Source organism: Schistosoma mansoni, chromosome 1, assembly GCF_000237925.1.
Source record: "Schistosoma mansoni strain Puerto Rico chromosome 1, complete genome".
In the NCBI taxonomy this organism is placed as follows: domain Eukaryota; kingdom Metazoa; phylum Platyhelminthes; class Trematoda; order Strigeidida; family Schistosomatidae; genus Schistosoma; species Schistosoma mansoni.
The window spans coordinates 31,496,146-31,568,234 of NC_031495.1; the positions used below are offsets into that span (position 1 = coordinate 31,496,146).

The 72,089-nt window shown below is 36.0% G+C and overlaps 4 protein-coding genes across 7 annotated transcripts in view; 3 read left to right on the forward strand and 1 right to left on the reverse strand.

The window, feature by feature from the left end:
- The window catches only part of Smp_056970.1 (glyceraldehyde-3-phosphate dehydrogenase (phosphorylating)), a gene marked incomplete at both ends in the record, with an annotated part of 1,235 nt that extends 96 nt beyond the window's left edge, over positions 1-1,139 (reverse strand). Inside the window, 4 exons of one of the 4 annotated variants that reach the window (XM_018794049.1) lie at positions 1-57; positions 101-714; positions 753-958; positions 993-1,139. The exon at positions 1-57 is cut by the window's left edge and continues 19 nt beyond it. In XM_018794049.1, the coding sequence (XP_018648499.1) occupies positions 1-57; positions 101-714; positions 753-953 (872 nt within the window). Of the gene's footprint in view, positions 715-752 lie in introns of all 4 variants that reach the window. The other 3 variants (XM_018794048.1, XM_018794050.1, XM_018794051.1) reach the window with 3 other exon arrangements.
- Positions 1,140-20,086: 18,947 nt separating this feature from the next.
- Positions 20,087-44,978, forward strand: Smp_152750 (putative receptor protein tyrosine phosphatase). Its single transcript, XM_018794052.1, has 20 exons — positions 20,087-20,264; positions 22,724-23,129; positions 23,591-23,815; positions 25,359-25,548; positions 26,248-26,474; positions 31,023-31,170; positions 31,431-31,563; positions 31,755-31,953; positions 32,690-32,783; positions 33,745-33,815; positions 34,861-34,995; positions 35,714-35,848; positions 36,327-36,475; positions 36,643-36,778; positions 37,025-37,171; positions 37,346-37,433; positions 37,706-37,902; positions 40,467-40,735; positions 43,127-43,262; positions 43,583-44,978. The coding sequence occupies exons 1-20, from the start codon at positions 20,191-20,193 to the stop codon at positions 44,156-44,158; spliced, it is 3,735 nt and encodes a 1,244-aa protein (XP_018648503.1). The 5' UTR covers positions 20,087-20,190; the 3' UTR covers positions 44,159-44,978.
- A 452-nt stretch (positions 44,979-45,430) lies between these two features.
- On the forward strand, positions 45,431-49,479 carry Smp_152760 (putative cyclin). Its single transcript, XM_018794053.1, has 4 exons — positions 45,431-45,791; positions 46,846-46,931; positions 47,633-48,056; positions 48,928-49,479. The coding sequence occupies exons 1-4, from the start codon at positions 45,450-45,452 to the stop codon at positions 49,048-49,050; spliced, it is 975 nt and encodes a 324-aa protein (XP_018648504.1). The 5' UTR covers positions 45,431-45,449; the 3' UTR covers positions 49,051-49,479.
- Positions 49,480-65,673: 16,194 nt separating this feature from the next.
- The window catches only part of Smp_056990 (hypothetical protein), a 15,336-nt gene continuing 8,920 nt past the window's right edge, over positions 65,674-72,089 (forward strand). Inside the window, exons 1-3 of the mRNA XM_018794055.1 lie at positions 65,674-65,906; positions 65,955-65,995; positions 70,291-70,455. The gene's annotated coding sequence lies outside the window, so the exon portion shown is untranslated. The remainder of the gene's footprint in view (positions 65,907-65,954; positions 65,996-70,290; positions 70,456-72,089) is intronic.

Consider the following 72,089-nt stretch of genomic DNA (forward strand, 5'->3'; position numbering starts at 1 on the left):
TGCATGTGCGTAATGAGATCAACTACGCGGCAACTGTATCCAAACTCATTATCATACCTACATGAAATAAGTTAGGGAATAACAATATATGAAAACATACCATGAAACTAATTTCACGAAGTTGTTGTTAAGAGATATCCCAGCCTTCGCATCAAAGATAGATGAACTGGTACTTCCAACAAAGTCTGAACTGACAACCTCATCTTCAGTGTATTCCAAAATCCCCTTCAATGGTCCAGATGCAGCTGCTTTAACTGCAGCCTTGATTTCCTCATAGGAAGCTCCCTTCCCTAACCTACATGTCAGATCAACGACTGAAACGTCTGGTGTTGGGACGCGGAAAGCCATTCCCGTTAATTTTCCGTTTAGTGCTGGAATGACTTTTCCCACAGCTTTGGCAGCACCAGTGGAAGCTGGAATAATATTTTGCATCGCTCCACGGCCATCTCGCCATAATTTTGAGGATGGTCCATCTACAACCTTTTGTGTAGCCGTAAATGAGTGCACAGTGGTCATTAAGCCCTCAACTATTTCAAACTTATCATGAATGACCTTAGCCAGAGGTGCTAAACAATTAGTTGTACATGATGCGTTAGAAACCACGGACATAGACTTTTCATACGAATTTTCATTCACACCAACAACGAACATGGGTGCATCTGCAGAAGGTGCAGATATTATGACCTTTTTAGCTCGATTATTTTTAATATGAGCCTAAAGTGAACACTAGATAATACAAGAAATGATATTACCTGAGCTTTATCAATGGTCGTAAAGACTCCAGTAGACTCAACGACATATTCAGCCCCGTCCTTATCCCACGGGATGTTTGCTGGATCTCTTTCACAATGAACTGATATTAACTTCCCATTGACTTTTAACTTTCCGTTTTCAGTCGAAACCTCGCCTGGAAATGTCCCATGAGTGGAATCACGTTTTATCATGTACACCATATACTCTAAATCTATGAAGGGGTCATTCACCGAAACTACATCCACGGTGTTCTTGAGGAAAGCTGCACGAAGTACAAGTCTCCCGATACGACCAAAACCGTTAATACCAACCTTTGCTCTCGACATCTTGAAGTATATCGTACGTGACTTCGCTGATGGCACAAGCAGCAGTATATACAACTTAGGTTATTAAAACAAAACAAAGTATTAAATAATATTGAAGCTATTCTTCGTACATGATAATAATGTTTTTCACTTGAAATAAGAAGGAACATTATCTCAGATAAAATAACTCCGGTGTCTTAAGTCATAAAAATATTGTTTACTGAGTGGATTGTAGTGGTTACAGAAAATCATCGAATATAATTAGGCGGAAAATAATTTAAGTCTATATCATCTGATCTAAATAATTGCGATCACTGGGCCTTTTTCACTATTCTTTGACAAAGCTGAAATGTCTACGCCAGCAATCAGAGCAGAAGAAACTTTCCGGTAGCCGGCTTTCATATCCAGTAAAATTGATCACTTGTACATTTAGTTAATGATTTAGGTATATGAAAACGTAGCAGGAACTAAAAATGGCTTTGATAGCTCGACAGAAATAGTACCCCAACCTCATGAAAAACCAGTGTTTCCCTACTAAGTAATTAAGTCAATGATAAACCAATATTCTCCCGCTCGGTTCTGGAGTTAGCCACAAACTTTATGATTGCGATTTGTCCCTCCCATGTTGCAGCAGTTAGTGTTGTTGTACACCCATGTGACTGGTACCAACTTTCAGACGAATAAGTTATTCTTATCTTTCCACTCACTTTACCATTCGCACTCGTGACCTTGTGGTGTGCGTGTAGTAGTGTAACCACATTCTTGTTTGTGCCTATGAATGCAGAGGCATATCCTAAACGATTTGAGGTAGCACGTTTGCCTTCTCGTTTTTGCATTCCACATATTCTGTCCGTATTAAAGGATTTCTGAAATAAGTTCTCCTAGCTTAATGCTTTTTACCCTTTTTATTGTTGCCATAACGTATGCAGGATTAACTTGAGTAAAACATGCGAAATAAAACTGAGAATTTAAGTTTGTGGTTCGTTTGTTACTTGCCAGTTTGATCAACAAATGGAATCGTACAATGGCTCCTTTGTGTAAGGCCTTATGAAGCTTTAGCGGCCCGTTGATCCGACCCCAGTTTTAATCGGCTGATGATATCAGAGTAATATACGTGCTAGTTACCCTCATCTGTGACTGACGACTTAATTGGCGCTAAAGGATAACACAATAAAATAAGCAAAATACAAGAACGTAAATTTCATTTATTTTTTATATACTGGTTGCCCCAGACAGACAGTAAAATAAACGAAGCGAAGAAGCAGATCTGAGGAGAGTTGATATGTGAAAAAAGTACCGATGAAATAATACGATTTCAGCTCGTAAATTTGCTTGCTGTACTGCCTTCGCCGCTTGCTCCGGATTCGAGAGATTCAGTCATTCGAGTTTCTCGCCGACCGAGTCAGCTACGATTAGTTCGTTAACCGAATGCATAAGGTTCAAGTTCTTAGTCATCGTAGTTTGTAGATTGTGCTAGGTTCGAAGAATGACCAACTAGTTTTTTGGTTGTTGTTCCTTACAAGTAACACTCATTTCATAACAGCTATCATTTTAGGCAAAGATGGATGGTGCCTAGCAATGGAATTCGGGACGCGCGTTTCATTCTATTTGAGACTCGTAATCTGAATATACCTGCATCCACATAGGATGCACACACGTCAATAAGAGACTGATCAATTGCAGTCCTGAACAACAATGGGAAGACTAAAACAAACGACAAAATATGAAATTGTCGTTTTGTTAACAATGCACCATTTTGCTGTCAGTATCATTTGTTATGGCTTTGTTTTCATTCATATACAGTCACTTCGGTCTACAGTTTTGATATTTTCTTGGTGCATTATTGACTTTGCATACTTCTAAGTCTTGGGTAAGTCATTTTAATGGGATTCACCTGAAGGCATGGAACTTAGTTACAGATCTCCTATGCCTGTCTTCTTAATATTCACAATGACGACCCAAGAAGCCATGAAGCACTCAACGAAGCCCACCATTCAAAAGATCTAGCTTCTGACCATGAGAAACTGTACATCGTAATTGGTGTTCATGCCACAACATCTACGATAAGTCGCCCCAAAGCTGTAGAAAATCACGCTGATTTGTAGTGACACCGGTCCTAGCCAAACAATTCTCAAATCTGAATATGAGATAACTGAGAAAATAGATATTCAACATGTATCATCAAGATAACGTCAATAATGGTGAACCTGGAAACATTCGTTCAAGCGAATGGTATGGCTCAGAAGTGGTCATTCCGTATAACCTATCTTTAACTACATTAAATACACTATTCTATCTTTATCCCAAACGTGTTTTTCAAAAGCGCCGGAAGTTATATTGCTGATTCCGAAGATATGATGAGTCAGGGTAGACAAAGATGAGACTATCATGTACGATCTCATAGATTGGGTAGTCGCATCAGGGCAATCCTACAATTTTAGGATTAGGTCTATTATTATAGCAGTATTATTAATGAACCTAGACGAGAATCTTACAGATTCTCTAGCCTCTAAGCCATTACGACTAATCCTCCAGGAAACATTTTCGCCGGGATGAGTTGGAAGCAACTGCAGCTTCTGGACGAATTCACCTGTTATGCATTACAGATGTGATGACGAATATTTTCTGTCTGGTTTTCACGGAACTTAGCATCTTTACTGTAACATAGAAAGATCATAAGCGAGATTTGTTTTTAGTTTGCAAGGGTTTAACAGAAAACCTATCGCGACATGTGGTATGAAGTGCTTTTATCTGGTTCCAGATCTCGTTATTTCAGATGTTTTGATGTATGACATTAACATAGTCCTGATGGAATGTCACAATCTACTTATATACCCGGTCAAACGGAGGTTACTATTTGGAAACACTTAGCCATGTATTCAAAGAGGGTCATTCTCTGATTCCACGTCGTCCAATATTCCAATGAAACCGACGGTCATTCTGCACTTTCAACAATAATTAATTAATATATATTCCCAAATAACAATATGTTACAGAAGGCATAGTAGTTTGTACACAAGATCGAATTGTTACGGATGATTCAGGCTTCACTGTAATAAATTACTCGGGTTGATATTTTATAAAGCATATTCGTGAGAGAATCAGAGGGACAACACCTCTCACATACAAACATGAATAATGTTAGTAAGACTCGAATCGCCAACTTCAAAGTCGGCGCGCTTCATAGAGGTTGCGTTGAGACGTGTCACTGATGACCGAGGATGAATCCACGTAAAGTGGGAAGCTCCTAGGAAACACAACCATATATTCTTCTGAAATATTTGAGGTGTTGACGATTGCTCAGGACAAAGGTTTGTGTTCCATATGCGTTTTCGGTGGTACATTACGAAGGTGATGAAAAGGAAAGCAAAAAAAGAAAATATAAAATGCAGAGCAGACAATGTTCATGACTAGTAAAGTTCGTTCACTTGTTATGGAGTAATTAGGGTATGACTAAATGGGCTTGTTCTATTTTATTAAGTCAATCGTGACAGGTTAAAGAAAGCAAGACTGAGTATAGCAACGAACGAACAAACAATTGTACGTATGGAGGTGATTCAAAAAGACAACAGTTTAGGATTATGTGTCGTTTCAAAATACAGTACGGAAAACACTTTATTCGAGTGAACCAATGGCTCTCTCTTTTTATTCGTCAAAGCCATTTAAAATAATTTTTATTATTATAGATTTTGCGGGGTCAATAGTGTGAATTCATTTTAGCGTAACTGTCCAGTATTGTTTGTGATAGGATCTCTCGGTGGGAAGTAAAACCGATACAACATTACAAACATGGATCAAAGAGGTATTTTACATAAGAAGTTAGCATCAGTACCATTGGTTAGTTACATCCCGCTAGACCATGAGGAGCAGTAATTTAACGATATGTTCTGCCCTACAGACATGGGTGAGATGAGGTTAGCTCCCAACTATCAGGCTTGCTGACCAGTAACGTCACCCTCCCTCCGTTTATGATTTTAGGCTCTCTTACATTTGTGGCATGTGTGAATATTGCTTTAATCTAACCTTTATGTTGAATACTTTGTTGAAATACACTATATCTGCTGGTTTCACGTTACAAGCAAATCAGACAACTAAAGCTTCTGTACCGTTGGTTAGATATCCGTTTAGTGTATCACACTGTTATGAAGTGATCTAATGGCACAAATTGTAAGATACTGGCGAGATGATAAGGACAGATAGCAGATCTAATACTATGAAAGAAGGGTTTACGACCGCGAAATTTCAGAGCGAGACGATAAGAACGTAAGAAAAAAACATTAAGAGTGTAGATGATCTGTGTCGAATGATTGAGGGCCTACTTGAGTTGACCGGGAATGGTGTGACGAACCAACTAGCTTCAAAGTCACACCTCACAGTCAACACCTAAAGTGGATTACCCATTGGTCGTATCGGGGTATTTTGGCTACTATGAAGATCGTGTAACACCAAGGATGTTATTACGAAACGTATTGGTAAAAGTAGGTACAATGAGGTCGCGGCCACCACCTTATGGGCCAGTCTATGGCATACAATTGACTGATGCGCGTTGGTTGTCCTTGACCGTGACGGGGATCGATGATCTACTCGACATTGAGAGACCCAACTGCTGGATGATTTGGCTATGGTCGGGTGTTGTTTCGCCTGCCCTACAGAAGGAACTCAAGAATTTAGGATATTATGAGTTTCTTATGGTCAGCCATAGTTAGAGATCGTCCGTAGGGTTTCTTAGCTATGTGTCTACTTGAAATAGAAATTAAATAAGGATCATGGCACTTCATGGGAGAAATAATGCGAATTTAAACATTAGTGAGGATCGGAGTTTGAATGTAAGGGGTAGGAGCATAAGGGTATGGCTAATGATGAATGAATAATGAAAAAGTGGAAACCGTGTGCATAACGCCCGAAATGCCATTATTCTGTGTGAACGCAGAACTAACGAACCAAAATTTATTCGATCAGGCTAAACAACATTCTTCTGTGTAGCGTACAAAGCGTTTTTGAGTTGTCTGTATTGATTTATAGCGGAACACGAACTCTGTACTCAATTTAAACGGTTCTAATTTAAGAAAGAGGACAAATTATATCGAGAGTACAAAATGTCTCAAACGGTACAGCCTGTGCTACAAAGTTAAGGTTTTTTCTAACACAAATTAGCGTACTAAACAACAAAAGAAACAGTTGATACCAAACGATTCAACACCTGAGAATCAATAAAATTATTCCCGACAAGATGGGATCAGATATCTATCTTCAGGGGTGCTAGAAATCATTCCAAACGGACAGTCAAAGGTTGATAGTCACAAATTGAACCACGCCATGACCTTGAGCTTAGCAAAACACGACCTTATTGTCAATAGCCCGGCAACGTGCAACAGAAAAACTAGGTAACGAAAGGTAAGTCTTTAATCAAAGTCACATAATGGAGGCTCAGACGGGAAATGCAGCTAAAAGAGATCTGAATAAAGGTCAGAATGCATGACAGAGAGATGAAACGAATAAATAACAGTACTGTCCAACAAAATGCTGTAGGGGGATTTTCAATGCCTTTCTGCTACAGTGTGTTTTGTCATTTGGTAAAACACACGAATGGCAATGGGAATTTATTATATTCCTGATCGTTCTAGATGTTAGACAGTCTATAGCAAAGTGCCTCAATATCGGGTGCGAGTTCCGGGGATAGTTGGCGGGGCTCGTCGGAATCTTAAAACACGGTTATTATGCTTTTGAATTTGGTGATGGTGTCACAGTTACGGATAGCTATCGACCGCCTGTTACAAAATAAACTATACCGCACTGTGAAAAACTTACAACTCACCAGTTTTTGGTGTTTCTTCGCAAGTAGTGCATATGCGTTGTTTTCGAATCTGCAGGCAGTCATGGATTATGATTGGGCTGGAGGTTTGAAGTGAGAGAATATATATTACTTTTAAGAAAAACGTTAGATTGTTCCTTGACCGACGGCTCCATAAAGGCCCTAAGAAGAAGTGATTACATCTAGCTATGTAGTCAAGAGTGGAGTCGTGTCCTAGAGGTTAACGTGTGACGTGACGTCTTTGGACATCTTCTACGCTTATCCTGTCTGTGATGTTCATGTTTGGAAAGATAAACGAGTAATATTCTATAGAGTCTTAGATATACTTTTAAAAAGTGTAGGCTTGGCTTCGGTTGTGAAGAAATTTATTATTTTGAAACCCATAAGTCGTCTTGACCGGGAAATAATAAGGGAGGCTTGTTCATCAAATCTAAGGCTTATTATATGATTAACACCTGGATCGTGTACTTATTTAAGTGTTTGAATTTTACATTTATTTACATTTATTGTAGTCCATACGGATGTTTTCCAAAATGCATGATCTCACACCCGTTGAGGTTAAATGGCAATCGCCATTTTTTGATCCACACATTTGAATTATTGAGGTCAATTTGAATCTAGGACATACTTTCACTTAGAGATTCGGACTTAAAGCTGTATTTTGAGATCACCAGCGTATAATTATGGTCTCCCAAATTTTATGAGGTTACATGCGTCTTTCATTTACATGAGAAACAAGGGTGGGCCTAATACTTTTACTTGAATAGCTCCATCACTTATTAATGTTAGTGATGAGAGAGTCACTGTAATTTACCATTTTTTTGCGTTCTGTTGAGAATGAAGCAAACCATGAATATAGTGAGTTATTTGTCCCGGATGGCTTTAATTTTACGACAAGCCATTTGTGTGAAATCTTATCAAAAGCTTTCTTTAAATGTAAGAATGGGGCTGACATAAGGAACCCGTTGTTTCGTTTCAAAGTTCTGTCAGTCAGGTAGTCTACTGGGCATGTATCACATGATCAGGACCTAAGAAATCCACGCTGGAAGACCGACATGAGGTTATTAGTAGTTAGATGTTGGACTACCGCCGCCTCAACTACTTTTTCCATCACTCTAGATACCACTGAAGGTATTAAGGATTCCCATTGTGAAAATTAGAACAACATATGTAAGCGATCTAATTGAAAACACTGAAGGTATGTTTATGGGTCGATAATTTTCGATATTTGCTTCAGATCCCGTTTTAATTTTGGGAACGATATGTGTAGTTTTCCAGACACTAGGGTAACACGCTGTAGAGAGTGATATCGAAAATAGTTTAAGAAGTAAAACACACATATCATCACCAAGTTTTAGCATGCTAGCCTGATTACCATCTGGTCCATCAGTATAGGAGCGTTTCAATGCACTAATTGCCTTAGAGATATTTTGTACATTGAAGTGTACATTAGTAATTTCACTGGGAGGTGCTGAGATTAGTTCCGGATCATATGGTGATTTTTCGTCGGTTAGTGAGGAACAAAAGTGTGTACTAAATAGTTCTGTAACAAGTTTAGGATCTTCGTATACTTACTTGTCCTTAATAAACACGTTACCTCATTTCGATTTAGAACGTTCAAGTTTATTTTGAAGGGGTTCGATAAGTGCGGGGTAGTTATTATTAAGTTCGACAGCATACTTTTCCTGCGCAACTGTTTTTTGTGTACATATCGATTCTGCCTGGACAAAGATTTCTGTTATCGTAACTAAAGAGGAAAAGTCATTAAGGTTGTGGAATCGAGTACACTGTCTTTGAAGATATCTTCGTGTAGAGACCGGTATTTACAGATCTTCAGAAAGCTTAGGTTTCTGGCTTTCTAAAGGAGCGATTTTGTTGCAGATATTTATAATGTTGTCACAGAATATATTACTTAGTGTGCCGGTATTGTTTACAGTAAACAAGGTTCCCCAATCAGTGCTTCTTAGGTGATTTTGAGAGTTTTTCCAACCAGCCTTCTGATAGTTTCTGCGAAGTGTTATAGTTTTGCGTCTACCGGTTGTGCTTTCTATATTAAGGCTACATATGACAATGTTATGATCGCTACATAGAAACTCCTTTCCAATATATACAGTGCTAGGGGGTGAGGCCACTGGTAAAGACTAACTCCAAGATATTTTGGTGACTGGTAGGGCTACTGGCATAATGAACCCACTGCCCAAGCTCTAGATATTCAGTAAATGATTCACGATGTTTCGGCACTTTGACTGGAAAGGAAGAAATTTCCGATATATTGACGTCCCCACAAATAAACCTACCTATGAATGGTAGGAATGAGACTAGTGTGAGTGCCTACAAAAACATTGCCATTTTAATCGTTGATACGTTATGTTGACGGTTGACACAAGTGAACTGTAATAAGAATGAAATTCACATCTTCATAACAATTCACACCGTGTCCTGCAGTTTTTTCAACTCTGGCATATCACATAGTGATTTTAGGCTGATGTGAGCGAAAATAAGGCTTCCCCCTCCCCTTTCTTTCAACGTGTCAATTTGACATAGGAAATAAGCACTAAGGGATATTCTTAGATCGGAAATATTATTGTTAGTTTATGTTAAGGATACAGACACGGCTCGATTTGTCTTTTCATTACAGATTGACCTAGCGTTGATAAAGCAAATATTAAACAAATGACCCACATAAACTTGTTACTTGACACAAGCTGTGCTAAAACCCCGAAATAAACACCATGTATAACCAGCAACTTTACGCGTCACACTAAAAGTACTAGATTGTCCATATTTTTGAAGGTACGCCGGATAGGACTCTAAAAGCTAAAAATGGTAAAAGATAAATTCAATCTCATGATGGGTTTGAGGATAATTCGGTCATAAGACATTTCATGACCATTCCCATTGCATTTGGTCTCCAAAAAACAGTGTTGTTTGGTGCTCAATCAGTGAATAATAACGGCTGAACATGAATTTGTCCCAGATCTTTATTCCCCACCCAACATTGAGGAATCGATGGCTTGCCTCAAAGGCTAAGGTGTATAATTATATTAATATCGCTACTGAGGACAGCCATAAAACTAATATCATAGTTCATGGACTTCATGAAATTCGCGTCTGCCTTCTTGAAAGAGAAACTCTGTACAAGCTTTCCGAAAATTCACCTATTCTGTCATCAAAACTCCCCTTAGCAGACTGCAACATACGCAAGCATAAAGTGATAAACTAATGGTCACAGTTCTCTGCAGTAGTGTGGGCATTTCCGCACAAGTTCAACGGATTACACCTAATATTTTTGTCAGTGGTTTTTCAGAATCTTATGAAAATTTGAAGGGACTGTTCTCAATCGTGGACACCTAACCTATCGACAAAGGTTAGACCAGGTCTTGTCGAATATCGAATTGTAACACGGATCGCTGTGTGTGGGAGAGGTTAGTGAACAGTGAATTCTGACGGGCTTTGCAGACAATTACTTCTATCTCGGCTTTTCAGACAGGTGCAAGCTAGTCTTGTTCCATGAATAAACATACCATGGGAAAGCTATCTACAACAGTTTAGTGAATTCTTGAGATCACCAGGACCCTCAGCGTCTAAATTTGTTTTACCGGAAGGGCTTCGGTTGACACTAAACAAGATAATAGGTCTCTGAAATACTATCGTTCGTTTTCTGACTCGTCATCACAATCGCAGTCAATGCAAAACTCGTCAAAGTAACCTAGTAAGAAGGTCCGTTTTCAGACTGCGAGAAACAAATAACTGTAATTGGGGTCAGCACAACAACGCCTATGATGAGTGATCTAGAAATTGCAGGAAAACCCGCATTTTCCTGAATCTCAAACATGCCACAACGAACCTCTCAAGAAACTCTGTCCAATCTAAAATTACCCATCTCCGTATGTATATTCCCACCCGATTAAGTAGATGAATATCTTTTGGGTCTTTGGGACAACCTGTGTACAGAGTATATGTCCCAAGCACTGGTAAAAGAAGGGTAAACGGACAAGTTACAGTTTACTTGTCATTTTTCAGGTGTAGTTTGTATCTCGATAACTGTGCTGAAGACGAACATGTTACAGTCTACACTTTCTTATAACTTTCGGAATTTTGTAATACATTCCAAAATCTTGAGGGCCATTATGAATACATTTCAGAGGCATTGCTTCTCAATCACACAATCCTCAAAGATGAACGCGCTACAACTGATAAGGCTTACGTTCAACATTTAACACTTGGAGGTCAGAAAGGGTGAATGCAGGAACACTTCATCGGTATGGCTAGATAGGCCGTGCACGTGTGGTCACTCTATGTAGAATCATGCTTGTCATATCATATATAGTATTTCCTTCCCAGATCAAATATATTCCTCGGAAGTCCTTGGCAGTAACCAATGACTGTCATGTAGAACGAGTCAGTATTGATAACGTATGATTTCCACCTAAGGTCTGATTGTTTTGGTAGTCATGGTGTGTTAAATCCAAAACTCTGGGATAGGCTTATCTTCCTAGTAGCATAGATAAATACAATTATCTCGATTTTAAAACACCGCTATGTAACATGGATCTGCTGCAAGTATGGATTATACATGTATACAGGATACATATGTCAGAGATTCCTACATCCCACAGTACAGACGTAAGAATAGTTATGAATGGGTACAAGTATGCGCTGCATGTGTATATTTAATACACAAAATGAAACCTACACACTCCACAGTACATACATGTGCATAGGTGCTACAGTTTCGAAAATATTTTGTGCTGGTAATCACTCCTCGTTTTATACGTTGGGTAAGCCGTATTAGTGGCTATAGTTGGTTTCTATTTAGGCCATGAAGCAGGACATTTGGAGCTGATGGTTCTAATTTCTAACACAGAATTCTCAAAAGTCTGTACTGTATAATAGGAAATATAATTAGATGGTGGTTAGAGGTAGTTAACAGGAAACCCTTGACCTAGGTTTCTTGCTACTTGGCACTCGTCGATAGGATACCATCTGCACTAAGAAGGACCTGATATACAAGGTATTGATCACCACCCAGTGATCAGTCAATTGTAAAGGAAATATAATGCCCGCGCAAAATTAGGGAATAAATAAATACTTGAGCTATAATAATTTATAAGATTATCTGGGCCATAATTTACAACTTCTGCAAAAACATAGTGTCTCTGTAAATAATCAGAAATATCATACTACGACAGACTCCCATGAATTTCTTGGGCATACCAATAATGCTCAAGATACATGCCTTATGAAAAATAAAGTGGTGGATATTCTGGACTGCCCAAAACAGAGTACAGGTAAGCAAATGAGGACATCTAGGTGGCTGATAAAATAATCAGTACGAGTAATGGAGGTTGTTGGATTTTAATTAGGATTATGAACCCATCAATGCCAGACCACCACTGAAAACCTGTAAGCACTGGACGGCCTTTTCGTCTTCAGCAGTGCGCATCCACAAACTCACACATGAAAACTTTTTTCTCTAGGGCGAACGCTTGGCCTCTAGACCACTGAGCTGGCATCTAAGGTGTTAATGTCGGCCTTCGAACTAAACATGTTATTGCTCGACCATCTTCCACTGTCTTCGGAGGGCAACTACCTCACACCCGACGCGGCAGTTACTGTTGAGGAGTCTCATATTAAAACGAGACGGCCATCCGGTGCTTCATGGTTTTCAGCTGACGTCTATAATTAACCACTTCATGACCTCAACTATCACTGATAAAGTTTCATCAGCAGCTGATTGCACATCCGTTATGAATGCATAAACAGATCAGGTTCGTGAGAGTGCAAAATCATTGGTTTGGACGACACTGCGAAAAATGTACCATGGACCACTCACATTCTCTGTAAACTTGTTTTCAAACTTGTTTTTTGCTTGGATTCTCTTCCATTCCCTTGTTGCTAAGTAAATAGTGGACCATTATTACTTCAATAAATTTGGTATTTCTTCTGATAAACAAACAATGAACTTGCTGTAATATTATCGTTTTTATTGGTGCGATAACACGGGTGAAAGTACAGATATGTTACAATGTTAACCTTAAATAACGATTAATATGGATCTGAATAAAATGAATAACCGGCAATCTTTTGGTTACTGAAAAATAAAATTATGATACCTTATAAATAGATTTACAATTATACCTGTACGAAAGCTGGTGAGCAAAACTTGAATCAGCAACTTTAGATGATATTCCGAATACATTGTGGAGTGCAAAAAACGCAAGTTACACTACTTGGACGTATATATTGATTTCGTCAAATGACGAACAGACAGTAAGAATCAGTACATTCATCTTTAAAAATTATGAAAACCTTCAGCCTTCCTGGTTAGCAGTAACCAATTCAAACTTAAAAACTTATTCAGTCCGGCTGCTTTATCACATTAAACTACTGGATTGTCAGATAATACTACATTGGAACTGCTTTTATCCTACTACAACTAGACACCGGTCAGTCAGTCAGCTACAACGTAGGACCAGGCACATATATGAATCAGTCCAAGTTGAAATATCTGGTTAGCACAACAACTAGACACCATATATTGTGGTTACAAGACTGACAATGATTACCTTTCAGTAAATCTTATCATTAGCTTTTTTATATATTTCTTTTCCTGAAGCATGTGATTCTCCAGTAAACCACCCCGACTGCCAATAATTTACAAAGTACCCACAAAATGGTCTGTATACAATGCATAGCTTGATTTCTAGTTATTTATTTTGATTTTAGTAGCTTGGACTGAAGCGTTGGCTACTTTTGGACAAATGTATCCATAGCAAGGACATCGAAAACGAGGAACGTTTGCGAGTGTTAGTAAATAAGATCATCCGATGTATCAGATGGAGACTAGTAATTACATATTTTTTTCAAATTCAACGAGGATATTGGAGGGCAAAATGGTTTTATCCATCAAGGAGATTCTGCCTACCTGGATTTGAGCTCGTCCTTACTTCCAAATACCAATCGTAAATTAAGATATGATATGCATACTCGAGAAAATGGACGGAATTAGGTTCAACTGATTGAACCGTTTTGAAAGTAATGCGCAATATCACTCCTTTTTAATGTAGTTTATCTTTAAATTTGACTTTACAAGACAAGCATTTTTAGTGAACAAATGATACTTGTCATCATTGCCAAGAGGCATTATCACACTTCCTAACACGATAAATCGGTGAGTGATAACACAAATTAGCTTTGGTGTAGATTGTAGTAGGCGTCGAGTCGCAGTTGACTGCGATCACCACTACAGGAGAACTACGTGCAAGTTTCAAAGTTAGATCCTTCCAAAGTCCAAATACCAGAACGCAAAAGAAGGTTGTAGTACGATGTATTTGTTGAAGATCTCTTGGTGTTGAAAGAATATTTAGACCGTGTCAAAATCCACAAGCAGGACTACTTAGCGTACACGAGTTCGTACAAGATCACAAAACAACGGAAGTGTGTTTTTGGTACTTTTAAACAGACAGATACAGTAAAGCAATCACTAGTACGATTGGTTATAGTGATAATTGTTTCCGTTATGCCAATCGTGTTCTCTTCATAAAAGTAGGACATTAGAGCAGTGGTGCTGATGTAAAGATAAATGAGTTCATTCACCACAGTCTTTTTTGTATTCTGTCATCCAAAAGGGATTATAGTTGCTAAAATTCTGTAGACCAGCATCAATTTGTCAAAGTCAGTCACCAACCTTCAGGGAATGTACTGGTACTTTCTTCATGTTAGGAAGGCAAACAAAACCGAAATTCACTAACCAACTCCAAAGTATTTCTCACGGAAGAATATTTGAGCAACCTGACGAATAACATACAGTATATCCTCGAAAGCGTCTAAAGAGAAACTGACTGCATCGCGTTTCATCAGCATAAAAACAAAAAAATGTGTGGAGTTGAATGTAAACCCACTTTTATCACTGATACTAAAACAAACAGAACTGGGGATCGACTGAACTATTGTAATTATTCGTCTGGCAGTTCAACTTTCAAACATTATTATTTATAGTTAGTATATTTCATAATTCACTTTGTCGTTATTGAAAACGTCATGATAAGATACTGATCAGTGTTTAAAGACTAGCCATAGTCATAAACACATCTTCCCTCATTCTTATGTCTTTCATTCAAGTGATATTAGTGAATTTATATCAATGTTGTTACAAACTTTACACTGTTTATGATCACTTAGAAGGTGTAGAGCATACTTAGATTGTGCACAGTGCATGTTGCACATGTTCATGCATACGAAGCAAAAAATGCGTAATATCGTATGACTGTGTTTTTATTTTGCACTATCAGCGGAACAGGTATGATACAAATGTATCAATAATCATTTTTAGATAATAATATGTGTTAAGTGCACGGAAGGACCGTGATAACCTAACCAAGCATTTAACTACATTTTCATTGTCTTGAGCCAGTACGATTTGGTATGGCCTAAACTGCAGGCCACAACACTGTGACCATTTATTATTCTCAAATATGTCATTGTTACAATGTTATTTGTCCCTCACAATCACAGAATTTTTAATGCTTAAGAACTGTCTCAATCTAGTTAGCAGTATAGTGAGGAACTCAACAAATGCAACTGTAAAACCAGTTCGTTGATAATTAACATGAAAGCATTGACGGCTGAACTGTCGTCGAAAATACGGAAAATGTGTACGGAATCTGAATGACAGTAATTCTTTGATTCAAGTTCTAATGAATCGAATAAAATAACAATTGAAATCAAGTTATGCATGGCCTTAATAAGAGTCTTCTGTCTGTTGTTGGCTCCAAACCCACAAATGTTTATCTTCTAGGGTTTTCCATCCCCTAATTCGCGTATTTCCTTAGCAATCACATAATAAAAAAAGAAAAAGCGTTGGCTTCTCAGTTAGTAACTGAAACATGAACATTCTGTCTTATCTGTGCTACAAAGTTTTAGTGCGACTGTCTTCTACTGAACTTTCGTAATTGCGCCACATATTGGACAGTGTAATCAGGGTATTGCGTTTGTGGGTCCAACCACAAAAGGAATGAAACGTATCATTGCAAATACAAGTGATAAAAGTCCTTTAGTTAGAAGTTTAACTTGGCAGATAGGCAATATGACATATGCCACAGACCGTAGGAATGAACATCACCGTCTGTTTTGTTATTTCGGTCATTGAATTGTTCCAAGTTTATTGAAACAAAATCATCTTCTTGACTAAGCGTTGCATCCAAATCCTCGTTCGTCAGACAGCTGTCAATATTTATTAGCCGGATTCCCAGAATTAGTTTATCCGTAAAAATGAAGGCTTCGATTTGAGGCTCAGGTGCTGCGGATACATCATACATCTAGTACTTTGTAATTCATTTAAGTTTGTAGTTTGGAGAGAAGTTGATCACTCGAGGAATATTTGCGTTTGATATAACCTTTTAGAAAATCGTAACCAGGAGTAACATTTTAAAGCTGACCATTTCATCGGGCAATACAGAGTGAAAGATTGTTTAACTAAAAGTGCTAAAGTAGCCGATCGATAGATGATATTCATACCCAACAAGGGTATTACGGTCAAGGTGGTGGCCTGCGTCTTCGTCAAACGATGATCAGCTAACTTCTGTGGCCCTTCACTTAACACTACGGACCGTGGACGACAGTTCGAATCCAGACGTTTCCTTTCGTCTCACCACAACACCAAAAATCACACGATTTCATACGACCACCTACCACTTACAAGCCAACGGGTTGGTCAAATGATTTCACCGACAGTTCAAAGCTTCGCTCTCAGCTACAAATGTTTCACAGTGGACTAACGTCCCTCAACTCATGTTACTCGGTATTCGTGATGCTGTGAAACCTGGCGTCGGGTACATTGCAGCATAACGTGAATTTCTGATAAAGGTATCCCAGCGTGTAGGTTTTAGGTTGTCTATCTATTTGGAAGAGGGGATTTCCATGACTAATTGAAACGTTATCTGGTGTAGTTCATCAACCGAGAACCTTCACCTAGTGATAAGTCCAGCAACACTACAACGTTCGGCGTATGTTTCCAGTCACAAGAAGCTAATTGCAGCAACACCAATATCAGTACCTAACCCTTTGGGTAATTATATTGTTATCTGAGTGGTACGAGTACTTTGGCTGTATGTGGATCTTTTTTTGTTGAGTTATGGAAAAAGTGTCATATAACCCAGTGTAAACAATTTCGTTTTTACAAATCCGAAAGCATCTAATTCACTCTCAGTAAAAGTGGTAATAAGACCCTCTTCTGAAACCGACATAGAGGTTTCAAAGAACTGATTAACCAGTATATATGCCTAGATAAGTTTGTAGTTTTATGTCAGCCCAAACTGCACATTCACATTTAGAGTTGGTGATTCACCAATTCAAGCCTGAATAGTGGGTGCAAAAATGATACGTCTAAAGACGCCGCAAATATTCAAGGTATTTCTTTGTAACATATTCTTGACAGAAGGATATCAACCCAGTCAAATCAAGAGTCACGGAAAAATGAGTTTTAAGATATATTTGTAAGGTTGTTGACGTGTTGAGAAACGTTTGATCTAACCTGGTTAGTTGTTGCAAGGGATTCGTAGCACGGCATACACACTCATGATCTAATGTGGATGCGTTGTCGAGCACCTTCAGTTAGGATGTCTTCAACAAAAGCAATGAGATCATCATTGGTGTCGAAGACTTGCAGAACTATTTATTCGGAGGATCAATTTACCGTGATGCATGCAAAATTTCATTCCTATATAACCCTAGTTCCGTTCTATTGTACGTTTCGGCCATGTTTTTATCGTTATTTTGTAGTTTTAAACCACAATGTAACCCGTGAAGTCTACTCTACGTGTAGTGTTACAACTACTTGTCCCGTTGACAATGAGATACCAGCCATAGGACCTTTGCACGTGACAGAGGATATTGTTCTTCCTTTGATAACTAACCTAAAACCTTGTAAGATACCGGGCCCCGATGGGTTACACCCACGTTTGCTGTCGTCGCTTGCGGACATTATCTCAAGACCGCTCACGATGCTCTTCAACATGTCCCTTTCACAGGCTCAACTACCTAGAGACTGGAAAGACGCCATAGTTAGTCCTATATTTAAGGATGGTCAGAGACGGATAGTATCTAACTACCGGCCTGTTAGCCTGACCAGTATAGTAGTTAAGTTACTTGAAAAATTAATTCGGGCTAAGCTACTGAGCCACATTGATTCGTACAATCTGTTAACTCCCGAGCAACATGGGTTTCGTAACAAGCATTCATGCTTGACTAACTTACTCATTGCGAGAGAGGATTGGACAGCTGCCCTAGACAACGGCCAGTCTGTCGACGTGATATTTATAGATTTTAGCAAAGCGTTTGATAAGGTTTCACACTTAGGTCTTATGCAAAAGCTCTCGAGCTTTGGTATAACAGGTGCTATACAGGAATGGATAGGAAGCTTCTTATGTGACCGCAGACAGAGAGTGAGAGTCAATGGAACTCTATCCGAATGGAAACCGGTCAAAAGTGGTGTACCCCAAGGCACCATCTTGGGCCCTTTACTTTTCCTTCTGTATATTAATGAACTACCTTTATTACTTAAGTCGTCGACGTTATTGTTTGCGGATGATGTTAAAATCTGGAGAACAATAAGAAATGAGACTGATCGTTGTTATCTACAAGCAGATTTAGACGAATTAGTTAGGTGGGCTCATGATTGGGGCCTGGAAGTTAATTCTAGGAAGAGCGTGTTCATGCACATCGGGCACGATATTAGTTACCACTATACCATTAATGGTAAATCTCTGCCACGCGTTCATGCGCATAAAGACTTAGGAGTAATTATAAGTCACGACTTAAAAACTACAACGCACTGCAGTGCGGTTGCTTCCAAAGGCTATCGCGCGCTATGGTCGCTTCGCAGAGCATTTAAATGCTTTGACGAGGATATTTTTCGAATTTTATATCCCACCTATGTAAGGCCACACTTAGAATACTGTATCCAAGCAGCTAGCCCTTGTCTGATAAAGGATACTAAATCGCTTGAGCGTGTCCAGCGTGTAGGGACAAAATTAGTAAAGGGTCTTTCCAAACTCCCTTACGATGAGCGTTTAAAACGTCTAAATCTTTTCCCCTTATCTTATCGTAGGACGCGAGGTGACCTTATACTGGCATTTCGTATCTTTAATTATGATCTGGGTGTTAATATGTCTTACCTTTTTGCTCCCTCCAGCACTAATAATCTCCGGGGTCATAGCAAGAAGGTTCTGAAACCGTGATCTAATAAATTAAAGGTGGGGTCCCGTTTTTCTCATCGAGTGGTCAATGACTGGAACGCTTTACCAGAACAAGTGGTATCAGCACCATCAGTAAACATTTTCAAAAAGAAGCTGGACCTTCACTGGAAGGAAATCTGTCAGGATTAACACAGGTTCATCAACCTACTATCCTTATTACTGAAGACTGAAGACTGAAGACTACCATTTATTATTTTCTTCCAACAACTCTTCATAATAAATGTTATTCAACTGTCATTCTTACCTTAACATTTTTCATTTTCCTTCATAACTGTCAGTTGGACAATTATCTGCCATAGTTCTTATCAAATAACTAGCCCGAGTATTACGCGACTCTTGTTACTATTTAAAATCTCGAGTCACTTCACGATATGCTGCTTATCATTATTCTACAGACTTTGGTATTTATCATACTGTTGTAGATGTGAGTGTCTTAAAAAATTTTCTCCTCTGAATTCTCCTTGCTATTGTCTAAATGCCCAACGGATTGCTTTAATTTATCATAGCTCCTGACAAAGATATTGGATATTGACATTCTTTTCACTTGACCTTTTTTGTTCCCGGGACTATGGTCGGCTTCACGTTTTATTTTAGCGACGGATGGTTGGGGGTATGAGAGGTGATAATTTGATGATAATAACACATCTATGTTTGAAGCTGCAAATGCTCTGGTACTCTTCTCAGCAGTCATAATTCATCCAAATATTTGGTGCATAAAGCTGTCAACTTTGCCCGTACCACTACTAAGAACTAATGTAACCCGTCATTTTCGTGTTGGTTCAGATATAACTTTGAAGTGTGGAGAAAATCATCATCTAAACCCAACTCTTGTCTTGTGGCTTGACCCTTTGAATAAAACAACGTCTAAAGAAACCATATCGTTAAGGAATGCTAGCATTGCGCAATCTGGGGAGTATTATTGCCGATTGTTTCTTAATGGAGACTTGAAGTACCACCAGTCATTACTCGTCGTAATACAAGGTAAGCTAAGTACCTATGTAATTGTTAAGATAAACCGTTCTCTCCAACGTCTATTGTCATCCAGGCACTATCTGAAAGCTCAATGAACGTATCATGGGTCTTCGGAAATAGTCAAAATAGTCCCATTTCTCTTCATACTGTCTATTTACATGACAAGTAAGTAGTTTGTACACCGCGTTTTTGAGGCGCTTAGCATACTGACAAATAAATTTGTGTATTTTCTACTTAGGACAATATCTTTTCCAAGGGTGATAACATAGCATAGCATTTCACAAAACTAGTGTGTTACCAGTATTCAATAGTAAGGAACTCTCAGCTTCTAAAGACTTATCTCAATAGGCCATTGAACCTTACTTTACATGTAACTGAAATACTTAGTTCGAAAATAGTATATTTTCCCCATTTTTTTTCGAAGAATTGCTCCTTACAAACTTTTTGGCGAGTTCATTACCATTACCCTCATCCTAAAGTTTAAGCGTTTCCGTTAACAAAGTGAAACTAGTGAATACCAGCATCAGCCAATAAATCAGTCTCGGTCAGGAACCCCGAAGTCGGACCAGGCTCGTTGTTAATTATGCTTGACTGAGTTACGAAGGTTTGTTTGATGAGATTGTGGTTTTCCTTGTGTATCGACACTTCCCGACAAATCGTTGTCAGTAAAAGACCACTAGCTAGCTGTCCCGCCTTAGTTTGGGGTTTACCAGTTGCTGATCTCGATTTCTCCGAGGATCTAACCCAAGGCGTAAGAGCATTGCAGTTGGTAGTAGTACATTAATCCCATACTTCGATTCGGTTTTCATGGTTTCCCCGTCACTGAAAAGCGTCAAACTAAGACGAAACAACCGCGAAATGCTTCCTTGTTTTCAAAGAACCACTAAGCAGTATTGGTTTGTGAAGAAAGTTATCGTGTTAGGAAGTGTGATAATGCCTCTTGGCAATGATGACAAGTATCATTTGTTCACTAAAAATGCTTGTCTTGTAAAGTCAAATTTAAAGATAAACTACATTAAAAAGGAGTGATATTGCGCATTACTTTCAAAACGGTTCAATCAGTTGAACCTAATTCCGTCCATTTTCTCGAGTATGCATATCATATCTTAATTTACGATTGGTATTTGGAAGTAAGGACGAGCTCAAATCCAGGTAGGCAGAATCTCCTTGATGGATAAAACCATTTTGCCCTCCAATATCCTCGTTGAATTTGAAAAAAATATGTAATTACTAGTCTCCATCTGATACATCGGATGATCTTATTTACTAACACTCGCAAACGTTCCTCGTTTTCGATGTCCTTGCTATGGATACATTTGTCCAAAAGTAGCCAACGCTTCAGTCCAAGCTACTAAAATCAAAATAAATAACTAGAAATCAAGCTATGCATTGTATACAGACCATTTTGTGGGTACTTTGTAAATTATTGGCAGTCGGGGTGGTTTACTGGAGAATCACATGCTTCAGGAAAAGAAATATATAAAAAAGCTAATGATAAGATTTACTGAAAGGTAATCATTGTCAGTCTTGTAACCACAATATATGGTGTCTAGTTGTTGTGCTAACCAGATATTTCAACTTGGACTGATTCATATATGTGCCTGGTCCTACGTTGTAGCTGACTGACTGACCGGTGTCTAGTTGTAGTAGGATAAAAGCAGTTCCAATGTAGTATTATCTGACAATCCAGTAGTTTAATGTGATAAAGCAGCCGGACTGAATAAGTTTTTAAGTTTGAATTGGTTACTGCTAACCAGGAAGGCTGAAGGTTTTCATAATTTTTAAAGATGAATGTACTGATTCTTACTGTCTGTTCGTCATTTGACGAAATCAATATATACGTCCAAGTAGTGTAACTTGCGTTTTTTGCACTCCACAATGTATTCGGAATATCATCTAAAGTTGCTGATTCAAGTTTTGCTCACCAGCTTTCGTACAGGTATAATTGTAAATCTATTTATAAGGTATCATAATTTTATTTTTCAGTAACCAAAAGATTGCCGGTTATTCATTTTATTCAGATCCATATTAATCGTTATTTAAGGTTAACATTGTAACATATCTGTACTTTCACCCGTGTTATCGCACCAATAAAAACGATAATATTACAGCAAGTTCATTGTTTGTTTATCAGAAGAAATACCAAATTTATTGAAGTAATAATGGTCCACTATTTACTTAGCAACAAGGGAATGGAAGAGAATCCAAGCAACATGTATGTGAGGGCATTTGTTCTCATTCAAAGCCAACGTTCAGTATATATCAGCGTATTCCCGCTCGATTGTGCATTAACCTGTTTTACGGTGCTTATGACTGACCGACCGATCGATTTCGTTGCGTCTAGTGTTTTATATATCTGTAGTCTTTATTTACTTTTAGAAAGTAATGAATGAGGTGGTTGTAGTAGTTTCTCATATTCTTACTCCAGGGATTATGTTTTAAACACTCAACCACAGATAAACTTTATACTTTATTTACTCAAGTACAAACAGACTTGTTGTCTGAATTCAGACGGTGCTAAATCTATTACGCGAATGTGTGTGATTTTCGGAGCATATTTTAAAATAATTTGTATGCAATTTCGAGGTATTTTTATCTGTTCAAACCAAAACATTTTTTTGCAGTAATAGCCTAGTTTTACAAAAGAACGTATCATCCCCTCTGTCCAGTACAACACTTCATAATTTGAAGCCCTATACTTGCTACACTTTGTACATTCGCGCTTTGAATGACATTGGTTGGAGTGAATTCAGTAAACCCAGTCACTCACTCACTCTTCCTGGTTTGCCCGTTGCTCATCCAGCAGTTCACATCATCAATGTATCTAGTCACTCAATTTCTCTAGATGTAGGTATCGCAACTTTAAAGGACGTCATTCAAGATAATGTCAAAAGATGTATAGATCAAGATGCTCGATTTATATCGTTACTACATGGCCCACTGGTCGGTTACATTGTCACGGTTGCTACAACTCAGCCTTACAAGTTTGCTTCAAAAACTTTATACAATGCATCTGGATCTTACTCTCAGGTAACTATTTTTTCCCCTGCTCCTTAGTGTTTCTTGGTTCCCGATGTCATTCACTGTAAAATTCCTTTTCTTATATTGTGAATTTTCAAGGTAGTTGTTGTAAATCACAAGGAGTGTTATTTTTTTATAATCTTAATAGTACTCTGGTCATAAGGTAATACAAAAAGTTTGATTTTAATAAAAGAGTTTTCCTAAGCATACGTAAGTTGTACTAAGTTAGATTCATATAAGCGTCCAGTGTTCAGCACTTCAACTGTATGATAGATAAGCATTTTCAATCTGCTGTTTGGTTTTCCTTTGTAATTCAAGAAATCAAATGGGGTTATTATCCAAAATTGATTCTGAGTTTTATTGTCTGTTGCTTCACCTAGAGGCAATTAAAGTCAGTAAAAACACTCCTCTAAACTCATCTTTCTATGAACTTGATGTAACTATAAATTTCAAATATTTTATCATTTTAGATTGTAGATATATCCCATCTAAAGCCATACACACGGTACAATCTGTCGTTCGCTTTTTATAATGGTCGTTTTTCTGGCCCGTTTACTTCTCTGGTTGTTTCAACTACAGAAGGGATTCCCGGGAAGCCTAGGATAAAAAATTTTGAAAGTTCATCCAACTCATTGTCAATTGACTGGGACAGTAATGCTGATGCAGTGGGAAAAATACTTGCCTATAAATTGGAAGTAAGTAGTAGGTAGTGTAAATTCGTCTTTTTCAATCCTATATCAATTTAACCTAGCGTGTTTATAGTAACACCACTCTCACGTGGCCACGTTCATTCAACTACTGCCAGGGAAGTCCTACTGACTGCTTTCTCGCCGCGGGGGTGTTTACAAAATTGAGGAGACGAAAAGCGGATGTCCGGCGCCGTAACCGGGTCGGTGGACACGGAGGGTCCACCTAGGGGAGTTGGAAAACTCTGATTCCAAACCAGTGGTGCAAATGGGATCCAGTATCCTCAGCGAACAAATGGCGTATGAACCAATTGTTGGTCACCGGCTACCATGGAACTGCATTTCCTTACGTTGCTCCACTGCCTTGTGGAACAGACTTTTAGGTCGAAGGCCTCGGGTGTGGCCACACCGAGAAAACGTTCTGCTTCGATCTGTGCACCCGGGCAGTATTATAGCCTACACACAAATCAAGTGACTAGTGTGGCGCAAATGTATTCAGTTCCCCTTTGTACCAATATTTATGTTCAAATAAATAAATAGTTAGGTCTCCATGCTTAGTAATATAGCATTTACAATTGGCTATCTGATTTCAGATAGAAAGCAATTAACAAGTAGTTGAATAATATCTGATTTGTCATATATATATATATATATATATATATATATGACTACGAAAAGACGCTGTTAAACAGTCATCTATGTGGGCAGTAATTGAGGTGCGAAAACAAAGTTGTGATTGGTTTCTCCACAACAGTATCACATATATTGGCTCATTAAATCAACTGCCCCGTGTTCTCAGACTGTAAAGTGGAAAATATAGGTGATGTCTGAACTACCTCACGGCAGTCTCATTCGTTCCACAAATTAAGGATATTTGTTTAGGAAGTTTACCAATGTATCTGTCTTTTATGCTACTTATGTTTGCTGGTATAAGTAGTATGTAGCACCAGTCGGAAGTGAAATGTCTGCGAGCAGGTTTGGAAGATTGAAATGAAGAGAAGAGAGAAGGAAACTGAACGCGATCAAGATAAAAACAGGAATAAAAGGACGATGAGGCTTATAAGAGACAATTCAAAGATGTGCAAGTGATGTATTTGATGTATGATTTTCACATTTTACTAAACCACTGTGATTATTTATTAAACAATAACTTTGTCTTCTTCACCTGAGTGTTTATTCACTACAATCTTGTTCGTTCCGAAACAATAGTGAGTTTATGCTATGCTCCTAAATTCCACTATTCCCTTAATTCCTCCATCACTCTTTAGTTATTTCGAAGAGAAGTGCATGGTGATAGTTCTAATTTATTTTCTGTAGATGAACATTTCATTCCTTTGTTTGCAAATCAGATAGTCCTACCATGCGATACTAAACAGGTCACTCAAGTTCTTTAGGTTTATCTCAAAATCTGATAGGGTTCGGGATAATTATTCTAGTTTGTTCGGTTATTGAAAATAATTCTAAGGATACCACGGTATTGTTAAGTGTTTTTCGACGAATCTGGGTTTTATCGACTGTACAACGGTTTTCGGTTTTTAATCCCACTTACTAGCTTCACACGTGTTCCAAAAACGATACACAGAGTTCTAAAAGGTTAAAAACTGTTCAGGTGGATTCAAAGGAGTTACAGTTTGTGTTTGGGAATCTGGATCACAACACCTGCTACATCATTCGCGTAGCATCTGCTACAAAAGCTGGGTTTGGACATTTCAGTGAGATTGAAGTTCGCACTAAATTTGAAGGTTGGTTTTCGCCTGCATTTTGTTTTATGAAGAGACTCAAGTGTAGTATAAATTAACTTTATTAACAATAATCTTGAGACATACTTTTCAAAGAATATTGTATGTTGTGCAACCAACTTTTAAAATTACTATAATCCAAACTTTTTAAATGGAACTTACTGTTAATCAGACCATATTAACTAAATGTCTGGTTTATATCAAGGAACAGATTGATAACAGTACTGTACTATTTTACTATAAATTCAAATAAATGCAAGCTTTTAGTAGCTTTCAGTTTCTGGTATGATGACAACTAGCATTATCGTGCATTTCTATGGTTTTTTTGCTGGTCGATAAACGTTTCCCTTTGCCTACTTTTTTATGAAAAGTTTCACTAGAAGTTTCTCGAAGTACCCCTAGGTATCGTATTCAATATACTTTTAAATAATGCTTTGTAGAACCTTTAGACATGGGTTTTTTATGCCCTGGAGTTCTAATAGATTGATGCCAACAATAACGTTTTCCCACGTTATCTATATTACTTATTCCAATTTCTATGAATGAATAAAAATCTATGTATTACTATTAACCAAGGGGGGTTTAAGACCATTTTAACATTATCGCGACAAGATATCTTTAGTATCTTTACTGACATGAAATAAATTGGGTTAAACGTTATCGTAACTACTTCGTTTCAGAATTTTGTTAAATAAATTTCAGCTCCATCGCCACCTGTTGCTGTTGGCGCTTTTCTTTTGGACACCAATGATATTTTGATTAACTGGACTTGCTCAAATGAATCCTCATCAATACTAAAAAACCCACAGTACTTGATCTGTTGGCATTTTCACTCCTTTCTTTCTGAACAAAAATGTTTGCTTACTCAAACATCAAGCAAAAAAGAATTGGCATACTGTTACTGTGACCAACAACAACAATTTCAATGGGTAAATATTTAGTATTTTTAAAGTATCTGTTGTCCCTTTTCAATTCATAGAAGTTTTTTCGTGCGTGTTTTTCTATAATTATTAACAGCGTATGCAAGCAAGCAATTTTGAATGACTTTCGTAATTGTGATCCCACTAAGTTATTCTGGGTGACATGATTCAGAACCGATCACAATTGTGTAGGTGTATACATTCTTTGTATCCCCTTAGATCGTGAGATTAAAATTGCTTTATACCTTTGTTTCTGCGAACTAATTCTTTCTTCGTGTATTATGTCCTTATACACAATCTTTCTTTTATATATTACTACCATTGAAGTAACTAATTCTATGAATTTGGTGTTCTTGGGCTAATTAGGTATGGCAACTTGGACCGATTCATATATGTGCTTGGTCCTACGTTGTAGTTGACTGACTAAGCTACTCATGTTTCAGTTTCGTAGTAGACTGTAGGCCGCAACTTTTGAGATGCATAGATATTATTGCCCAGTTCTTCATCTTTATTTAAGTGAAGAGAAACCTGAATGTATGAATTAGTAGCTAAAATACGTATAGTCTTGTCAAAAAACTTTGTAAATATGAGTTTTTAAAAATTTTTATCCAGCTGTAAAGGAAGTCTTACTAACATTTTTTTTACCTGTTATGATTTTTTTCTTAAAATCAAACCTACCATCTAAATTATCATGTACTACTTTGATTTGTATAGCTCCTATTTAGTGTAAAACATTAAACAAAACACCATACTTTATTATCGTACAATCGACAAAGCCAACTAAACATAAACGACGTACAGACTGGTTTAATTTTGTTCTCATCTAATTTGTCACATGTGAACAGCGAGAAGAAACTTCTCAAGCCAAGTAGTAAAAACTAAACATTATTAAAGTTCGAACGGAATAAGTAGAATTGAAAGGTGAAGTGTATAGCGTAAATTTATGCTAAAAACTTGGGAACAATTAAGTTAGTCTGGGCACTAAAAGATAGGTTTTAAAATGCAACCTTTTTATTAATTTCGGATTATAGAGATAAACTAAACTTCTTACAGGGTGATCGAAAGTTATTAAAGTCGAGGTAGCAATAACGGTATGTAAATACCATAAAAAATTCGAGACAAGTTATCCGGTGCTCGTCAGTTTCAAACATTATTAGAGTAACATGCCAGTCAGTCACAACGTATCGCATCCCGAACATGCCTGCATTGTTGCTTACAGTAGTCAGAAGACCCTGAATTTTGTCAGCGTCTTCACCAAATGGAAGTATGTCATCGGCGTATTCTAAGTCAACAAGTGAGTCTCCTGGTAGAAGTTCAACCCCTCCAAATTTAGATGAGGAAAGTGTTATTTCTAAAAGCACGTCTACGATAAAGTTAAACAAGAATGGAGAGAGTGGACAGCCCTGACAAACACCACTTGAGGTAATCAATTCTGGTGACAGTTCGCCATAATCTCTAACTCGTCCAGTTGTGTTCGAGTAGAGAGCCTTTATAAGGTTAGTGTACTTTTTTGGTACTTCTTTCAGTGACAAGCGCTGCCATAGAACCTCATGATCAACGGAGTCAAATGCCGCCTTAAGTTCGGGAAATACTACGGTTGTGGGGCGTCTGAATATGTGTCTATGTTCTAGGACCTGACATAGAGTGAATATCTGGTCTATACAACCACGTTCAGGTCGAAAACCAGCCTGGTTTTCTCTAGTCTGCTCTTCACGAGCTTTGGTTAGGCGTCCAAGTATTATTGAAGCTAATATTTTAGACACTATATTATTCAAACTGGTCCCTCTGTGATTGTCACAGGAGGACTTTTGTCCTTTCTTATAGACTGGCACAATCAGTGATTGGGACCAGTCAGATGAAATTACGTCCAGTTCCCAGATTCTACCTAAGACCTCAATCAATCTCGCTGCTAGTACTGGACCGCCATCCTTAAAAATCTCGGGTAAACCTGTCGGGGCGTGCTGCTCTCCCTCGCTTCAGATTTCTTATATCTTTTCCAAACTCGTAAAGAATTGGAGGATTTACATTAACTTGCCATTCAGGTCGACTGGGGATCGTGGGAAGTCGAAGTATGGCTAAAGGCCAGTTGAACTAAGCTCTAAAGTGTTTAGCCCATTGATCCAATCTCCTGGATTGAGAATGAATAATATGTCCATCTTTTTCCGAGATAGTTTCGCTGACAGTTGGGTGCCTAATACCGGTTTCTTTAGTAAGTCTGAATAGTTGTCTGCTGTTACCTATTACCAATGCCTTTTTCATCTCTCTTGCTTTCGCTACCCACCACTGTTCGCGATCATTGTGTAGGCTTCTTATTAGCCTGTGCTTAAGGTGACTCTGCTCTTCGTTATGTTCAGAGCCAGATGGGATGAGTTTTCGAGCATCTGTCAGTGCGATAGATGATGCTCAGAGCCAATGTTTCTCCCTAACTTTATGGTTTACCGCACTAGCAGATATCACTGGCGTTTCGACAGCTTTTCGGATGTCATTCCACGCTGTCTTGTGGTGGGCACAACTTACATGGCTGCCTAACTGTTTTTCTAGTTATTCGTGAAATATGTTCTTAGCTTGCCTATCATTAAGTAGAACCCTTATAGGTTTCCTCTCAGTGTTTTACTTACGTCCAGTAGGATTCAAACAGGTACGTGCTCGCACTAGAGCATGATCTGAATCTAAACATGTGCTCCAGAATGGGCCACAGTTTTCTATCGAGCCCCTCCATCGGTGGCTGATAGCGATGTGATCTAATTGGGTCCAACGTTGGGATGAATTCTGAGGTCGCCATGTCAAAAGATGTTTTTCCTTGTGCTAAAAGTTGGTATTCGCAAGAAATAGGCGGTTATCTGAGCATAGCTGCAACAGATGGTCGCCATTATCTGTTCTTTGAGCCACGACACCATAAGATCCACCCAGGTGTCTTTCCCTTTCACTTAGTTTACCTACTCGAGCATTAAAGTCATCTGCCACTATTACTACATCAGAACGCCTAGCTTTTCGTAGAAGGTCAGAAAGTTTCCTGTAGAACTCATCTTTTATATCGTCTGAGCTGCAGTCAGTGGGAGAGTAGGCAGAGATGACGAAGAGGCAACGACGAGTTCCCCTATCTTTCCGAGTCCTTACTGATCCTTCTAGTCGGACAGCGCATAGACGACTGTCTACTGGGATCCAGTCTAAAAGGGCTAGTTCTGCCCTAGGACTTAATGCTATACCTACTCCAGCGAGGTCATGAAAAGCAGCATCAGGGCTTCCAAATACACGAAGCGTGTATCGAGATGGTTCTTTATTATGACATGGTGAGGTCAAATGAATGACACTACTCAGATCTCGTATGCGCGTTTCAGAGACGCAGCACACATCGATGGTGTAAGATTCTAAAGTCCTAACTAAGGAAGCCTGTTGTCCTATTTGGCACAGTGTCCGGACGTTAAAAGTTCCTACATGTAGTTTAGAGCGTAGTTTCAGGAGACCAGGAATAATGTTCCGCGTACTCGAATCGTTTGCCCTAGCGGTGCGAGGTGATAAAAAGACGTGAGAAGGGTTAGTCGAGGAGATAAGAGAGTTTCTAGGAGGTGTAGGAAGGATTTGAAAGTGACCAACTTGGTCTCGTGTGTAGTTATGGGTATGAGGGCATTTATCACTTCCCTGCTGCCCACACCGTGGAAGGGTATTTCTTGAGGGACCTGAATGGGAAGTTGGATTAGTGTTGGTCTTAACGACCTGGGAGCGTGACCTCAGTGCCCAAGGGACAACTGCTTGAGGCCGGTCACGCACGGCCATTTTGTGGGGGATTTTTGACACGTTAGCTCCGTTCTTCAAAGGGCCTTACCGCCGGAGACGGAAATCCGTGGGATAAGGTGAGGCGTGACACTTTTAGGGTCGACCTTCCTAACCCCTTTTTCCTTGTGAGAAGGCAGCATCGCTGCAGATGCTGGTTGTCCGAGGAAAACACCTTCCTGTTGTCACACCCCTCTACAGCCAGGAGTACGACTTTGTTTTTGAAATGGTTGTTATCTCACGAGTCTTTTCACTTAAAAGTTCCAGAGTACCAAGACAGTAATTGAAAATGTCCAAAAATACGTTAGTTCTTTACCTTTTAATCACATACGAACGAAAAATAACGCATTCCTCTTTTAATCATATGGGATTATGTAGCTTGGATTTGGTGAAATAATATCAATTGTAGTAAATGTTGATACTGTAGTCCTCAAATTTCGCGTATACTGTCGCTAGGTACGCATCTCTGTTTATTTTTGATGAGTAGCTCTTGTTTGCAAAGTTTGGGGATCAATAAAGTATTATTAACGATTTTCGAACAGATTTGGGTGGCACAGAAAGTTGGGTATTATGTTAAGTCGATGTATGTGTCAACAGGCAATAATACCTAGTAGACAAGATATCGTTCCAATTCTTTGATCGGTGTTCTCAAAATTTTTTGTACTTCATTCGATCTTAATTATTTCTGTTGACATTTTAGCTGAGGATAATCAGACATGTCTTATTTCTTAAAGTATTTTCTGAACTTAACTCTTACGTAAATGAACCATCCGTATCTGTTTTCAGACTGTTATCCCATTGTCCGTGTTTAAAGAGGCGAAATCTGGTCGAATTATCTTTACTATTCGGTCCAGTGTCTCTCAAACAAATTGTACTGATTACGTAAACTGCGAGATACAAAGTGAAAACTCAAACGAAATAAGTTTAAATCTGTGTAAGTATTTTCAAACTTCATATTTATACTGTTTTTTCGGTACGCTCTACCTTGCTAAACGAAGTTGCAGTGTCTATCAAAAGCCCTTAAATTTCTTACATTCATCATTGAAATCAATATCAGTTTCATCCAAATACTGAAGCTTCTTTGAACCACTTCATTTAGTGTCGACGTGGACCATGTTTAACACTCATTTCATTCGTATAATTTTATTTATTTATATTTCATATAAGTTTAATTCACTCTTTTTTCCATTTTAGCTTCTTCTACACAAAGATATTTTCATACAACTCTAAAATATCATCTCAAGTTAGATAATATTGCAATTGTTGGGATAGTCTCTATTACTCTTCTGGTTTTCTTCTGCGTGATAATTGGTGCATGCTTTGCTAAGTGCGTTTTAGTTGAATTAATTCAATTAATTTTTTAAATATTTGACAAAATCCGATTGAGTTAATGAAAATTTTATTAGTTTGTACCATATCAGTAAACTGTTTTTTCTCTTTCCTACAGCCAATAGGACTTAAGATATCATGAAGTTAATTTTTCCTCATTGTAATACCATATCTTCTTACTTTTTTTAGTCGAGTTCATTGTTTCCTTATCATGTGTCGTGAGACGGGTTCTTGTTATCGCAAAACCGATATATCAACTAAGTATAAACGTATTGCACCATTTCATCTAAGTAAAAACACATACAAAGCTATTTCAAGCAAAGAATTTCGTGCCCATGTTAATGCTTGCCATGCTGATGATGATGCTGGATTTCAAGCAGAGTTCGAGGTGAGTTGCTTAATGATTTAAACCTGTTAGCACTTTGGTGGTTGGGACTCATTAAATACACGAAGTTGGATTTTCAGCTCCATTAACATTAATTGTTGACGTATTCATGTCTATTTGTCTCCAATCTTTAGAATTGAATTCAGATCTTTTTCACTTTCGTTACATACAGATGGATGTCACTGTTAACATTAAAAGAAATCTTTTTATCTATTCACGTTTGGTGTGTAGTTTTTTATTAATAATAAATACAATTAAATAATATATTAGTACAAATAAGTAACCATATCCCAGGTCTTTGTGTTTGTATCGCTAAGTCTTTTCTCCACATTCATAAATACATTCTCAATTCCAGAAAAATTATATATTATGTTTGCTTTTATGAGAATTAAACATATTTTTATGGAGTGGTAAAGCTGTGCTCTAAACCAAAGCCTTACCGAAAACCGGTCACATTTATAGGGTAAGATGGCTCAGTGGTTAAACTAATTAACTTCTTACAGTTGTGCTGCATGTCAAAATCCGTTCTACCTTCTTTGATTTGGTGAACTTTGTTTAGTATCAATAAACATGTGGCTCAAAACTGAGTATATAAAACTACTTGATAGATGATTTAGTCATTCTGGTGAATCAACTTTAACCTAGACAATAAATTATTAGCTATTATTATTAGTTTATTTCGTATCTTTATTTCTAATCATACTTATTATTAAAGTATCAAAATTTCTTTTTGAATTAGTCGTTAGAACAAAATGTGCAAACAAACTGGTCAACTTCCGTTGCTCGTTCTTCAGAAAACATCGCCAAAAATCGATACTCCAACATTTTGGCTTGTACGTTCTTAATTGTCCTCCTTAATGCCTAAATTACCTATGTATTTTGTTAGTCGTTGTATATTAATGGCTGCATTTCATGGATTGAATGGGGCATACACTAACTGAAATCTGGAAGAATAATATTAGTGCTATTCTCAATAACTGTAAAGTTATCGATTGTTTTCTCCGACAGTTTTCAAAACAATTCCCCATCACTTTCATTTAGCGAATTTTTCTCAAATACATCGATCATTCAGCTTTTATGTTTTCCGATCATAACGCTTTTCAACTCTATAGACTTGAGAATGTAGTAGATCGTTTATCTGAGTTTATAAATTCACGTGGATTTTCAGTCGTCTTCTTGTCGCAGGAAATATTTCGCTGCAAACATTTCAGTGTCAAATTATTAGTTTCTCTGTCAGTGTTCATAGGGTATCCACCAGTAAAGTGTAGTCCTGTACATTACTTCATTAAGATTAAACATTGTATATTCTTGTAATGTATGCCCTTGTTGTAATGTTGCAAATATAAAAAAGCGTATACATGAAATTAGTCGGGATTGATGGTTACCAACTTAAAGTTAGTCTTTCTGTATTCAAATAGGCTAGTTATTATTAGCTAATTAAATAATTGCCAGAATTCTGTCATCCTTTCATTACATACATTTTTGTACGTAGTAGCGCTTTATGATTTGTTCAGTGAAAACATCTGAAAGGTTTCGTAGAAAAAACTGTTGAATAAAATTCATATCATGACAGACTAGATTCATTTGGACCGACTTTGTCTTTATATTAAGGATAATATTGATAATTTGATGTTGCTTTTTAAAAGTCCGTAGGTTAGTTTCTGCTAATGTGTAAGTAGTATATTTTTTAAAATATGCATTTAAACCCTTTTCAAAGATACTCTTTATACCATGTTTTGATAACTTCATCGCTTTTTTGGAAGGAGTTTCATGTGTTATGTTTTGATATTTTAGATGATCACTCGAGAGTTATACTTAAGGAAACAGGCAGTAAAAGTGATTATATCAATGCAAATTATGTCGATGTAAGTGTAAAGTACTTATTAATACCCTTCTCTCAATATAAATTACTAATCCTCTAACAGTTTATTGATAATACTGTCGTCATTTGGATTTTGTTGTTTTTAACGTATCTCATTTATTACTCATCTGCATGATGCTTATTCACTTGTTCTCGCATACTTGTAAAACATAAGGACTACAAAAACTAATTTCTAAAATGAAAGATTTAAGATTAATTTTGAATGTTGATCTACGTGCTTTTCGTTTCACTTCAGCTGACAACAAACCGTGTACTTGCTGTTTTTTGTGAACACACGAAAGCTATGTTACTGATTCTGTTTGTAAGGTCCCTTTCTTTCAAATTAAATAGAAAATAATACGTCGTAAAATTTCCCATGATCGGTATTTTGTTTTTATTTCTATTACTTTCCTTAATATATCTGAATCTATATCTAATGTAGCTCTTTAGTTCCGTATATAGCACTTTAAAAATCGTGCATATGAAATCCACTTGATTCCCCACATAACATCATTTTTAGTGTGTTTTTTAGAGCTCTTATTACCGTCTTTACACATGACAAAGGTAGGCGCTCCTCAAAAGGTTAGTATCCTAAAGGTTATCTGACACTTGAACTAAATCGGCGAAAATAGAGGGTCCCACCTATAAGTCCTATCGCGTAGATGATTTACAGAATATTAAAAAAAGAAGTAGCAATTTTTTCTACTCATTACCATGGGGAAAAACTCATTACTTTGTAGATTAGAAGCTCACATCCTTTGGTTTGAGTCGCTAAGCAATATAGTAAACTTCACAGAATTCATTAGATATTCCTGATAAGGAATACAGATATAAGTTTAGCGAAGAGTTGATATTCGTATTCTGAAATTGGAGTACTGATAACAACTAAAACAAATGAACATCTTGTTAACTACTTCTTGTACAGTCTCCTGTTAGCTTATACCTGTTAAAGTGCATATTTTGACTTTATCGCTATATTTTTGTCATTTTGAAAATAAGCTATTTATATCCTTGGTACTTTACATAATCTTCATTTTTGTTTTATACAGGGATATCATCGTCGAGCAGCATATATCGCTGCACAAGGTCCTATTCCGTCTACTTTCGATGATTTCTGGTTGATGGTGTGGGAGCAAAATAGCAATGTCATCGTTATGATATCTAACTTCGTTGAACGTGGTCGTGTAAGTTTATCAGACAACGATTTACTGTTTTTACTCCAGTCATTTTTTAAGTTGTTTTATATTGTTTTGATCTAAGAAACTTGTCAATTAGAAAATCTTATAGTATTTTATGGTACCCATCTGTTGCTATTTCATGATGTAATGTTTTTTGGGGAGTTTATATGGATCTGATTTATAATTAGACCACAAGCATTTTATTCAACACTCCTACTAGATGACATTTTAATGAAGTTTTCGGTACGGAATTGCAGCTTTGTGTATACTAAATAAGTAGACTTGTATAAGCGAACATTTATAATATCTCAAATTAAACTCTCCTCCATACCTTGAATGTTTTCTTGGTCTGTATCTACCAAAGTTTCAGTATTTAGTGTACATGTGTTACAGACAAGTCTTTTCAATTATTGAGTTTTATTTGAACACTCAAAACATAAATTGAAATCAGTAAACAAACAGTGAAATTCAATTCTCACAGGAAATGTGTAGTTGAATCAAATTTCTTATTCCTATTTAACGAATTTGTTATGAATAAAATGGTAGAATATTTTTGAAGGCTATTCTTCAAGGGTATTTTTCTTTGTTCTGGAGATCCTTACAACCTTCATTGTGATTTTTCCATTTACTAGGATTACTTTGTTTGATATTTTTTGTTGAGATCATTTATGTGAGTTTCTTTAATTGTGATCGCGTTTTGCTTTTATTTCGTTCTCATTTATAGCGCAAATGTGACAAGTATTGGCCCAGTTCAGGTCACCAAACGTATGGGAACGTTTCAGTTCGTATGATTTCTGAAGTTGTACGGGCTTTCTTCACTATCCGAGTGTTTAGTGTTCGACATATCAAGACTAAACGTGTAAATTTCAGTTTTTATTTAAACGACCAATAGGTTCACATTTTTTGAAATTAAATTTTTCATTTCATTATGATTTTAGAAAGTTTGGGTAAAATAAACGGAAATACGGGAATTTGTTTTCAAAAGTTCAATGGATCTTTAGTTTGAAATTTTATGTTGCGTATAAAAAAAGGAACTGGTTGGTTACTACTACAGTACTAAAATTTAATGTACGTAATAAACTAGACCACTCATCATCGTGGTACATATCGTTAGGTTCTATTTGTTGATTGATTAAATTATGATGAACGAGTTTTCACATACACTTATTGTCAATGCATGTCTGTGAGATAAAAATCTATTTCACTCAACATTTCTGTCATGAATGTACGTTGAGTGTCCAATAGACTCCGTCTACCTAGTGATTTCTTACATTTTACAAATATATCTAGGTATTCATTTCAAGTAATGAGACGTATTATATATATATTTTTTTTAGGGTTCTAAAGATCGTTTAGTTTATCACTATCAATACACAGATTGGCGAGATTTTGATGTGCCTCCTTCCCCTCTTCCGGTTCTCAAGTTCGTAGAAGCCTCGGTCACGCATTGGACATTTGACAGAGGTCCTATCGTTGTCCACTGCAGGTACTTTTTTTTGCATTTGGTAAATATTGTTTAATGCATGTTGATGTAGTAAAGTCGTTTTCAGTATATGGTGTGGTCTAATAATGAAGTGTTCATCAACGGATATTTTAAATACCTAGATATGCATTAAACCTTTTTCCTTTAACTTCAATTTTTCTAAATATTAGCGCTGGCGTCGGACGAACCGGTACTTACATCTGTATCGAAAGTTTGATACGGCAGCTGAAGGTAGAACAAGCTGTTTCTGTCCGGGGGTTTCTGGAACATATTCGCCAACAGCGCATGAAACTTGTCCAAACAGAAGTAATTATCATTTTTTTTGCCGTACCTATTTTTTGTACGAATCGTGGTTGGTATAAATAGCTTTTACTCAGCTAGTTTTATTATTTAATTTTTCTATGATACTGTGTTTAACACCTTTGATCATTATAATTACTTCTATGACTGTCAGTTGCTCTCATTATGATTAGGCGACAACACGACTATTGTCAATGAATTGGTAATTCACTAAGTATTCTCTTTATTTTCCTTATTATATTGATTATTTAGCAACAATATGCTTTTATTCATGACGCATTACGTGAGTATATCCTTTATCCGTATCATTCAATTCGTCCGCTGAACTTCAGTGATTACCTGCGGCATTTATATGAACTAGATTCAACAGGTACATCCAATTTGATGAGACAATTTGAAGTGAGTGTTTACTTTACCAAATGGTGGTTGTATTTCATTACTCAGAATGCTTAATATTCATTCATAACTCAGTTATTTAAATGAGTATTTCAGTCACGTTAGTATTACTAAGTTAATATATTGTTTACTACTTGAATACCTCATTGTAAGAAAATACTTTTTTCTTTTTCCAAGATGTGTATGGATTTCAGATGTGATTCCGCCGGTTCTTTGCATAGTGGAACTCTGAATGTTGACCAAACGAAATTACCCTATTGTTCAAGTAGGTAGATTGTTCTTTCAATTTATAAGCTAATCACGTTTTCATGAAACCTAATTACATATATCATATGAGATCATCCATAAATCAATCAACTAATTTACTGTTATAAATTAATAAAAACAACTTGGAACTTGACCTGTTTGTGTAATAAATCATGCTGTGACATCAACGACTGATAAGACTACTTTGGAGAATTATCTTATTGTATAAAGTTTTCATTTTCTTTACCATGTTTTGATTGTATGTATCCATAATTATGTTTCTTTTTCTAGGTACTACTGATAGTTCAGGCATTGATTCATCCGTTCTTCATGGTTTTTTGAATGTTTGTGAGTATATAGTTACTCGTCATCCTTTAGGTAACAGTGTAACTGAATTTTGGAAAGTAGTTTGGGACGCTAATTCTTCGTTAATTATATGTTTGTCTGATCAAAATTTGTTGCCATTTTGGCCTGATGAAGTTGAACAAGTTGGTTTTCCTTTTTATATTATTATTATTTAATAACATTCATGCTTTTGAATAATTAATGTAGTTACTATAGATCTTTTCGTATTTTTCGATTTCGTTTAAGAAATTCACTCATGGTTTATAATTGTCAACTGTATTGTTTGTATGAACTTGTTAATTATTATTTACATCTCCAGGAGCATATTCTTTAAAGTTGTGAATCAAATTAAACAATAGTAAATGTTAGAAATCAATGCATGAAATCGTACTTTCGCAACTGAAATAGAATATTTCGGTGATTTGTTTTTTATACAGTCTTGTCTTATTTACGTATGAAGCAAAGTGAAAGGTCGGTAATTTCTTGTAAGTGGGAAATCTACTTGATCATAGGAAAATATGCATAGTGTATGTTAGTTCTTCGGAATTCGTTTTTATAATTGATCTTGCATAGAACAGACGTGGATAAGCTGATTTTTAAATGTAAACTGAAAACTTCTATCTGATAAGTCTTCTAATTGAACTCTAGATTCAGTTCCTAAGCTATTCTAGTAACCCCCAGGCTAAATCTACATAGCGGCTTGAACACAAGAGAAAAGGCGCGAAATATGGAAGAGACGCCTTACTCCCAAGGTTCGTTTATCTACAGAAAATCTAGGGTTTTTATGGTATTTTAGATGGCCTTGGGTTTCCGGAAGATTCTAGAACACTACTAAACATAGTAACAGTATAGGTAATCATCCAACCAGAAACTCGACATGTTACTTTTCACTTTCTAGATGTTTCCGGCAAAACTTCTAGTGGATGCTGGTTGGATAAGATGTTTCTCAATGCTTTCGGAGCCTTTTTTGGCTTTTTTCGACAAGTTTTCTGGATTTCCCCCAACACCTCCCCCCTTTAAAAAAATAAGACCCTTTCTTCGGGTCTACTCGCAGCTTGATAACTGGTTTTCTACGGCGTTCGGACGTTCTTGGTATCCAGCGTCTATGAGTGTCTGTTGGGGTTCCTACAGTTGGAGTATGTGTAATTATCTCTAGCGGAAGACACACTTGACTATCTACCGTATTTAGCGTTCTTTTTTCTCTGTATTTGACTGATGTGTCTAATCTACTATCGGAAAATCCCACGCGCTTTGTACAAAACATTTTCCCATTTCTCTTTTCAATCACTCCTGGTTTTCCAACTATTTTTCCTTAATGTATGACTTAACAACCCACTTTAATAACTCCGTTAAAACTCTGGATATTCTGTTATAGTCTGCGTTCATCCATCGGTTTAGATGGCAACATGGTGTCGAATATAGTTCGTATGCTTTTCCGAACATCACTTCAGCAGGAGACTTTCCATCTGGGACGTTAGGGTTAGGCGTAGTTCTATAAGCTGTTAAGAATTTCGTAATTACCTGACTTGTCCTCTCGCCTTCGCCTTTCAGTAGTGCTCTTTTGAATGTGTCCACGAAGCGCCCTGCCTGTCCATTTGATTGAGAGTGATAGGGTGGAAAGCGCATATATACAATTCCATTAATGTTGCAGAAGTGCTTGAGTGATTCTGCAGTGAATTGTGAGCGGTTATCGGTCACTAAAGTCTCCGGAACTCCAAAGCAGCTAAACAGTTCAGATAACTTGCCGATCGTTTCACTAGCTGTGCAATTTGCCATGGCATAGACTTATGGCCATTTTGTAAGTGCGTCCACTATGTCGAGAAACGTTCTTCCTCGTGTTGGGCTGGAGAAATCTGCGTGCAGCCTCTCCCAGAGACTTGGGTTTTTCCTGTTGTTGTGGTTCACACTTCTTTGGACTTTTAGCTGCTTTCAGGCACGGCGAACAATAGCGGCATATGGTTTCGATATCTTGATCCATTGTAGGCCAGTAAGCATAGCTTCGAGCCAACGCTTTCATCTTATTAACGCCGGGATGGCCGCTATGTAATTGTTTCAAAACCTTGAGGCGTAATGTTTTTGGAACAACAGGGGTATTGGGTACTGATGATTTTCTAGGGCTTCATTTAACTCGTTTGAGTAATCGGCACACAAACGGATGCTACCATTAGTCTCCTTTACTACCACTATCGGTGCAACCCATTCTGAGAAGTGCACCGGTTCACTGATCCCACAGACGTTGCGCATTATATTCCATAACTAGTTTATCTAACTAGTGAGGATTTGAAGTATATCGTATTTAGCAAGCCTAACCAGCTGTCGCACATATTAAACAAAAAAGAGATTAGTGATAATTTTTCAGTAGACTTGTTTTATTATGGAGATTCTCCTGGGATTAATATTACTTCTCATTTGAAGTGACCTTAATTTTTTAACTGTCAGTGGTAGTCTAGAGATAACAGTAGATGTTTGCTTTATTCTCAGGCATTCCGTTCATAAACTACCATACACGATAGATCCACATATGTACTTTCGTGTTCATTAGTTGATTGATATTTGAATATACACTTTATATTTATATTTTCAGTTATCATCGTATTTTACTCTTTATTTAGTTTATTGTCTCTATTTGAATAATCGAATAATTTTAATTGTAAATTTGGTCATTTTTAAGCTAAACTTATTATGCTTTTTCTTATTCAAATGACAGACAAGAACAATCGGTTGGTTGCATATAAATTTTGCTCGAATGGATCAGTGTAGTGATTCGTTAGTACGATTTCAATTTTTATTAACATCTGACCGAGAAGATTATGCACTAGCATGTACCCTTTTACATTTTAGTGCATGGCCTTCTATTGATTTAGAAAATCCTCATGAATCAAGGATTGCATCAGATTTGCTTGAATTGGCAACGCATTTAGAAAATGATAATTCGGAATTCTCAAATTCTTCCGCTCCTATTGTTTTAGTAGATAAGTAAGTTTTCTTCAATGCACTTTTACTAATCGTCTATTTTAATAAGTTCTATTCATGATAAACAAATAGGGTCAGTAAACTATTTGGATTCGCTGGATTATTCAATGTGTTATAGCCTGTTGCCGGCAATTGTTTTATCTTGTGGCCGCCAATTAGAGACCAGTTAATTATCGATCGGACCAATGGCACACGAAACCCCTACGAGCAGTCTAGAGTGCTTGTCGGTCCTGCTTCCATCTAGCCCAACCAGTCATGTCCAGAGCACCAATAACAGCCTCTGCAATATGAATCATTTATTTCAAACATAATTGGTTTATATACCAAACAGACAGACCACATCGTACCATAAAATAGAAAATAACATTTGTACAAGATTTAGCTAAATGTGGCTGTGAATAAGGGAGATAGTAATTGATAGACAGGGCATAATTCAAGAATGATAAGTCACATAACAATAGTTTATAGGTCAAAATAAAGCTTATAATAAGAGGGGCACGAATATGAGTTGTTTAGTTAGTTAACAATTGTACGATAAAAAATATATGCATAGTATTGGTCCATAAATGGATATCAAAGTTACCATCCAATATTGTTACCGGGACATAACACAATGTAATAATTAATCTATTATGAACTAAAGACAAAAGTATCGGTGATCTGTTGTTATAACTAATTAAAAACAAGAACAACGATAACGAAAACTACTGCAACTACATAGTTATCTTGGGATTCACATATTTTCTAGCTCTCAACTCTTCTGAAATATATTTAGTTAATTGGTTAACAGTTTAATAGTAAAAGACAATTATCTCTATTTACAGAAAGTAAGATTGATATTTATTGGGTGGGGAATCTGTACATTGAATTGTTTGCAGTTTGCATTAACAACCCCACCCCGTTAGCCGTTGAAATTTGTGTTTTCTTATCGTAATAAATTCCAAAAAAAATTTTCGTCACTTCATTCAGTATCTTTAACAAATGTTGTTCATTGTTTAGAACGTATAAATAGTCTGTAAAGTTGTTGATTATACTGAAAAAACACACTGAAACTTTCACATTTTTTACGTGACTATTCATTTAATCATAAAATTTAGATGAAATAAAAAACCCCCATAATTTTATTACAAAGATGTTTTCTTTTTGATAAATACTCATTAATTGTTAATCCATATAATTGATAATGATAATATGCAAATATATAGAAATTCGGTCATGTTCCTCCTTCTTCATCTTGTTATTGAATTGTATGAATAAATATAAAATCAAATAAATATACGTTGCTGAAATATATAGAGAAAGGAGTCTTTATGCTCATCCAATGTGTTAAATTCGAGTAAAGTACTCAATATTCTGAGAATGATCGTCAATATCTACCATACATTAGTTTTTTTCACATATTTATGTTTTATGTATATATGATTTTGTATCTGGATTTGAAGTTTTGTGTTGTAAGGTTGACAAATAAATAGAAATGTTCAGTGATTTTGGTACATTTCAATTTAATGACCGAATGATAAAACTATGTTCATTGAATAGTGACAGAATCAGCTAAGTAATTACTTCCACATGAAAGAATACCAAGTATCTCGTGTATCTGCTTTTCAACAATTTACATTGATATAAAACACCACAAATAGACCAGTCAGTCATCAATATAAAACCTAATACAAATGTTTATCAGTTCAAACCGCTACAACTTCATGTCAACACCAGTGAAAGAGGAAATTAACAAGATCAGAACTAAGGACAGAAAATAATTATCATTTTCAATAGAAATTATAATGTATAAATTTAGATTGTAGAATAAAAAGTCAATAAGGTAGTGGTAATACTTGATCAAGATTTAAAGGAAAAATAGAATTAATTGAGTTGTGGTACTGGGACTAACCTTACGTTATTTTATCCTTTTAACGTCTGTAACTATTGATTATGACATGTATTGTGCAAATCTTAATTTAAAATCCCCCTTCATACAAGACCAGCTAACATGGAAATCCAATTTTATTTTGTTTGCAATCTAAATATCATAGGTATTTAAGTATCTCTATCTGCTGATCTACTAATGTCAATTTATATACTACATAGTAAAATATTTAAAAAATGTCTTTAATCAAGTTGACTGTTTCAAGTTCAAAGTACAGTTTTTTGGGCGTTAAATAGCTTATCCAATTGGTATGATACTCTTATATAATAACATTGTTTTCTGAATATTTTCAGTTTGTAAAAAACGATTACAAAACAAAAAGCGGAACAAGTCTTAACTTCCTGTTGTATGCACATATTGCCAAAAATGTTAAATTTATGACTTATAACTCATTTCCAGTAATTACATAATTGATTTTATTTTCACCATCTGTTCAAAACTGAAAATATTCCACTTTATTGTTTCAGCACTGGAGGTTATCGTGTTGGCATATTTTGTGCAATTCGTATTTTAATTAGCCAATTTTTAAATGATCTTCTACTCGATGTATACTTTGTTTTCAAAATGTTATGTTTACAACGACCTCATTTATTTAGGGGTTATGTAAGTATTTATTGTTTTTTTTCAACGTTTGCTTTTCACTGTTTAATTGATAACTTGCCACTTGTCGCTTACAGTTAACTTATCATATTGTAGTACACTTTAAATGAAGATAAATATTATATTATTCCTAGTGGTTTGTTTATATCAACGTATTCCCTAAAAGTTAATTAAAACGTTGAAGTGAGTTACCCATCCAGATGTTGATACAGCTTGACAATACAAGATAGGTTTAGTTATATTTCTGTCTTCAGCGATACCAATTAAATTGCTCTTATGTTAATAATATACTTTATTTATTTTTTTATGTATGAAATATTTAGTGGGATTTGGAATTCGTGTATACTCTTATGCAATATTATTTAAAGAATGAATCGTCACCTTCTTGGCAATCGAATTCAATAGGCTCACGTTATGCAACTTTATATTATATGCTTGAAGGACGAGATAATTCCAGCAAAGTATCAACCGGTGACCAACATACATCTCCTAGGCGAATATTAGGTAACTTATTTTCTGGTCGACGTCGATTAACTTATCCGAAATGTCAACGTCCCACGCGAAATAATAACGATTCACTTTTGTTTAATGAAACTACTACTATTAGTCGAAATAATTCTTTTCGTAATCACAGTAACTATAATAATTCATTTTCACAACACACCAGTCAACATCTGTGCAACAGTATTAGTAATAGAACCTGCATATTTACGGATCCATATCATCAAGAAGAACCACTTTTGTCAAATCATTTTTCAAATAATCGTGGACATGCAGTATATCGTTTACTATCAAAACATCAATCTGTTGAATTTCTTTCATTCCAATCTATTAACAATCATAATAATAACAATAGAAAATATTTTACTGGGAATCAAATGGAATATCCCACCCTATAATTTACGTGTCGTACGTAAATATAAGCGCCGTAAAATTACTTCATAGCTACTCCGTTAAAATATGTTTAATTGTAAATGAGGATCTATATATTTATTGTCGAATATGACTTCTTTTTTTTAAAAAAGGTTTTATATTTTTTATTTCTTCAATGTTGTTACTTTGTTTACTAGATTACTTGTTTCACTTCTGTTATACCCATGTGCGCGCTTATTTTGAATATATATATATATAGAAAATCAGCATTTAACTTGGTCTGGTTCACTATTATATTTTTTCTGTTGTATTTTACTTTGTATTAATTAACCTTATATTGGTTATTATGACGTGTTATTGAAATTTACATATTGCTTTATATGCTTAATATTATCCTAGACAAAAGCTAATAATCTAGTCTACAAGGGAAATCAGCAAATCATTTTTCAACTGATCCTGATTAAACTAAGTGACTAATAATTTTGTTTAATTTACTGCTATTAGGGTTTTTCGTCTTAATATGGCATAATTATCTCCTGGTATCATGTATACCATCGATAGTCGAGTCACTGTGAATTATTCATGTTTGTGTGTATTACTTTGATCCCTTGCATAGGTATGTTGTCAGCAGTTTCAAGGATTTTTAGTTATAAATTCTTATATTACTAGGATAGCGATATTATCTGCGCATTTTGTTATTTATTTCCATTTTTGTTCAATCTAGTTTTTGAGTTTACTCTTAGATTACTTAAAGTTGTTGATACTGTGAAAAACTATCTCATAACTACTTTCTTTTTTATGAAAATATCTGTTTTACTATTTTTAATTTTACATAATATAAATTACAAAATAAATCTATTTTGCCTTTTGATTTTTGTATGCTAGTTGGTGTATATCTATGCTTTTTAACCAGGACTGATTGTTTTTTTTTGATGATACACGATTGTGAGTTTAATATATCTTTGTGCCGTTAATGAAGAATTTATTTCGATTAGTAGTAATATATGGTTACTCTGTTTTAACTGCATGATTTGTGCACCGTTTATGTTTTCATATGCAGTTTACAAGTCTGATATAGGTGTGTATTCAGTGTAAAGAGAGATATAAATAATCTTGACTGTTGTTTTAGGTTGATCGCTTTTTACATTAACTTCAATATTTCCATGCAACTAAGCATATTAGTGAAGAAGTAGATAACGTGTCCTTTGTAATTCACATTATTTGATATGTATGTCTTTTTTCTAACAGTATGGCAAAGTGATTTAATAATTAATATTTTGATGGACATAATTTCTTCAGTTTTAGGATATTTCAAACATGTCTAGTCGTGAGGCTCCAGCATCTATTTCAGCCATTCGTAATCCAAACAGTCAGCTTGCTGGTCTACCACCTAGACCTCCTCTTTCAGATGCGGCTTTGTTTTCTTTGATTTTAACTGTTCGGGAGGCCGGTCGGCGTTTAGCAATGAGTGATTACGCCATCGCCACAGCTTGCACAATATTACACCGAGCTCTACGCGTTCTTACTACTGGTGATGAACAGCCAGTTACAACCCTCGCTACTTCTGGGTCAGCAACTGTCAATGGATCTGATTCAGTTTCCGGTTTCGACTCAATCGACCAATCTTTTAAACATAGCTTAGGAGATATCGATGCACATGTAAGGTCCTTATTTTACTCGTTGAAAATATGTCAATAAAACGGTCATATGTTACTAAACCAATTATTTAGTACATGACTTAATTAATTCATTTGTCCTTTTTATTGTCTACTAACTAACTGACTGACTGAATTTCTTCGTAATGGTTTTAAAATTACTAACTTCTATGACTTAATTTTCTAATGTGTTCATTCTTTTTCCTACTCACTTTTCTTATTATTCTTTTCCTAAAAATAGTGTAAAACATGTGTCTTGTTATCTAATTATAGAAAACTAACTCCTGGTTGTGTGTTCTTTCGTGTCAGTTTTGTTTGATGACTTATAAACAAAATATTGATGATGAAATCAGTCTACTCTTTAAATAACCGTACATTCAATATCGAATGCACTTGTTGTTTGAAACAGTACTCGATAACATGAGACGAGTGAATTTGAAATGTTTATCAATGTACAGTTAATTTGATAGACAAGATATAATGCATACATGCTTCTATATCACTGTCTTATAATTGTTCATTGTTACATAATCATCTTAGAGTATACAGAAATAAGCAATTTGGAATGTTTTTCAAAAATTTTGCAAAATAATCTAAATATTTATAAAAATCAAATCAATTGATTGTAAGGTTGTGAGGTGTTTCCAATTACTTTTAAATTGAAGTTTATATTTGCTCGTGAGCACATATTCCTGAAACAAGTAGCTGTTATAAAAATAAGTGTAATTTTTTTCACTGTGTTATTGAACCAATGAACCATAATGTCACTTTCCAATTTTGTATCAACATATATGCATAAATTTCTCTCATCCTCGTACGTTTGGTCTTTTCCCATTTTCACTAATAGGTGTTTGTTTAGTAATTATTTCTACCTATACTTATACCAAAAGCAGACTTGTATATATCTGCATTCAGTAATCGAGTTTTGTTCAATGCAACTAAATTCAACTATATATATATATAGCTTTAAACAAATAACTTCACTATTTTTTTCATTTCAATATGATTATTCATTCATCATATTTTTATGTTTGATTTTTTTGTTTTACATTATTCAGACGATCGCTATGGCATCTATCAGTCTTGGCGGTAAAGTACAAGAAGAACATCAACGGCTGCGTGATGTGATTGTTTCTTATTACAGGTACAGGTATAATATTTTAATCTAAAATATATCTTTATAGTTTAAATCACAAACCGATCTCAGTTGGACTACCATCAAAAACCTGAAAGCAGTAGATGATTGTCCGAGTACGGGACTCCTCAACACTGCGCATCCGTGATCCTGCATCCAGTAATTTAACCCATTACAGTCAGTTTCGCACTTAAACATTTAATCTGTAGACCACTGAGCTGGCATCTAATGGTTTTGGTGATTAACTTCATTCAATTCACGTTGTTATTCGACCCTCATCCATTGCGTGTGATGAATAACTGTTTCACTCCTAACATGATTAAACTCCACTTGTTACGCTTTTCACTTGAACTTCAAGAGTTACTTTTTGATGTTTCTTAATACTTAGAAGTCCCGTACAAAAACAAAACGACCATCCCGTGCTTCCATTTTTCAATGGTGGTTTTACTAAGATTTTTAAAATTCTACGATTTCCACAAATTCCGCTATACTTAAATATGTCTGTTGGAATTTTTTAAACATGCTTTCTGGGAACACGTGTATGTTGTAATTGAGCAACTTGAAGTTTAAGGTAGTATTTCGAGTAGAATCAGTCCATTAAAGCAACCTTTACAGATTGATCAAGCTTTTAAAACTCATCTACTGTAAATTGTTCAATGGATTTTTAGCATTATTCATAAGCCTTACCACACCAATCTTTTCTTTTTCAGGACACTTCACAAAAACCGTCGTAGTCCTCTGGAAGTCGGTGATGATTATGATCGCTTACGTGAAAGTCTTGTACAAACGGAATTATTTTTGATGCGATTGTTAGCTTATCACGTTCGTCGTCCTTCTCTACCACATCCATATCTAGTTCATTATCTTCATTCTTTACTCCATTGGGTTGGTAAAGGTATAGCACAACCATGCGGGTCCGATTTGAACGCTGGTGGAAATTCAGTAAATGCTTCTGCAATTGCATTAGCACGACTTCCCGGTTTGGCTTGGTCAATACTGGCGGATTCTTATCAGTCAGCTATGTGTTTAGATTTTGCCCCAGAGCATATCGCTGCAGCTGTACTGCATTTAGCTTTACGGATTGCTGGTGTTGAAATACCTGGTAATCGACACTCTGAAATGGCCTGGTGGCAGGTAGCTTTCAATTTTTATTTTTCTTAATAATGTTTAACGGTATGTTTCAAAATTAGCACCTAAATTCACAGTACTGATGAATCGTATGATTACAGTAGGCGTCTAACTCAGACTTATGCGGCTTAGCTGAGGGTGAAACCAAATTCTGAAGTTTTCAGAAGTAATAATTTTATGTTAGTTTGTTGGGGGTAGTCATCTTATTCATACCGTTTACATCAGATGGTGTAATCTAGATCATTTAAATAATAATAATCTAATCGTTGGCTAATAATGCACCTTTACTATGCAGAATACACAAATTCTATTTTGTATGACGGTGTAAAAGTAGTTCTAAACGTATTCTGTAATAGACTTGAACAGTTATCACTTTTGTCCCGAACTATATGTTGATGTGATTGACAACATTTATTGTTTGTTAAACTATCTAACTAATCATTTTATTGTATAATTTAGTCTTTAAATAAACTTTTATTGTCAATTTAAATCTATCTGCTGATCACTTATTCCTCTGACGGAACAATTTAGACCATTATGAGGACACTGTTCTTTTTTTTTTAAAAAAAAAGACAGCGAACTATCCCTCAGGTGGGTCACTGAATGGTCATTTCTTATTGTCTCGTTCCTTATGTGTGGTCATATACAATTGACCAAGTCCCAATGAGGCTACTAAACACGTAACTCATTATTGAGTACACTATACTAGGTGGTTGAAGGGAATCGTCAAGAAAAGTCGCACCTATTTTTCCTGTCCATTTGTACTCGTTTGATTCTTAAGACTTGATCATCAAAAAGTTTTGTAAATAGTTAAATTTATCTTTGCGCTATAGAGTATTATTTAATAATTTTAAAACCTACTTCACTTTTTTTAAAGGCTATTTCAGATAGTTTGTCCCGTGAAATAGTTGAACAAATCCAACTTCGAGTAATGGATATTTATGCAGTGGATGATAAATTCAAAGCCAGTACACTTAATCGTTTCACTGATGAATTCTGAGTACAGTTTGTTGGCGAACAGCTTTGCATTTTTTATACTGTTTTGTCATGTACATTCGAAATGTATTGTAAAGAAAATCTAATATTCAAATTTGTTAACACTCGAGTTGTTTTGCATTGTTTCTTTCCACATTTTCCGTTTCTCATTTGACGATTTAGAATGATTTTTCGTGATCTTAAACATTGATTAATCAACAGTTTACTACTGTTTCCAAAATCCCATTCCTACTACAGACACTCGATCCTTTGAATATCACAAAGTATCAATCATGTAGTTCAATGAGATGCATATACATACGTATATTTGTTACGGTGTTTTTGTATTCCTGCTTTCTACAAACGTCATATAGTTTCTTGTTGTGTTCATCTTCCAAGAACTACTTTTTGATGTATCCACTGGCGGATGTAAATAAATTAGTTGTATCTGGTGAATTTTTTTTCTCCAGTAACTATTATTCGTAGTTTGCAATTTTCATTAGACTGATTTCAATTTAGGTGGCATTAAAAACCTCAAAAGTGCACGCCCATGATCCCACCAAGGATCAGTGTCATCACTTTAATGTCTTGTGATAAACATCTAACCATTAAAACCACTGTGTCGATAAATTTTTCATTGACGATCTACAATGTTCACCACCTTTAATAGATTATTCCTCATTTGATTAGCTTCACCTACTGGCCTATGTTTATGAAAAAATGAGAAACCTTTGTCAGAATGAAAAGTGAAGTTTATCAAGTAAAACTCATCTTTCGGTGCTAACTAGTTACCTAAGTACAGTTATCGGTAAAATACTTTTATATTTGTTATGAAACTAAAATGCACCTTGATCTTATTCTTTTATCTTGGGTCGATATTTAACCTTTGACAAATAAGCTATTGACTTATCACTGCACGCTATTTTAGAAAACGCGTTACAAATGAATCCCCGATACTTGCTCTCATATTTCTTCGACATATTCATAGCTAATTTCACCTTAAATATTTTTCAGACATAGCTACCGTTTGACTGTTCAAGACATATAAGTAATTCCTATGTATTATACTTGGAAATCGACAAGTGAATACTGTTTGAACTCATTAGTCTTCTTTTAGAAATACTTTCACCATTCCGAAATTCATTATAACCTGGCTGATATATTTTATGAACTTTGATTCATTTTTCAGTGGGTTTTATGATTCTCAACAAAAATTTAATAATTGTAAATGATGGGAATCATCAAAGTTTTGCCAGTTCAACAAATTCGCCGGTTTTTTACATTTGTGATCAGTATCAAGGTTATGTTCTCTAAATCTCTACTTGAAACATTAACTAGGAGGATCTAGATATATCATGTGCCTGTAATCACAATTCTGTGCATCTTGAGTGAATTTTACCAGACGTTTTGTGTTTGTTCATTCATTAGCAGTCAGTTCAATACACTTGTTTGATGGAAAGCAGTCGCTAGTTGATTCCTCGAAGTTTTGCATCATTTAATCCCACCTGTACCCTAGGAAACTTCAGATGAAAGTTGACATGTAATGACTAAATTACCGAATGACCAGATCTATCTGGTTATATAATCTGTTTCATTTCATCCAATATATTTAGCTTATTTGATATTCCATCATATTCAAATAATATTTTTCCGTCGGCCTCCGTATCCGTGGAGTGTCGCTGTATGCGAATTCATCTAATAGTAGTGGCTCCCAATATCATGATATCAGCGGTCATACACAAACATTGTGCAGATTTTTCAAATTCCCATAGATATTTAATTTATTATATCCTCGCTTACTTATTATTTGGGCTTGAGAGAGTATAACTCCGCCTGTAGCTCTTCGAAGGTTACTTCCGGTCTCAAGCCCAGATAAGGGAGGAGGGCTGAGGATTGGGTCAGCAACCTCAATCTTCTGCGCCCACCAAATATAGCAAAGAAGATAATAAAGATCAGTTCTATAAGGGAATGCAATCAATCATAGCGAAGTGCCCAAGATAAGACACCACCACTCTGATGAGAGACCTAAACGCCAAAGTCGGAAAGCAACAGTTATAAAGATATCATGAAACGACATGGGCTGACTGAGAGAAAGGAACGAGAATGACAAGGGTTTATCAAATTTATGTAAATTAAACAAGATGATCATTGGTGGCATTATATCCCGCCACAAATACATACACAAAACTACATCGGTCACACCGGATCACACTGCACAGAGCCAGATACATCATATTTGTATCAATAAAAATTTCAGAAGACTCATGGAACACATGAAAACCAGAAGAGGAGATGGCATAGCTTCAGATCACCACCAATTGGTTGTCGCCAAGATCAAACTGAAGCTAAAAAAAACATTGGACAACAGGACAAACAGCACTACAAACGTTTGACATAGCTTTCCTTCGAGACATTGACAAACTCGATGAATTCAAGTTAGTTCTCAGTAACGGATTCGAAGCCTTACAAGATCTACTGAAAGAAGAAGAAACTACCATGGAGAACAAGTGGAGAGGGATGAAAGTGGCACCAAATTCAACGTGTCGGGAGGTGATGGGTCTCAAGAAGCATCATCATTAAGAATGGATGTGTATGGAAACCGTGGGAAAGATTCAAGAAAGGAAGCTGAATAAGACAGGAATTGACAACAATGGAACGAAAACAGAGAGTGAAGTATTAGAGAAGACCAGTAGAACTACATGGAGAATCTAGCAACGACAATGGAACAAGTTGCAATGGAAGGAAATATGGGACAACTATGTGATACAGCTAGGAAGGAAGCAAGGTAATATGGTAATGACGAGAGAGACCAGTCAAGAACGACGAATATAGGTCAATCACTGGGATTCGAGAAGAGCTTCCTTGACTATGAGAGGGAGTTTGACAGTGTGGATAGGGAACCTTATGGAGCTTTCTCCGACACTATGGTGTCAGTAGCTGAGAAGATCGTCATCAACATACGGATTTCATATGACGGACCACATTGCAAAGCTGTGTATGGTGGACAGCTCACTAGTGTATCCCGAGTAGGGACTGGAGTCAGATAACACTGCCAAATCTCCCCCTTTCTCTTTCTTCTAGTGGTTGATTTGATTATGAAGACCTCAACATGTGAGAGGAAGCACAGAATACAATGAACAGCTTGGATGAAACTAGACTATGTGAACTTTGCAGATGACCTATCTCTTCTATTCCATATACTGCAACGAATGTAGGTGAAGACAACTAGTGTAGGAGCAGCTTTTTCAATAACAGAACTCAATATGCACGAGGGAGGAAGTGACATCCTCAAACACAACACGGAGAACATCAAACCAAACAACTCCGAAGGAGGTGCAATCTTCCATGTATCTTTTTACCATCATCGATGAACGTGAATGATCCGATGGAGGCTTAAACTTAAGTATTGGCTAAGTAAAGGCAGCATTCCTACCATATAGGATCATATAGAACTCAAACCAACGGTCTTCAAGCCAATATCGAATTCAGAATCTTCGACATAAACGTTAAAACAGTTCTACTGTATGAAGCTGGAACTAGAAGAACTACTACAACCATCGATAAAATAGTACAGGTGTTTATAAACAGTTGTCTACGCAAGATACTGAATGTCCGCTGACCAGATGCTATCAGCCACAGCCTACTGTATGAGAGAACAAACGAAGAAATTAGGAAAAGACGTTGGAAGTGGATATGACGCACATTTCGAAATCATCAAACTGCATCACGAGGCAAACTCTAACTTGGGATCCTGAAGGGAAACGATAAAGAGGAAGACCAAAGAACACACTGCGTCAGGAATCGGAAGCAGACATCAAAAGGATTGTTTCGACAAACATATGTTTCCAAATGATTTCTCTCTGGTTGTTGTACAAATTTGTATGATTTTTTAACGAAAAAATTCTAACAGACACTTCTTGAATTTCCGGTTTTCAATTCTAAGGAATTGATTATCATATTTTCCACAGTTTACCTAATATACAAAAGTATTTATCACCATGTAATAATATATTTTTCATTTAACACATCACGAGTCACCATTAAACTCGTCACATTAACAAGCTGTTACAACAAAATGCGAATGGAATTTCTTGATTTCTACTATAACTATGTGACAATTGTAAAAACACAGTAATTCATTTTTTTCATCATTGCCTAGAAAACAACCGTTCTGCAGTTCAGTTGATAGGTTTTATCAACATAGGAGTATTAACAAAATAAACTGAGTTGAATAAATTCAACTAAAACAAATAGACAATATATGTTCCCGGTACCTATGGTGTTCCAAAGAATCTTGGATATTCGTATGTTTAGATAAGCTATAAGCATATTTTCTGAAAGCACTCTTCAGTGAACAAGTCAATGTATACGAATGGTTAGAATTGGTTATGGTGATTTGTGTATGCTAGCGCAGTGCAATAATTTATGATATTTGAAAGAAAACTGTTCTACCTGGGCTTCATAATTGATAATACTGGTTACTGACATCAATCGAATGAGATAACTTTGCCTCATCATTATGAAGTCTCACAACTCAGTGAATCCGAACGATTAGGATTGAAAAATGATCTACTATAAGACTGAAATAGATACGCTAATTGGTTATTGTGTGCATTATCATTTGCGCAAATAAAGTGGATTTATATCTGGTGTATTGTACTGTATTAAAATACGATACTCGAGATTCCCGTCTCCAAACATTTTGCTATTCATGCACCCAGACAACTTGAAAATCTGTAGAAATTAACCTTGGAATGTTTTCAGAGATTGGTCGGTTCGAGGTGAGACTGGTGGAGTTCAATCATATCGAATGTGAGACTAGTTTTACTAATGGACGTGACTGATGATCTCAACTTGGCAAATAGACAGGTTGATGTGAACCATAGGACATTAACTCGGTAGTTCCGAATCGCATACTCAACGTGAGGTTTCAAGGTTATGGATTCATATTACTGCGAAGCTTCGTACCAGGCCAGAACTTATATCTTGTGCACTCTGTTTTTCAATAGTTATTTAATTGCAGCTAGTCTATGTTGTAAACTATTTTCGAAGAAGTAAATATTTTATACTAATCAAATTTACTACTGATAAGTAATTTGAAAAGTTGATGTCCATTCCGGTATTATCAATGCTCGAATTTTAACAAACATTCTACTCTGATAGTAATGTTAATCAAAACAATAATGACTATTGACTTATGCATTTAATCGCATTTCTTAAAGATCAACTAAGATTCTCTGATATTCAGAAAATTGTCTAGGAAATAACTATCTTGTTTTACATTATATCGTCACAAACCACAATGCTAAATATTGAGTAGCATGAGGCATTGAACCCCAGTCTATTGACCGGTAGGCTTGTCGTGAGACATGAATATTGTTTGTATAATTCGAAGACCCATTTGATTGTAGGATTTAGATGTCCGTAGATTGTAATGAATGCTATAACTATGTGCCTAGACAGACACGGGTAATCGATTTCTTTGTTTCTTTATCTAAACACTACCAGAGTTAGATTTCGGCTCCATTTGTTCGATTAGTGGAGTTTATACTCAATATTTTAGGGTATTTTACACAGCAGCCATACTTATTAATACTTAAATTAGTCCCTGGATTATTTCAGATAATAAATACTAATTGTGATCGTTACTAGTAAGTATTTAGACGCCTAGTTTATAGACTTGTATCATTATTTAAGCTGAACTCTAATTCAAATGACTTAATACTCACACTACTGATTATATCAATTGGTCATAGGGTTTTAGGTAGTTGAGTGGGAATTAGTTCACTAGAGGTTGAAGAGGTATTGTAATGATGAGTGATAACAATTATGAAACTCATGTTGATGCCTATATTTATTCAACTCACTCTTCTGTTTCTGATTTTATTCAATATTCATTGATTCTAATTCCTGTTTAATATTCTGTTTCTTAAATAATCTTCACTTTTAGCATAAACTGATAAATTTTATTTCTATTGGAAAGTATGTATTCATCATTTTTATGTTACGTATAAAAATAGGTTCTAATTATATAGAGCTTTATAGCTTATAAGAATTATTTTACAATCAACAACTTTTCATTCGTGGAGGATCATAGGCCTCTAAACAGCATTTGTAAATTAATAAAATCCACTGGTATAAATTTAGGGATTACAACCATATTTAACTCAGAAGTAAAGCGGGTGCTATTAACCTTATTACTAAAAACATATATCGAATTGAACTTATCGAACTCGTTTCTTTGTCTTTATTCTTGTATCTCATACATATATAATTCCCTTTATCATCTTGAAAAAAGTAATATCAAAGATTTGAGCAAAATAACATGAGTTCATTTTGTTTCGTTTGGTTCTAGTCAGCTGCTTACAACCTGTAACATTAAAATCATAATTGTTCTTGTAATTATGACCAGTAATAAGTTAAGAGCGTCTCTTTTTGATTGTGAAATGGTGTTTGTATATTAACTTGATGGATAAAAACTAATATATATATACATATATTTCCCTACTACTCATTAAATTGATTTATAAATAACAATTAAACTAAATGTTCCAATGGAATAAATCGTGTGATCAGGTGTTTGGACAGTATATAACCAAAAAGAGTTATGATTTTTATGAATTCTTTATCTCAAACATCCATAGTTTAATAATTGATAATCTGATGAATTACAATTCAATTTCATAAAACAAATTTTATACCGCGAGGCTGATGAATCTACATATACTAGTGAAAATCATGATTCGAACAACCTCAGTATATTGTAATCTCTCACAGAAACTCATAACTTATTCATCACAAGGGTACAAGATGAATTAGACTTAGTAAAAGTATCATAGTGACTGAAATAATGAAGTTGGCATTTTTAAGAAATATCTGTTGGTAATATAAAGATTTTGAACTGATTCACTTTTTAAATATGAAATGCACAAGGTAAGTTTGACTTAATATGTAAGATCGATAGTTTGTTATATGAAAATATTAAGTCAAGCTAATACTGTTAAAGTTTGTGTTATAACGCGTGGGTGAGTGCCCTCTTAATATATGAACGCCCAATTAGAGAGGAGTGAATTTATTGATCGGAGCTATGATACATAAAATCGTACGAGTAGTCTTGAGTACTTGTCAGTCCTGCTTTCTGCCTATCCCAGCCAGCTAAGTCCAGAACACCAATAACAGCCTCGGCAATATGAATCGTTATTCACAAACATACTGGGTTTATATACCAACCAACACAGACCACATCGTAACATAAAATAGAAAATAACATTTGTACAATAATTGGCCAAATGTGGCTGTGAATAGGGGGAAAGTAATCAATAGACTGATGATAACTCAAGAATCGTATAATAATAGGTCAAAGGTCAAAATAAAGCTGATGGTACAACAATTATACAATAGGAAATATACGTATTACATTGGTTCATAAATAGTCCTCAAAAGTTATCATTCATAATTCACCAGGGGATACAACAGTTTGAGAAATGAACAACTTTATAATATACTTCAGTTTATGTGATTTTTAGTTTCGGTGTAAAATGAGAAAAAAAACACCTTGAAAAATGATCCAAATTGGACTAATAAAATAAAAAGTAGCTTAATTGATATTTTAGTTAGCAACTTTGATCAGTTGTTTTTTAAAAAAAACCGTTTCGTAATAGTTAGTCATAACACGATGTTGTGCAGACAATAATAAATGATGAAAACACCTAAATTGTCTTATACACGAATCCTGTTTTAAATCAAAATAACGACCGATCACTCGCTGATCTTGTAAAATAACATGATTATTAAATATTGTACATTTTATTATTGAAAATAAAAAATATACTGAAAGCATCACTGGTGTTGGATTAATCAACCGAACTGGTCAATAAACATTAGTTTTTTTAATCATGCAACAGAGGCATTGCAGTGAAATAATATGATTCAGTCTTAGGTAGAATTTGATAAAATGAAACGGTTGTTCAAAGTAAACTGGTTTTTAACAGTTCTGTAGACGAAGTCACTCTACAATGAAAATTATAGTGAAATTAAAGAAATTTCAAGTAAAAGTCAAATGATAATGTTGATCACCAACCTTGCAATTTCATCGTTGGAAGATAGTTTTCTTTTTTCTGGAAGATATAATGATTGTCTCATTTTGATATTTTCAATGTATCAATGAGAATATTTAATTTATTTAAAATCTGTCATTTTCTGTTCGTTTATAAAAACTAATAACAGATAACTTTTAACTATAAAACACATTCAATTCACTTTTATCGACACATATTTGCAAAAAAATGGTACAACTTTTCTATTTAATTGAAAAGGTCATTTCAAATGATTCATCCATCGATGTACTGATAAAGAATGAAACAAGCTAGTATTTCCCGAATACCAAGTGAAGCATACAATGACTAAAAGTCATGTTCCTTTTATTTCACAGAATTTTTTTCAAATCTTTGCTTTTACATAACAGTAAGATTTTTTTTAAAAATGTGTCTTAAAAAAGACAAACTATGAATTAAAGTGTAAATTTATCAGTAAGTTGTTGTAGTAGAACCGAAGGGATTACTAATTTCTTCGTAGTTTTCTCTTATTTCAGAGTTTGGTAATGCTACAGTTTGTAGTTAACTACATTGTTTTTCTGGTTACCGTCAATGATGTTATTGTTATTCTTGTCCCTTATAACCTATCTATTAGTTGGTGTGGGGTTATTACTCAGGTAAATACATATGAAATTAATGTGCGACATGCATTATTTGGAACCAAAGCCTTGGGATTGCATTGTTACGAATATTAATATTGGCTGTTTGTGGTCGTATCTTCTCTGTTGTTTTACAGCTACTTTCTGTCGCAAAATAGACCATCTTGAAACAAATCAGTTCACCAATACATCAGTTTTATTCTTAAAATCATAACAGTACTATACTATTCAGTTGTTACATGGTACCATTAGCTGAAAACAAAAGAAACTGTAGTTATAGAGAAATTGTACGTTTGGTATATACCCTTAGTTTATAACATATAAACTGATATATACTGTTACTATTATAAACGAAGTGAGACGTCTATTAAAAAAGTGAGCCTCATCTCTTTTATTAACTTTACTATCTGTACAAGTAAACAAGGAACTTGAAAACAATGGCCACAAAACAGTTTTATATAATCTCCTCGTAATAGTCTGACCCTCTGATAGTCTTCTCTTAGAAAGGAAACTAGTTAGTATAGGGACTAAAGGCATACTGAATGGAACCTTTTTCACACGCTTGTAAGATACTCAGATTGAGATACATTCTTCGCAAGCAATTGTCTCTTGGATGTCTTTGATATATTTTGTCAAATTGCTGCCTTATTAGGTTTCTTCTCACCTCTTAAAACTTACAGGACTATTAACCTTGATGGATTATTAATACAAGTTAAATATTGTAATAAATTAAGACGCCTTCAGAGACCTTGCTTCAATTTTAATAGTTTCGCTGCATCAAAAAAATAACTATAATTTTAAATTAGATTGAAGAGACTTATAGCTTGAAAGTTATTAATGAGTTGTCAGCACTTAAGAGTAGTTCAAAAGTACTAATCTTGGTCGTTATTTTCAATAAGCACTTTAGAGAATCTCAAAATACAGATATCCCCTGTATTTTGCATAACGACATATTCATAAAAAATTCTAAAACTATCGTAAACCTTTCCAGTAGTATTCTCGTGAACGGTAATAAACTCTGAAATGATTTCGTTTAAGAATTCACTTATATGAATAATAATTCTTTACATTCTGTTTCTGTCTTTTATCTCGAAATCAGCTATAATCTCCCTTCAGGTTTCGTAAAATCACGAATTAAGGGGAATTGCATCCATTTATTTCAAATATTGTGGTTTTGAAATTCCACTACTTTTTAAACTGTTTACTCTCTATCTCTGGAAACATGAACTTATCCTTCCTGTTGGGAAACCGCATATTATTATACCGTGGTATAAATCTGGTGAGAAAACCAACGAAAAATTATCGGCTAACAAATATTTTTACAGTAATCTTTAGGATGATTAAAAAAGTGTTGTTGATGACATTTTCAGCTATATGTTCACGGAAAAACTTATCACTAATTTCCAACGTGGATTCCTAAAAACTAGAACATGTATGACCAGTCACTTTGACTTCTTTAATTTAGTCTTTACTCAATGTGGTCTAGGATATCTAGTCTTGGTGCTATACTTTGATATTTCTAAAGCTTTCGACATTGATGACCACCAACGTCTTATGGGAACATTTACATCTTAAGGGATCTGAGGTCAACTGCTTGCTTGAGTTAATTCCTTTCTCAGTCGTAGACACTAAGTGTTCGAAATGAATCGTTCCATATCGGACGGTGACCCTGTCAAAAGTGGTGTAATACGAGGTAGTATCCTAGTTTTTTGCTCTTTATAGCTTATATAAATAGTATTTGAAGTTGCTTTTGTATGGGTAAGCCTCTTCTATATTATTTTATTTATTTTATTTAATCACATATATATTGGTACAAAGGGCACCGGATACATATGCGTCACACAAAATAATGAGAATGGGAGGAGAAGGAAAAAGATGTGTATATATAAGAGAAGGAAAAAAAGAAGAGTAATGATGGGGGGAACTGAAATGTACAAGCAGAAGAGCTCTCTCAGTTAAGAAAGTTATAGACACTCTTTATGAAGAAAGTAAAAGAAGGTTACAGCAGGATCGCCACTGGCTTCTATTCTGAGCCATATCTGATAACGTATCTAGCCACTGTGTTGCACCATCTCTCGGACCCCAGCCAGAGAGTCGTGAAGGACCAACGGAAGCTAGCCCTTTGCAGCTCTCTTTCATGCCACGACACCATGTCATACACTGACCTCCTCTTCGCTTTTTCCAACCAGTCCCAGAGTCGGCAAATAATGCACGACGTGGAAGTCTCTGGGACGACATTCGTAAAACATGTCCAAGCCACCGAAGTCGGTGTTTCAAGATGGTGACACCAATCGAATTATCGTCTCTGCGCCCGAACACACGATGCCGAACCTCTGCATTACTAACATGGTGTTGCCACTGAATGTCAGCAATCCTTCGGAGACAACGATGATCGAACACAGAGAGACGTCTGACATCCTCAACTCGTAGAGGCCAGGTTTCACAAGCATAGAGCAAAACTGCTCTCACCGACGCGTTGTAGATCCGACCTTTTACAGCCAGACTAACATCACGAAGGCGCCAAAGATGGCCCAGATTGGCATAAGCCGCTCTGGCTTTCCTTATACGTGCATCAATCTCATCACTCACGCCACCACCAGCACTTATGTAGCTACCTAGATACACGAACTTCTCAACTACTTCAATCTGCTCACCATCCAGGGTGAGTGCAGGATTAGAATCCTGCCAGTCTTGTAGGAGTACTTTGCATTTGGAGGGTGCAAAGCACATGCCGTACCTGCGGACACTGATTGCCAACTGATTAAGTGCAGATTGCATGCCTTGGGCATTATCGCACAGTAAGACAATATCATCCGCATACTCGAGGTCGAGAAGTCGTTCTCCAGGCAGCAGATCCACACCGCCATTACTTACATCCACCAGAGCTGTTTCCAGAATGACATCGATAGCAAAGTTGAAGAGGAATGGTGAGATTGAGCAACCCTGTCCAACCCTACTGCTTGAATGGGACAATGGAGAAAGGTTTTTGTATGCCCTCACTCTGCCTGAGGTGTTTGTATGTAGGGCCTTTAAGATGTTAATAAACTTGTCAGACACACCCTTCTTCAATAGACAATCTCAGAGAACAGTCCTATTCAACGAATCGAGGCAGCCCTAATGTCAAGAAACACTAGGATTATTGACCTGTGATAAGTATGACGGTGTTCTAACATTTGGCGGAGGGTGAAGATGTGATCAATGCATCCTCGACCAGAACGAAAACCAGCCTGCTCCTCGCGAGTCAATTGTTCTCGGGTTTTAAACAACCTACGAAGAATGACAGAAGCCAATAGTTTGGACACAATCGGAAGTAGACTTATCCCCCGATAGTTATTACAGGAACAACGTGAACCCTTTTTAAAGATAGGGACGACTATCAAATCATTACATGATGTTGGAACACTTTCTAGCTCCCAAACTTTTGCAAACAACACAGTCAATTCCTTAGTCAGAAAGTCACCACCATCTTTAAAAAAAGAGCCGGAGGTAAGTCATCTGGGCCCGGTGATTTGTAACGTTTCAAGAGTTGGAGTTCTTTGAGGACTTCCGCCTCGTTTGGTGGATCAGTCGTCACCGGCCATGGGGGGGGGAGGACAAACTGGTTGATGTTGCCGGAGCAGCAGGCCAGTTGAACTGCCCTTCGAAAAATTCCGCCCATCGTCCAATACGTCGAGAGATGTTAGTGATTGGCATCCCATCATCCTCGTAGATTGTTTCACTCACACCAGACTTCTTGAGGCCAGTTGCTCGGATGAGTCGGAAGAGCTTCCGGCAGTTACCAGATGCAGCTGCTGCTTCCATCTCATTAGCACGCTCCAACCACCAGGCTTCTCGGTCCTTACGCAAGCTTTGCCCAATTTCATTACGTAACAGCCTTCGTTTGTGGTCATACTCACGGTCACCCGGAGTAGACCGACGGGCTTCGATCAGTTGTAAGGAGCCAGAAGAAACCCAGTGCTTGTAAGCGGGACGTTTCGCGAAGCCGCAAGCGGCTTTACTCGCTATTTTCATGGCGTCGTGAAGATGCAACCAATGCTCATCTATACTTTTCGGTGGGATGGTAGCTAGCCTAGAAGCTAGCTCCGCTCGATACTTACTTGCAACAGAAGTTGCAGCCAGTTTACTAACATCGATCCGTTGGTGGTGGTCAATCCTTCGGCCACTGAAAAGTAAGGTGAGATTGGCGCAGACCAGGGCATGATCAGACTCCAGATAAGTACTCCAAAAGGAGCGGCAGTCTTGTACACAACCACGCCAGCGGTAGCTGATCGCGATGTGATCAATCTGAGTCCAGGTTTGGGATGCAGAGGGAGGACGCCAGGTGGCACACAGGCGATGACTGTGCCGGAAGTTAGAGCTGGCCAGAAACAGGTTGTGGTCTGTGCACAGTTGCAGCAAACTGTCCTCGTTATCTGTCCTGCGACCAACAAGTCCCTATCGGCCACCTAAACGACTCTCTTCTGTGCCTAGACGCCCGACCTGTGCATTCAAGTCTCCGGCTAGTACTACAATATCTGTCGAACGCGCTTTCTGGAGAAGAACTGTTAACTGATGGTAAAACTCATCCTTGATTGCATCCGGGCTGCAATCTGTCGGGGCATAGGCGGAGATGACGAAAAGACACCGTTTCTCACGCCGATTTCTTCTCACTTTGATGGAACTTTCTAATCTAACAGCACATAACCGATTGTTAATGGGGATCCAATCGATTAGTGTTGCCTCAGCTCTAGCGCTTAGTGCGACACCAACGCCAGCAAGATCAGGGTCCCCGGATAAGCGCACGTGAAACAAGCTTTTCGAGGCGACAGATGGAGAGCGGATTTGTAGTACTTCACTAGAGTCTTGAATACGGGTCTCGGATAGACAACAAACGTCAACATTAAGACCTTCCAAAGACATAGCCAGCCCTATCTGTTGTCTGATCTGCATTAGTGTGCGAACGTTGAAGGAAGCCAGCTTGAACGGCGTACGTGGTTTCGGAAAGACTGCTTCAGTATTCATAATCGGCGGAAGCATTCACTTTCGACCAAACAGTGACTAGAGATCGTTTAGATGGAACAGAGTTTCCACCAAGAGCAAGCTGCTGCATAAGTTGAAAAGTAAGGTTACACAAATTGGGGATAAAAGGAGGTGAATTAGCGATATGGTAAATAATAATAATAATAATAATAATAATAATAATAATAATAGTAATAATGCAAATTGTTTTGTTTCTAGTATGAGCGAGAATATAATTGTCAGTTGAATGTTTCATTTCATTTATTTGCGAGAGGGCTGTGATACTGCTCGAGTGCCCAAACTGAAGCAGGCGGTTTTCTTAGGGGGCCACACCCCGAGCCTTTGATCTAAAGGTCTGATCCACAAGGCAGTGGAGCATCGTGAGGAGATGCAGTCCCATGGTAGCCGGTGACCAACAATTGGTTCATACGCCATTCGTTCCTTCAGGACACTGGAGCCCATGTGCACCATTGGTTTGGAATCAGGGTTTTCCAACTCCCCTAGGTGGATCCTTCATATCCACCAACCCGGTTAAAACGCCGGACATTCGCTTTTCGTCCTCTCAATTTCGTAAACAACACCCCAGCCACGAGAAGGCAGTGAGTAGGACTTCTCTGGCAGGGGCTATATACGCGTGGCCATGTGAGAGCATTTCGAGAGGGAGAGCGGACTCTCCCCACTCTCGGCCGTACCAGGGCATTTGGGGTCTTCCCACAATCTGTACTTTATAGAACAAGTTTTGTCATAATTCTACAAGTCACAACGACATCTATGTTGTATACTACTCAACCTTTGCAACAATGACTCGTGTATTTTAATGTACAAAATATTTGTCCGATCACTTCCAGAATACTGAAATTTTATTCTCAATAGTGTTTGCATAAAGAATAAACGACGTTCAGAAACTCTTCAGTTGCGGTTTGCACTTCATATTCTTATAAATGATTGTACCTTAAATTACAAGTCCATGTGCATTGAGCTTGAACTCAACCACTTTATTGGAAGTGGAAACTTATTCTTCAAAATACTAAATGAACCATCTTTCACAAATAGTACTGCAACTCAATATGCTGCAACACCTATTTACATCATTCGTCACTCTGTATCAAAAGTGAAAACGTTTTATTCTAAATTTTCTCTCTTATTGAGTTGGTTTAGATGTAGGTTTTCGAAACTCTGGAATAAAATAACGTAAACTGTTCGTGAAATAAAATCACTGCTATCATTTGTTTTTTGCATCGATTTTTACTTCTCCGATAGTGCTTTAAAAGTGTTTACACCATTGACTACATACAACTATACTAGTAAGATTACAAAAAATATTAAATGTTTGGTCATTGTTACTACGGAGCATATCTTTTAAAATTCTCATATTCGAGATGCTATACATTTCCACTGCCTCTGGTTAATTTGATTAAACTAATATCTATCCAAATCAGTAGGTCATAAACCAATCTGACGCATGTATAACAGAAGACCTATAATAGAATTGTTTGCTACTGTTTTTAAATGCTTTCTGTTCCGTCCCCTTTTCTTAAGCTGTAAATGATTACAATTACTGAGTAACAGTCCGGGAATCGCCTCTTGATACATTGTTTATACTTCAGTAAAACGTCCTAGTCATCCTACTGAGAATAATGGTTTGCGACTGCTGTTTCACATTATTACTAACTGTATGATGAATATCTCAAAATAATTTATGAAACAAAGCTTTTCAAACAACTTAATCTTGATATGGGTGACTTGTTGAAATTGTAGTATTTACCCAGTTGAAGTCATGAATTTATTCAAGCTAGACTATCAGCACTGGACGGCCGTTTCACCCTAGTATGAGACTCTTCGACTGTGCTCATCCACAATCCTGAACGAGGAACTGAAACCCAGGACTTTCGGTCTCACGCGCGAATGCTTTATCTTTAGACCACTGACCTGGGATCCAAAGGTGTTAATATCAAACTTCAATCAATCTACGACTTTGCGCAACCCTTCATTCATTACCTGTTGAGGATAACAGTCTCTGGCCCGACACGGATTGGATCCCACTGGTCACGGCTTCTCACTAGAACTCCAGGAGTGATATCTTCGGATTGGTTGCTAGTGAACACGTGATTGATATTAGTAGAGAGAACTTGTGAAGTTAGGCATTAATATTGCTGTATGCTTGCTCAGTGGTCTAGAGTTCAAGTGTTTGAGCACGAGACCGAAGGGCCTGGTTTTCAATTCATTGTGAGGGATTGTAGATGTGCACAAATGAAGAGCAACACACAAAAATAAAACTGTCGTCCTATGTTTCTGTGTTTTCAATGGTGGTCTAGCTTAGATAGACTCGTGATTTCAACTATGAAAATTTATTCTCAAAATTTCGTTTTCCACGTGTAACATAGCTTTATGTATTATCATAAATATATCCAGAAATCGACTTGAATTCTTTGATTATTTGTAAAACATTTTTACTTATTACATTTCTGTACTTATCTCACTTTATAAGTAGATGTGTTTTTCAACATCAAATTAAATTAATTTTCTGGACAATTTGACCTGTTAATCAACTATTAATGATTTTAAATTAGTGTTACTATAACAATAATAGTGTAGATTTATTTATGGATTGATTTTGGTCGTTAACGTAAATGTATCAACATATAAACAGAGCAAATAAATACGAACAATTGCAATATCGAACCAATTTCATTATTATTGATAATCATTTATGTATAAATAATGTATGAGTGATATATGCATGTTTACAGTTTTATGTTTATGAATTAATTTGTGTCTACTTGTACATAAAATGTGTATGGCTTAATTTAAATTAGACATCAAACCAGTCAGGTTTATATTTAAAATCTTATATGTAAATATTTGTCTCTCTCTCGACGTTTCTCTCTGTGTTATACACATACAAACTTATTCGTTCACTAATGTTACTATAAAGCCGAGTATACAAAATCATATTGTCCTAGGAACTTGTAAGTATTCGGAATTTACAACATTATTAGATTAAAACAGATGATAAACAATATTATGATGTCGTTAGAAGAATTTTTATCAAATCACTAGAATTCATAATCGATAATATTCTATCTTGTTATTCTTTAAATTTGCCATCTTCATGGAAATGGTATTATCTACAAAACATAATCCATTGGTAATAAGTTACTCAGTATTATATTGTACTCTATTATTGACATGTAAGTAAAAAAAATTATAATGAAATATTCACATTTTCTTTTGTAAAGGTATCGTGCTTACAAATTCACAAACAGTATTCATTCCTGAAGTAAGTAATCAACTATTATAATTTTTAAAAACATATGAAATTGTCTGTTGTTTCGAATAATTTTCTAGTTTCAAGATTCAAACTTACAATTGTCAATATCATACTTGGAAACATTGGAAGTTTTTGATTATTGAGAACCATTCATTTCTATGCATTAATTAGTATTCACATTAGATAATAATTAAGGTTTGTGGGTGCGCACTGCTGAAGAGTCCCATAGTAGGACGAAACAGCTGTCCAGTGCTTCCAGGTTTTCCATGGTGGTCTAGCTTCAATTGACTCATGATTTCAAGTATGAAGAATACTGAAATCTCCACAAAACCCCTTCTGTTACTGTTTCCCTTAAAGTTAAGTCGAAGAACAAAATTCGAATGTTATTGCCGAAAATTAACTGTAAAACAAAGGTATGCAACTTACTTGGATTTGGATAAACCTCATTATGGAGTGATATGAAATAATTTGAAATCTTGAATTTTCAGAAACTATAGAAACTTAGACAGACATAAGACTCTAATCTAGCAAATAACTGTTCACACATATCACTTTGCAAACTATAAAACGATACTGCACCGCATCAGAGTAGAAAATAAGTGGGTTTGGTTGTAAAATTATTCATACTCAGATAAAGATTCACAGATGAGAATGAATTAAATCCATATGGATGAGTTCTTCTATGCGACACAATACGAATTTAAGACAAATCAACCCATGATGATTCACGAAAGATTAGTCATCATTCAGAAAGTGTAAACGATTTCTTTGAATCTTTGTTTTTGAGTCAAATTTGTAATTTATATCACCTTAATCCCTAGAAACTAAAAACAGGTTAAAATTACTTAGGAACATTTTAATTCACAAAACCATTGTTTTATCAATTTTATTTAAACATGTGTAAGAATTCTATTAAAAACTACAACATAGTGAGGCTCAAGCTTAGAAAGTTAGTTTCAAATATAATTTTAAAATCGTAGGTCTTTAATTTGATCAAGTGATGTTTTTCAACAAGTATACAGTAAGAACCACAAATACGTTGTGGCTTGTTGTGTTTTGTCACTGAGTTCAAAAATAGAGCTGATATATTTTAGCTCATTACTAATGGAGTTTATCAAAGAACCACCCATATTTCAACACATGTGGACTAATGACTTTTTGTTGCCTTTAAAAGACTATTATTAGGGTTACAGAGTTATTCGTTATGGATTGAACAGTGTCCATAAGATAATAAATAAGCTATGGATTTTTATGAAGTTTATCAGGTGTTGTCTTCGTACAGCGTAATTAAGGGTATACGAATAACTGACCCTAAGGATACCAAAATTTAAGTTGTGTGATTATCGTAATTAATTGTGGTAGATGTATGGTGATATGACATAGGTTTATTTACTGTTTGTTTCCCTTCAGATTCTGAGTTTCAACATTATTTTATACGCTGAACTCCGAAAAATAACTCTTTATTCTTGAATCGTATTCCCTATACCTAATCACCTTTACTACGACTTATTCTATTTCACTTCGTACATTAGTATTCATTTCGATATTTTCATCTTGCTGTGCTGATATGGTCAAGAACGAAATGAACAACACCGTGTATGAAGATATCATGAGACGATATGAACTGACTGGGAGAAAGGAACGAGAATGACAAGGGTTTATCAAATTTATGTGAATTTAACAAGATCATTGGTGGTATTATATCCCCCCACAAATACATACACAAAACTACATCGGTCAAACCGGGTCATACCACACAGAGCCAGATACATCATATTTGTATCAGTAAAAATTTTAGAAGACTCATGGAAGACGTGAGAATCAAGAAAGGAGCTGACATAGCTTCAGATCACCACCAATTGGTTGTGACCAAGACCAAACTGAAGCTAAAAAAACATTGGACAACAGGACAAACAGCACTACAAACGTTTGACATAGCTTTCCTTCGAGACATTGACAAACTCGATGAATGCAAGATAGTTCTCAGTAACAGATTCGAAGCCTTACAAGATCTACTGAAAGAAGAAGAAACTACCATGGAGAACAAGTGGAGAGGGATGAAAGTGGCACCAAATTCAACGTGTCGGGAGGTGATGGGTCTCAAGAAGCATCATCATTAAGAATGGATGTGTATGGAAACCGTGGGAAAGATTCAAGAAAGGAAGCTGAATAAGACAGGAATTGACAACAATGGAACGAAAATAGAGAGTGAAGTATTAGAGAAGACCAGTAGAACTACATGGAGAATCTAGCAACGACAATGGAACAAGTTGCAATGGAAGGAAATATGGGACAACTATGTGATACAGCTAGGAAGGAAGCAAGGTAATATGGTAATGACGAGAGAGACCAGTCAAGAACGACGAATATAGGTCAATCACTGGGATTCGAGAAGAGCTTCCTTGACTATGAGAGGGAGTTTGACAGTGTGGATAGGGAACCTTATGGAGCTTTCTCCGACACTATGGTGTCAGTAGCTGAGAAGATCGTCATCAACATACGGATTTCATATGACGGACCACATTGCAAAGCTGTGTATGGTGGACAGCTCACTAGTGTATCCCGAGTAGGGACTGGAGTCAGATAACACTGCCAAATCTCCCCCTTTCTCTTTCTTCTAGTGGTTGATTTGATTATGAAGACCTCAACATGTGAGAGGAAGCACAGAATACAATGAACAGCTTGGATGAAACTAGACTATGTGAACTTTGCAGATGACCTATCTCTTCTATTCCATATACTGCAACGAATGTAGGTGAAGACAACTAGTGTAGGAGCAGCTTTTTCAATAACAGAACTCAATATGCACGAGGGAGGAAGTGACATCCTCAAACACAACACGGAGAACGCCAACGCAATCACACTTGGTGGGGATGCATTGAATGAAGTGGAAACTTTCACGTGCCTGAACGGCATCATATGTAAACAGAGAGTATATGAAGCAGACATTAAGGTACGGATAATCAAAACAAGGGTGACATTCCTGGATCTAAAGAACATTGTTAACTCAAAACATCTGTCAACCAACATCAAAGTCAGAACTATCAATACAAACGTCTAGACAGCCCTATTTTACGTAGCTGAAGCTTGGAGAACTAATACTGTAGTGGACGAAAACTTAGGTGGGAAGACCAATTCACTTCTCAAAGCAGTGTATAATGAAACAGATATATAATTAAATCAAAGTCATTCAGTGTATTAACGGTTGCAAGCCATTGTCAGATTTATTTTCTGATGTTCGATCCATGAAAGGATTAGTGAGAAAACTTCATAAGAATTTAAGCGGGATGTGTATATCTCTTGAGAACGATATTCCTAGCTTCTTAATAAAATTCAATGGCAAACTATGTCTCTGGATTCATGGTGTTTGAAAAAGTGCAGTTATTTTCATTATTTGATAAGTTGTGGTACAGAAGAAACGTAATTTAGAGTGCAATATCTCTTCTTGGTTTCAGAAAAGTGCACATGATTAAGAGTTTGAAACTGCGATTCGTAGGACTCTTCATTTATTGTCTTATAAATTGGGAGATATAATCAAGTTGTCGTGCTTCTCGTGGGGAATGTTTGTCACACAATGTGCTAAAAGAATGGCAAAGGGGTTTGTGAATTGACTTTAACTAGGCTCTAATAAGAATAATTAAAACGGTCTTAGATATATTTCTAATATGGGCAGTCTGTGTTAGTAAAATAAAATTGATAGCTGGAATATTTTTTCCCTGAACAATGCTGAAAACCATAGAATTCGATTTCTTTGGTCCATCGCATACATTCTGTCCACTAAGCGAATGAGTTCCGATACCTACCCAAATGTTCAACTGATATGATCTTTATTATTTTTCAAAGGTTTGTCTTACTGTTTTTCCTCTGAGTTTCAGTGAAAACATCAACATTAAGATGAAGATACGTTGAAATAACGTATCTTAAGTGGTCGTCTCAGATTTCACTTCTAGCCATTATTCAAAAATATAAAGAAAAATCTCATTGACATCACTCAACATGATAAGGAAAACAACTCTGCTTTTGAACGAAAGTATCATAGAAGCATGAAAAATATCAGTAATGGGTCCTGTATATCATACAGTATTCATTCTAAAACATACCAATTGGATGTGATCAGTTAGCTTCACTATCGTTTATTGACAACGATGCTAATCATCTGTACATTAACGTCAGAAACTGATCAATTCACCTTTAGTCTCAACTCATAATATTTCATAAGTCTTTATTTATAGTAGTAATTCGTATCATTGTAATAATATATAATTTGGTTTTCCAATACAAATATTCCTTTTAATTGCTTAAAGTTATCAGAATTCACAGAGAAGACGAAGATAAACGAATCTACTATGAAAGGACTGCTAGTCGACTTATTAAGTGTTGACAATCCATTACAAGTTCAGTATTCAATTCAGAGTATACCAGTTAGACAGAATACTTCATCTACGAATGTAGAATATTGTATCAGTATGGTAAGAATATTTTCAAAATATATCTGTTTTTTTTAATAGAAGGAACTTTTTTGATTTTTAAATGAATTACCAGTTATGCTGTGAGGAAAACTATATTTCCTTTAAGATTTTTAAACCCCTATATTTTAAGCGAAGACTAAAATTGACTACTCTAATCGTTAATTGGATATCTCCATAAATGAACATCTTAAAGAGTTTAACTTATGGGTGATAGATAGCACCGTCGTATGTCAATGGTTAATGCTTGACCGATATTTGAAAAGATTATCATAAAACTGAATATAAAGTGATTTGCATAATTAGATGGTTTATGTAGTGAATAAAATTATTTGGATCATCATTACAAGTTTCACTAGTCGATAAAGTTAGTACCACGTTGAGCACTATTATTTGAATAGTGTAAAGTTCCATAGAGATTATTGAAAACTACGTTCTGTTGTTATTATAAAATATTTTTCTTAGTTTATATCATCGACTTACATTAATCAGATAACCATTTAAATCAGGAAGCACTGGACGTCTGTTTTGTTCTGCTATTGAATTTCTCAACAGTGGATATCTATAACCTTACCGAGGTCCAACTCAGAACCTTCTGGTCCCGTGACGAATACCATCTGGTGGTTCACATGTCTAACTTCAATCAGTTTGCGATATTATTCGACTTGAAAATTCGACGTTTGAACCCCAGTGGGTTCACGGACGTGCACAGTTGAAGAGTCTCATCATGAAATGAAACATATATCCACTGCTTGTTTTAGGAAGAACACAAAGAATCCGTTGAACAGAACAACTTCGTGAACTATTTTATAGAAGTTTCAGTGCCAATTTTTTCCATAGATAACACATTGCTAAACTGTTTCGTTTTATGAAAGTGAACATACTGAAATTGAAGTCTGACTAAATCCATGATGTTTATTTTCATCTGTAGGTATTGAATGCTGTCATTTAGACTAACAAAAATATAAATAATCAAAATGCTTTCATACTGTGAAGTATTATATTACGTTCAAGTGAAAACACTGTGTTTCAGATAACAGATTTAGAATGATGCTCCCTAAAGTATCCTCTAGTAATAAGCCATTTTATTAAAAATATTATTTGTTAACAGACTTCAGTTACCAAACATCATATCTGTGAAACTACTGAGATAAAATACTTGAGATATATATACTTCATGTGATTAATTCGTTCGACAGACTTTTATATTGAAAGAACAACAAATGTTGTAGAATGAAGTGGATTTCTTTCATTTCTTATTCCATATAACCCTTTCAAGTATCCAGTTTTTTTCCCATGACACTCGATTTTTAATTAAGCTTACTAGTGAAGAATAGTTACATTTACTTTCTTCAATCATGTACATATCCCACATAGATAATCGCCAAAATGTTACAAGAACTGTGTTAATTGTCTTTAACCTTCATAATTTCTAGGGGTACTACAGCTCAGCTGAAATCACAACAGTTACACTAAAAATTTCACTCAGCCAAATGAACTGAACGAGATATTAAAATACGTGAAATATGTCTGGTTTTGAAATACATTCTAACCATTTAAAAACCCACGTAGTGACAGAAAATAATAATAATGTGAAAGTCAACATATACAGCATCAATTTTATTGTGTTTGAACAA

Coding starts and splice junctions, on each gene's coding strand:
- Smp_152750 (XM_018794052.1), top strand. CDS start 20,191: ATGAACGTATCATGGGTCTTCGGAAATAGTCAAAATAGTCCCATTTCT. Junction 35,849..36,326: donor GACATATCAAGACTAAACGT/GTAAATTTCAGT, acceptor TATTTTTTTTAG/GGTTCTAAAGATCGTTTAGT. Junction 37,172..37,345: donor ATTTGATGAGACAATTTGAA/GTGAGTGTTTAC, acceptor TCTTTTTCCAAG/ATGTGTATGGATTTCAGATG.
- Smp_152760 (XM_018794053.1), top strand. CDS start 45,450: ATGTCTAGTCGTGAGGCTCCAGCATCTATTTCAGCCATTCGTAATCCA. Junction 46,932..47,632: donor GTGATTGTTTCTTATTACAG/GTACAGGTATAA, acceptor TTTCTTTTTCAG/GACACTTCACAAAAACCGTC. Junction 48,057..48,927: donor CTGAAATGGCCTGGTGGCAG/GTAGCTTTCAAT, acceptor CTTTTTTTAAAG/GCTATTTCAGATAGTTTGTC.